The sequence below is a fragment of the Elephantulus edwardii genome, unplaced genomic scaffold (assembly GCF_000299155.1).
Source record: "Elephantulus edwardii isolate Elephantulus edwardi_28Jun2011 unplaced genomic scaffold, EleEdw1.0 scaffold00015, whole genome shotgun sequence".
NCBI lineage: Eukaryota > Metazoa > Chordata > Mammalia > Macroscelidea > Macroscelididae > Elephantulus > Elephantulus edwardii.
The window spans coordinates 2,651,450-2,723,538 of record NW_006399765.1 but is presented as its reverse complement, the minus strand read 5'-3'; the positions used below and the strand labels follow the sequence as shown (position 1 = coordinate 2,723,538).

Below are 72,089 nucleotides of genomic sequence, written 5' to 3'. Positions count from 1 at the left end.
GGGTGGAGGGACAGTGCAAGAGAAGAAGACCGTAGATGAGATGGATTGATTGATTCAGTGGCTGGGGTAATGGGGTTAGATGTGTTGGAGACAGTAAGACTGGCTCAGGATAGGGCAGGGTCCAGAGCTGTTGTACATAGGGTCGCTATGAGTTACAGGCAACTCGATGGCACATAACAACAACAACAACAACAAGCAATGTATGAGTCCTGCTGCTCCATATTTCCACCAACCCTTGATATTATCAACTTTTTAAAAACTTTGTCAATATAACAGAAAAATGGCATTACATCGTGATCTTAACTTACATGGTCCTCATTATAAATGGAGTCATTCACTTGAGTTTAATTCCAGTTTAAAACCACTTGCTGGGTTTTTTAAATCTTAAATAAGTTACTATACGTCTGAGCTTTAGTTCCCTCATCCGTTAAAGAGTTGTTGTTAGAAACTTTCAAGTTGACTAGGACTCTAAATAATCCTATGAACAACAGATGGAAACATTGCTCTAACCTGCGCCATCCTCACAATTTCTGGCAGACTCAAAGCCCGTTGCTTCAGTCACTGTGCGGCTCTGTCTCGTGGAGATTTACTCTCTCCTTTGCTGATCCGCTGCTTCTCCAAGTATGATGTCTCCACCATGAACTGGCCCCCCCCTGCCAATATAATACGTACTTTATAGGCTTGTCATGTAAATGAGACTAAATAATGCATATAAATGACTTTACACAGCACTTGGCATTGGAAAGGGTAATAAATGGTAGTTTGTTATTATTGCTGAGTGATTGTATACTGGCTGGTGAAACTGTGACAAGCTTGTTAGCATCAATTAGCTTGTTGGCATCAATTATCAGCAGCAATGCCTTCCTAGTTACACACAAAGTAGAAATGACTCAATACGCAATGAGCTGGCCACTAATATCCTTTCTCCCAATATTCTTTCCCCTCCCAACATCCCCAACGTCCCAAAGTGAGAGCAACAAACTGAAAACTTCGGCCAGGACCTGCTGCCCCCAAACTAAGAGAATAAAGGCCTGGAACCCCAGAATTGCCCATCTGACGGAGTACTAGCTGTTCTCCATGATGCCACATCTGGAACAAATGTTACATTCCCAATCCCAGGTCAGAGAAAGCCCAGGCAAAGCCCAGGCACTGGGCCTTAGGGACCTGGGGTCAAATGACATCCTCAGCTTGGGTGCCTCAAGGGCTCGGCTGGACATTGTGTTCATCCAGGACAGCCAGTGAGCACACTTAAGGGAGCACTGGATCCTCAGGAAGAACAACCCAGAACTTTCTCTGCGAAGGAAGCATAAACATACCTGCACAGGCCAAGCCTTGTGTCCAGCAGCAAGGCAGGAGCTACAGGGGTGGACAAAGGATTAACTAGGTCAAGGGTGGGACTAGGAGAAAGAGAAACATTCCCTACGTGGCCAGAGCAGGCAGTTCCAGGCTTACACTGTAATTAACGAGGAACGCGCAGAGACTCACCTCTATTTGGTACCAGCTTCTGGTCTCAAGCTGGGTGTGACACCTTCCAGCACACTTGTATTCTGGCTATGTATGTACAGACTACCTCAGACTTAAAGCAGCAATCACTTTACTATTATAACAACCTTTTATTACTATTGTAAATCATGCTTCCCGTGACTTTGGGAGGTGACAGGACTCAGGTGAGAGCCTCTCAAGCTTTGGACATCTCAACTGGTTGCAGTCATATTGTGACTGTAGTTTAATTCATCTGAAAGGTGTATTGGTATAGTTGTTTGAGCCTCTCAAGTTGGAACACCTCTCCATGGATTACAGTCAGATGGTGACTGTTATTTTAATTCCTCTCAATGGCCTGTAGGTGTTCTGTAAAGTCAGCCGTGAGGGGATTTTCAGAGGCTGTAAATTGCATGGAGGAAGCTTGCTTACTTTCTCCTGCAGGTGGGTTTGAACGATGTGCCTTTGGGTTGGCAGTACAACTTCTTACCACTAAGCCACATGAGTTCAAAGGCTTACTTATTCACAAACTTGACCGTTAACTGGCTGTTGCCTGGAACTTTTCCCTGGAGCATCAGCAGGAACACCTACACGTTGCCTGGGCTTCCTTGTAGCACAGTGATTGGGTTCCACACACAAACACCCAAAGCAAGAGCCAGGAGGAAGCTGTGGGGCCTTGTATAACTATCCTTGGAAGTTACACAGTGTCACTTCCACTGCCTTCTATGGATGAGAGGCAAGTTACCAAGTCTAGCACATGTTCAAGGGTGGATAAATGCCCACTTCTTGGTGGGAGGGAGGGATTCCCATCATTTGTCATGATGTAGGTAGTATACTATCTGCCCAGACTCATTCTAGACAACTGACTTTGAATGGTTCCCTCTGACCGTCAACTTTTCACCCCAGACTTTAATTCTTTGTGCACTTGTGCCCGTCTCCTGCTTGGCCTTGGACACAGGCTTGGATGTGAAGTCTGTTCATTCTGCCTTAGCAGAGAAAGCCCTGCATTTTCCTTTCTGATTCAAGGACTCACATGCTCCCTTTGGTGCTCATTGGTTATCTTGGGTGAACATGACTTGTAGACATGTCTGGAAGCCAACACACTGTGAAAGGAGGGACCAGGGGCCGATTACCCAGTAAGCAAGGCTTCCTCTGTGTTTATCATAGTCTGCAATGAACTGTTTCAGCACATCATGTTAAGGTCTTGATTATTAGCTGAAAGGCAAACAGTTCAAACTCACCCAGAGGTGCCTCAGAAGACAGGTCTGGCAAACAGCTTACAGTTCTGAGGTGCAATAGGCATTGATTTAAATTAGTTCCAGGAAGGTAGAACTTATTAGAAAAGCAGGTGGGGTAAATGTTCAACTTCTCTGAGCTTCAGATTACTTATGTGTATGAAAGGAGAGAATAATAGTCCCTAATTACCATGGACTTCCAAGAAAACAAACAGATTTGTCCCAGAGAGAGTGAAACCAGGTTGCTTCTTGGAGGCAAGAATTTTTTGTTTATTATTTTTTGTATATGTACCATCAAATCAGATCTGACTGGTACAGGAGGAGCTTGCCCCTCCTTCTCCAGCAGAGCATCTGGTGGATTCAAACCGCATACCTCTGGGATTGCAGTAAAACTTCTTGCCACTAGGCCACCAGAGCTCTCTGGAAGCAAGGATTTTTTAATTCCTGTCTCACATACTTTGGGTACGTTGCCAGGATGGACCAGTCCTTGGAGAAGGACATTGTGCCAGGAAGGGTGGAGAGTCAGCGCAAGAGAGGAAAACCCTGGATGAGATGAATTGATGCAGTAACTTGGGCAATGGGATTAGGTGTGTCGGAGTTGGTGAGACTGGCTCAGGATAGGACAGGGTTCAGAGCTATTGTTCATAGGATCGCTACAAGGCATAGTCAACTCAACAGCACATAATACCAAGAAGTGAGGTAAGATCTCATCAAAGTCGAGGAGCTCCAGACTCTCTTGGGAATTGAAGAATCACCTGTAGAACTGGAGATAATAATATTACCATGTCCTGGGGTGGCTGTGAGAAATCAATAAGCTAATACTGGAGAAACACTCTTCCACTTTGCACATCACTCATTGTCAACGTGCTCTATGAAGTAACCTGGGTTTGCTGTGACACTGGAACTTTGTGCTACTGGGGTATCAAATACCATAATGGTTTCCCATTGTGGACAATGGTTGGTGGAGCTCCCAGTTGTAAGACAGGTTTGGAAGCAGGAGTGGCATCCTCTTCCTAAACCACATGCCTCTGGAAACTCTATGAACGTGGAGAAACGACGTTAGTTATGGAAAGTTGTTAGTCTTTTGTTCATAGAGTCGCTAGGAGTGGTGCTCGACTCAGTGGCAGTCAACAACAACAACAATACATATGAAACACAACAGTGACTGTCATTTAATAAGGGCTATATAAGTGTCACGTGGAGATCTTGGGAAGCGGAAATGGTTAACACACTCAGCTGTTAATCATTGATGGTTGGAAGTTTGATACCACCCAGGAGCACCTCAGAAGAAAGGCCTGATGATCTACTTTCAAAAAACCCAGTCCCGGAAAACTTTAGAGCATTGCTCTACTCTGAGACACCACTCAAGGTTCACCTTGGGGTGAAGGCAAGCAGTTCTCTGAGGGGCTCAATTGTGGGAAGGGGCTGGTCCTGCGGAGGAACAGGCCCCCTGGCTCCTCACCATCCTCCAGCCCCTCCTTCCTCTCAGGATGGGGGGGGTGGAATGGGCTCTGGAGGTAAGTACATATGCAGCTGGATGCAAGCCCAGCTTTTCCCCATAGCCACATGATCTCGGACAAATTACTTAGTCTCTGGCCTCCATAAAACAAGGATAATTGTACCCCGACCAAAGGATGTCGTGCTGAGAGAGTGAGTTAAAATACATAAAGTGAAATAGTGCTTGGCATCTAGTAATTGCATAATAAATATTAGTGGTTATTATCTTCAAGTCGACAGCAACACAGAGATAGACCAGTTGGCCTAGTGGACCGACAGCGATGCTACCAAGCCAAAGGTGGATGACTCTAATCTGCGACCCTAAGGCCTGTCTTTCACTGGTTTTGTTCAAGCATTCTTCTAGGTCGTATAGCCCTGGTGTGTCCACTTGCCGTACAGAGGTAACTTGTGGTCGCTGTGAAGCTGAACACTGTGACACTGATGTGTCAAATGCGATAACGGTTACCCATGGTGGACAGTGTTTGGTGACGCTCCCCGGTTGAAACAAGCTTGGAAGCAGGAGTGGCATCCACTTCCATAAATAGCTTGCCTCTGGAAACTGTATGAACCTGGAGAAAGGATGAAAGTCACGCACGCAGGTGTCAAGGACTTTCGTTCTTAGGGTCGCTGCGAGTCGCCTACGACTCGACGGCACTTAACAACAACAACAACAACAACAACAACAACATCTTCCAGTCAGGTTTTTGGAGGCTCTTTGGGAGGAGCTCTGGTGGCTTAGTTCACAGGGAGCTGTGCTGTTAACCCAAAGGTCATGCATCTCTAGCAGTTCGAATCTACCAGGTGGTTCCTTGGGAGAATGACAGACAACCTCCTCCCATGTGATTTGCAGTCTCAAAAACCCAATGGAAGGTGAGTCAGGAGTCAGTTCTGATTCAACGACAATGAGATGTGTTTGGTTGTTTAAAAAAATATATATAAATAGTCCCTTGGTGGCACATCTTTCCAAACGTGATGTCCCTCTCCAAGGAACAGCCTCTCCTTGGAGAAGGACCAGCCAGAGTGCTCCTTGGAGGCAAAGATGATAAAGCTTTGCCTCTCATGCTTTGGGCATGTTGCTAGGAGAAGCTGTTCTTTGGAGAGGGACACCATGCTTGGAAAGGTGAAGGGTTGGTAAAAGAGAGGAAGACGCTCAATCAGACGAATTGACACAGTGACTGCAGCGATGGGCTCAAGAGCACCAGAGATGATGAGAACGGCGCAGGATAGGACAGAGTTCATACGTGTTGTTCATAGGGTCGCTATGAGGCATAGTGAACTTGACCACATCTAACAATAACAACAGGTAGCACAATTAATGTACTCAGCCAATAAGCAAACGTTTAGAGATGTGAATTTACCCAGAGACAGCATCAAAGAAAAACATGGCCATTTTCTTAAAAAAAAAAAAAGATTGGTTGAAAACCTTATAGAATATAGATCTACTGTGACATACATAGGACCTCTGTGAATAAGAATTGATTCAACAGCAAATACTGCAATTTCATTTGCTCTTATAGAAGCAGAGCTGCACAGCCTTGGGGCAGGGGGAAGAGGACAATGCAGTGGGAACCAGGAGGCCCCCAGAATCAAACATACATGAGCTCAAAAATCCCTTCTCCTCCCCTGCTCATGGAGTGACTATAATAAGCAAGTGGAGTCACCTCTCTGGACCTGTGTCCCTTACTCACAAAATGAGGAAGAAGCAGCTCTCCCCTCCAGGATGGGATCACAAAGATGTAAAGGAGTCCAGGGGACAGTTCTCTGTTGATAGTGGGCTAACAAAAGTGATTCCCTTGTTGTTTCTCCGTTTCCTAGTTGCTGCTGAGATGACTCAAAGAAAGGTAACCTCATCTCTGTTACTCTGCGGTCAGTGCCCAGACAAAACTGAACTTAGATCATGTAGCTGGAGACCCTGAGCCTTATGAGGACTTCTCTTGGTTGAATACATTCTATGTATAGGTACCATAACCCATCGTCTGTCTAGGATTAATAGTCCCATTTGGGAGGAAAAAAATAGGAAGCTTTAAAGAAAAATGATCAAGGAGGTAAAGCACAGCATTGTTGTTGGTGTTAGGTGTTGCCAAGTCTTTGCTGACTCAAAGTCATTCTACAGAACAAAACCTGGCCCAATCTTGTACCACTTTTGTGATCTCTACTGTGCGTAAACCCACTCTTTCACTTACTGTGTTCATTTATCTTGTTGAGAGTCTTTCTCTCCTTTGTTGACCTTTCACTTTTCCAAGTACTGCATCCTTTTCCAGGACTTGGACCCTTCAAAAATGTGCCCAAAGTATGTCAGATGAAGTGTCATCTCACTTCTGAGGAGCAATCCATCCACACTTTTTCCAAGAGAGATTTGCTTGGTTTGGTTTTTTTTTTCAGCTGTTCATTGTACATTCAACACTTTCCACAGTTCAAAGGAATCAGTTCTTACTTTGTCTTCTTTATCCATTGTGCAGCATTCACATGCATAAGCAGCCACTTGAGTTGCTTAAGTCCATAAGACTCGAGACAGGTACACCTTACTCTTTAAGCGGCATCCTTGCTCTTCAGCATTTTAAAGAAATGCTTGACAGCAGATTTACCCACGGCAAAATGTCATTCGATTTCTTGGCTGCTGCTTTTGCAGATGTGGATAGTAGACCTAAGTTAAATGAATTCCTTGACAACTTCAAGCTTTCCTCCATGTTATCATGATGCTGCCTTATTGATCCAGTGATGAAAAGTTTTGTTTTATTTTTGTTGAAGTGCAATGCATACTGAAGATTTTGGTCTTTCTCAGTAAATGCTTCAAGTCTACTTCACTTTTGGCAACCCAGGTTGTGTCATCTCTACATTGTAGGTTGTTAATTCTTCCTCCAATCCTGATGCCCCTTTCATACACACACACACACACACACACACACACACACACACACACACACACAGAGTCTACAAACTGAACAGGCATAATCAAAAGATGCAACTCTGACACACAGCTTTCCAGCTTTTAAACTCTTGTGCAGTCTCTACTTCTTCTCTTTGAAGGGTTGCTCTCCTTAGTCCTTGCTGAGAGAAATGAGATGGGCTCGGTTTGTGTTCTGACAAATGCTTTTGCATTCCTTCCCACACAGCATCGAAGTCTCGGGTATCCAGCCTGTATGCGAGCACCACCTAGGGGCCCACACTGGGAAATTACCCCAGGAACCTGGCTCACAGGACTGGCTTCTACACAAACTGGTTTTCTTTCTACTTGTTGCTGCGTACCGTCCAGTCAGGACAGCCCATACATAGCTGACCCTCCAGCGGGCGTTCAGAGGCGTAAGTCACAAGGGAGTTCATTGACCATCCTTCTCACGTAGAGCTACTGGCAGATTTGAACCACGTTTCTTGGGGTTGACAGAGCAATTCCTAAACACCGCAGAAGCTCCACCGCAATCCTGAAGGCACGTGGTTCAAGGCCACCAGCTGTTCCGGGAGAAGGATGGACAATCTCCTCCCATGTGATTAACTGCCTCCGAAAACCCGTCGGAGGGTTAGCTGTGGGTCGGTTCCTACTAGATGGTACACAACAGCAGAGATCTGAGTTTTAATTCCCGTTTTCCACCCGAGAGCATGACATTGCGTGATTTTCCCCCCTGATCTTCCATTTAACCAGAACGCTAAGATAAAATTATGCCTCCCACAGCTGTGAGGAGAGGAGGATCTTGGTTGGTTGGGAAGTGTTTTGTGAACTGAGGGTAACTGAAAGAAGTAGTCGCTGCAAATAGATACGGAGTTGTTACACAGTCTCAGTAAAATACTGTGTGCCAGGGACTGCACTGGATGCTGGGAGTGTAAACAAGACCCATCTTTCCGTGCAATGAACACTTTAGCATTCTAGTTTCTGAGGCATCCATTCAGTTATTTACAAGGACTCTACTATGTTTTAGGTTCCTTCCTTATGCAGGGGAAGAGAGCTGGGAAAGGTAAGGAGATTTGTGGGGACAAAGTTTATACAAATTGTTGTTGTTGTTAGGGTACCCTTTAAGAAAAAGAACTTGAAAACTCATCATTGTCAAATTGCTATCAACTCAAAGTTGACCCTCCAGTGGATTTTCAGAAGCTGTAAATGGTACAGGAGGAGACTGCACATCTTTTTCCTGGTGGGTTCGAACTGTTTACCTTCAGTTTGGCACCACAAATCCTTACCCATGAGAAAAAGAACACATAGTCCTAAGTACAGAATGAGGCTAAATGGCAGTAATACAATGCTTACTCTAATTGTCAAATGCATGGCCACTTTAAAATAAAATATTCCTTTTTTAAAAAAATTTTTCTTTTATACTAGTTTACTTAAAAATTTTGTATAAATTGTTTTTTACACAGGATCTTTCCTCTTTCCTTTACACACCTTCCTTCTACCCATCAAATTGTGTGACACTATGATTAACATCCCCCTCCATCCTCACTCCTCTTCTCCCTCCTCCCCCCCCTTGGATCCTCCTACACGTTCTACAGTAATGGTCCTATACAGTATTTGTCCTTATGGGACTGAATTAGTTCACTCAGCATAATGCTCTCCAGTCCCTCTCAAGTTAGGTAGTAATTTACAAAATCATTGCTCCTGTTTGCTGCATAGTATTCCACTGTGGGAATGTACCATAATTTCTCAATCCATTGGTTTGTGGTTGGACATTTGGGCTGTTTCCACATTCTTGCTATGGTGAATAACACTGCTATGAACATTGATGTACAAGTCTCTGTTTGTGCCCCAGTCCTCCTTTTCTCAGGGTATATTCCAAGCAGTGGTACAGCTGGGTCATATGGAATGTCTATTCTCAGCTTTTTGAGGAAACGCCAAACTGCCTTCCAGAATAGTTGTATCATTTTACAATCCCACAAACAGTGTAGAGTCCCTATGTCTCCACATCCTCTCCAACATTTATTACTTGCTGCCCGGCTAAACTTTGCCACTGCTACTGGGGAAAAATGGTGTCTCATTGTGGTTTTGATTTGCATCTCTCTTAATTGCCAGTGATTTGGATAATTTCTTTGTGTCTGTTGGCCATGCAAATGTTCTTTTCTGTGAAAAGTCTTTCCATGTCTCTTGCCCATTTTGTAATTGGATTATCAGTCTTTTTCTTCTGGAGTCCCAGGAGTGTCCTGTAAACATTTTTTTATAAGACCCTTGTCTGAGATGGTATTTCCAAATGTTTGTTTCCAGTCAGTAGGTTTCCTTTTCACCCTGTTGGAAAAAAATTTTTGATGAGCACAGAGATTCATGCTCAGCTTGGGTGTTTTAACTGATAGTTCGAATCCATTCAGAGTCTCCTTGGAAGACAGGCATAGTGAACTGCTTCCAAAGGTTATAATCCTGAATATCCTATTCAGAAGTTTCCCCTCTATACATAGAGAGATTTGTTATGAGTTAGAATTGACTTGACAAATATAAAAACTCCCCCCAAAGAAACCTGTTATCTTTGAACTCATTGTCATCCGTGGTAATGCAATTTGTTAAAAAATAAAAAAATGAGCTCCACATGGCCTAGTGGTGAAGAGCTGTGCTGCAATCCCAAAGGCAGGTGGTTCAAATCAATCTCCTCTCTTATGGTTTACTGAAAACCTGCTGGACGGTCAGCTATGGGTCGGTTCTGACTCGACAGTACATATTACAACAACAACATGGGATTTTCTTGGCAGGGATCTTTGTGGAGTCAGATCATCAGGTATTTCTTCCACAGCACTGCTAGGTGCATCCAAATCATCTACGTTTTGGTTAGTGTTGTTGTTGTGAGGTGCCACCGAGTTGACTTCGACTCACAGTGATCCTAAGAAGAACAGATCAGAACCTTGTGTTATCCTGTGCCATCCTCAGCATCTCTGACAGCCATTGTTATAGTCTCTCTGTCGACACATCTCGTAGAGGGTCTTCCTCTCCTCTGACCCTCCACCTTTCCCAGCAGGATGTCTTTATCCAAGGACTGACCCCTCCTGATGACATGCCCAGAGCCTGTGAGATGCAGTTTCACCATCCCTGCCTCCAAGGAGCACCCTGGTGACACTTCCTCCAAGATAGATTTGCTTGTTCTCTTGAATCTTGGGATAATCAGTCTTCTTCTCCAACACCATAAATAAATGAATAAAAACTGTTTGTACCACCCACAAATATCATCATCATAAAATAAAACAATAGCATAACATTTTTTTAATTAACGACATGACATGACTGTATAATTCTTTTTTGCCTATTCTATATGTCAGATTATATGTTGCATTATTTTCTAGAAAAAAATTAGAAAGATAATGCAGTCTTTCTTCTACATGATTTACTAACTTTCTATGGGTACTGTAAACAATTTCCTGTAAGTTGTAAAGGTATCATACAAATTTTGAAGAGTTTTGTCAAATTAGGAAAAAATATCTCTATTATGTACCCTTTATATATGAATTGCAATATATAAAGACATTTACAATTTTCTTACTCAATGCTAATTTTAAATGTTCTTTAAATTGACGACAATACACTAACTAGGTTACTGTTGATGTCTCCATTGCAGTGACAGATTATCTCAGGTCGGCACTGCACCCCAAATCAGAAAAAATAATTGAAATCTTTTTCCAATGGAATTCACTCTTTTAAACTAATTGAATTAGCAAATAATTCATGAAGCCTATTCATCACTTTAATTTGAGATTTGTCCGTTCCTTTCAGTGAAATATACTTTGGGTATGATCTGCCAGCCAATTAATCTGTGAAAAGCAGACATAACTAAGACAAATTTATCAAGAACGATATGACCCAATATAAAGAGATGATAAAGTATGCAACTTCCCACTCTCTTGTGCTTGCAGGTTATATAGTCTGAGCCCTACAAACACAAGACTCAAGTCTCGTTTGAAAAGAAGAGGAAAAAACCCAATACTCATACAGTGCACTCACAATTGAATTTCCACCCTGACAAATATATTTCTGACAGGAAAGAACTACTTTGAAGAGAATCAAATCCTCTGCTTACAATTGAAAATTGCATGAATAATTTCTTTTAGAAGGATTAGCACAAAGCTGGTTCCTATGAACTGGAGATTAAAAATGTCCCACTTTTCCAACCTGCTGTTCCACTCCACCATCTCTAATAGCAATTCTTCTTCCTTCCCTTGGCTCTCCCTCTCCTATTTTTTGGTCTTTCTTTGGATTCCATAATTTGCTGCCACATCTTACAGAAACTGTCTCACAACCCATCTGGGAAATGGCTCATGTGGTTGTGGAAATTGGCAAATCCCCAATCTGTGGATCAGGCTTCAGTCTGGAGGGCTTGGCTGACCCACATGCCCCAGGAGTTGACAAACGACAGGCAGATTGGCTGGTGGTGGCAGCTGGCAGTTATGTTTGGTGGCTGAATCAGGTCAGATGCAGGATCCAGAGTAAAACCCCACAACCCTTCAAAGAGCATGCCTATGTATGCTGGCTACAAAGCACACCCCAAAGGCTAGTGACTTGGTTCATTCCTTCTAGTAAGGAGGGGACTCAAGATACAACCCCCTCTAATCTTATTAAAACAATAGTAACAGATTCCAGAATGGGGTCATAAGCATAGACAAAAGACTAGGACCCACAACATATCACATAATGGAAGCCTACGGCTGGAAGAACCACATTAACCAATTGTTGTTGTTTTGTGCTCTTGGAGATACCCTGTGTACTAGAGCTCTGAAACCTGCCATATCCAGAGCCAATCTCATGATCTCTGACAGATCTACTCCCATTTCTCCAGTCAGGGTCTTCCTCTCCTGTGCTGTCTCTCCACCCTTCCAAAGATAATGTCCCTCTTTAAGGACTATTCCCTCTTGGCCATGTGCCCAAAGTATGTGCCACAGGGCCTCAAAATCCTTCCCTCCAGGGAGCAGCCTGGTTGCACCACACATATGACAGATGGTTGGAATTTTGTTTTTCCTTAGCCTAGTTTCTAGCTCATAAGTTTTAAACTTTTTCCCCCCCTCTGTCCACTATATACATTCTGATGCTAGGTATTAATGCCATTTATGCATTAATTTTGTACTTCTATGTTATAGTTCTATATAAGTTATAGTTTGTACTTCTATGTTCATCAGAACAGAGCAGGGAAACACTGCATGGTTCAAAATTGAGAAAGGTGTACGCCAGGGATGTGTCCTGTCTTCATACCTTTTCAACCTGTATGCAGAACAGATTATCTGGGAGTCTAGGCTCTATGAGGAGCAGTGTGGCATCAGGATTGGTGGAAGATCTATTAGCAATCTGCATTATGCAGATGGTACAACCCTGCTTGCTGAAACTGAGGAGGACCTGATGCACTTGCTGCAGAGGGTTAAGGACTGCAGCCTTCAGTATGGACTGAGGCTCAATGTCAAGAAGACAAAGATTCTCACCACTGGACCAATTGGTAGCATCAGGATGGATGGCGAAGAGATTGAGATTGTTAACAACTTTAGTTTGCTTGGCTCCACAGTCAACACTCTTGGCACCAGCAGCCAGGAAATCAAAAAACATATTGCCATGGGAAAGTCTGCTGTTAGGGACCTCTCCAAAGTACTGAAGAGCAATGGTGTCACTCTGGAGACTAAGGTACGTCTGATACAGGCTATGGTCTTTGCAATCACTTGTTATGCATCAGAGAGTTGGACAATGACTAGGGAGGATAGAAACAGAATTGATGCCTTTGAGCTGTGGTGCTGGAAAAGAGTATTGAGGGTACCATGGACCACCAAGAAAACAAATAGATTCATCCTGGAAAGTGTTAAACCAGGCTGCTCCTTGGAGGCAAAGATTCTGAAGCTTTGTCTGACATACTTTGGACATGTTGTAAGGAGGGACAGGTCCTTAGAGAGAGACATCATGCTTGGAAGGGAGGAGGGACAGCGCAGGAGGGGAAGACCCTCTATGAGGTGGATTGATTCAGTGACTGGGGTGATCGGGATGGGTGTGTCAGGGGCAGTGTGATTGGCACAGGATAGAGCAGAGGTTATGGCTGTTGTACATAGGGTCGCTATGAGTCACAGGCGACTCGACGGCACATAACAACAACAACAACATGTTATATTTCAGGATAAATCAGGACATTGGGCTATCAGGGTATTTCTGGAAGTTATTCTTATGCTGATGGACAGCAATTTCACCATGCATGGAAGTGACCATGAACCACATAAACAGACCCCTTTAAATCTAAACTGTTGTTGCTATGCACCATCAAGTCACCTGCTACTCATTCCGACACGCCTACCCCCATTACCCTAGACACTATGTCAATCCATCTCATCTGGGGTCTTCCTCTCCAGTGCTGTCCCTCCACCCTTCCAAGCATGGTGCTCTTCTCTAAGGACTGATTCAAGAACAGAGTATGTGTGATGGAGCTTCAAAATCTTGCCTCCTGGGAAAAACTTGGCTTCACCCTTTTGAAGACAGACAACCTATTTGTTCTGGTGGTCCATTGTGTGTGCAATACTCTTCCCTGGCATCACAGCTCAAAAACAGAAATTAAGTACCTACCTTAGATACTTCAATGCCACAAACAAAGTGTGATAGAGAGAGAGTCAAACTGGAAAGAGAGATGCATGTTAAAGGCTGACATTTCCATATATCACTTCATAAGTTACATATCTTTCTCAAACAGTGTTTCTGAAAACAGATGTACATGTGAATAAAATGTGTTTCTCCCAGGGCCATGGAGCGAATGGTGCAAGTGTTGCCCTGTAACTGGAGATTAATTGCCAAGGTAAACTCACTCATATGAAAGGAAGTTAATATAGTAAGTAGGAGACCACGTAAGGCCTGGTAGTTGGTAGATCGGAGTTTGGGGTTTATTCTAAGGACTACATACAGGAGGATTTCCAAACCCTATTGTCATCAGGTCAGGTCCCATTCACAGTGACCTGTAGGAAAGAACAGAAATTCCCAGTAGTGTTTCCTATGTTTAGATCTTTGCAGAAACCCTTGACCACTGTATCACCTGTGCACCTTGGCTTGACTCGTGGAATCTTCTCTCTGCCACCAAATCAAAATCAAATTATAGGTGACCCTTTCCCACATTTTCAGACACTGTACATAGCATGGGACTTCCTTGTATGTGTATGAGTATTATCTTGTCACTCACACCATTACATTTCAAGGTGAATCTAGAAATGATTTTTTGTAAAATTCTCTGTGTGTGTGTGTGTGTGTGTGTGTGTGAAATTGGATCTGACAGATAAAGGAGGAAACTGCCCCTCCTTTTCCCGCAGAGCATCTGGTGGATTCAAACCACATACCTCTGGGATTGCAGTTCAGCTTCTTGCCACTAGACCACCAGAGCTTCCTCCTAGAAGTGATTTTTTTAACTATGAAAGCAACCCTATTTCCCCTCACCTTTTCATAGTAGATCATACGATCATCTAACTCAAAATGTCCCATGCCAGTCCATCTCATTTCGCCAGTACCTTGTATGTCAATATTTATGCATTTCATTTCTTTCTTAACAATATCCAATTTTCCTACATTCATGTTTTCTACTGGGCCAATTGTCAGAATCAGTATGGATGGTGAAGAGATTGAGATAGTTAACAATTTTAGTTTACTTGGCTCCACAGTCAACACTCTTGGTAACAGCAGCCAGGAAATCAGGAGACGAATTGCATTGGGAAAGTCAGCTGTGACGGACCTCTCAAGAGTACTGAAGTGCAACAACGTCAGGCTGTAGACTAAGGTGCACCTGATCCAGTCTATAGTCTTTGCAATTGCGTGCTATGCATCAGAGAGTTGGACAGTGAATAGGGACGATAGAAAGAGAATTGATGCCTTTGAATTGTGGTGTTGGAGAAGAGTATTGCATATACCATGTACTGCTAGGAGAACAAACAGGTTTGTTCTGGAGAGGGTGAAGTCAGAATGTTCCCTGGAGTCAAGGATTCTGAAGCTTCGTTTGACATACTTTGGGCATTTTGCAAGGAGGGACTGGTCCTTGGAGAGGGACATCATGTTTGGGAGAGTGGAGGGACGGCGCAGGAGAGGAAGACCTTTGATGAGATGGATCGGTTCTGTGAGTGGAGTGGTGGAAATGACTGTGTTTGAGACAGCGAGGTTGGCACAGGATAGAATGGCGTTTAGGGCTCTTGTACATAAGGTTGCTATGAGTTGCAAGCGACTCAATGGCACATAACAACAACAACATGTTTCCTACAGGCCACGTTCCAGTCACTAATGTTTGCTAACAACTGTTCTTCCTCCTTTGTGCTTCCATACTTGACGGCTCAGCCTCAGTTACCATATCTGCTAATCTAAGTGTGCTCTATTGTACATGGGGTTTTTGAAGCCCTGCTATTTCAGAAGTAGATGTCCAGTCCTTCTTCCTACTCTGTCTTAGTGACTATGGTGCACCTGATCCAGACCATAGTCTTTGCAATTTATTGCTATGCATCAGAAAGCTAGAGATGACTAGGGAAGATAGAGAATTGATGTCTTTGAGCTGTGGTGCTGGAAAAGAGTATTGAATATACCGTGCACTGCTAGGAGAACAAACAGGTTCGTCCTGGAGAGGGTGAAGCCAGGCTGCTTCTTGGAGGCAAGGATTCAGAAGCTTTATCTGACATACTTTGTTCTAAGGCAGGACCAGTCCTTGGAGAGGGTCGTCATGCTTGGGAGGTTGGAGGGACAGCACAAGAGAGGAAGACCCTCGATGAGATGGATTAATTCCGTCACTGGGATAATGGGGATAGGTGTGTTGGAGACAGTAAGATTGGCACAGGATAGAGTAGGGTTTAGGGCTGTTGTACATAGGGTCGCTATGAGTCGCAGGCAACTCGACAGCACATAACAACAACATATCATGGGAGGAGATGGTTCCTCTTTTTCCAGTGGAGCAGTTAGTGGATTCAAACCTCCTGCCTTTGGGATGATAGCACAGTTCCTAATCCACAAAGCCAGAGGGTATTGAGTAACTCATCAAGGCCCCCTAACTATCAAATGAAGGACAAGAAACTGCATTCTAGGGACGCTCAGAAACCACTGAGAGAGAATGATAATATTTTTTGTTAGGTGTGGTCGGGTCAAGCACGATTTATAGCGACTGTATAAACAACAGATCTGAACCCTGTCCTGTCCTGTGCTATTTTCATCATCTCAAACATACCCATTGCTTCAGTCACTGTGTCAGTCCATGTCATTGGGAGGCTTCCTCTCCTTCGTCGACCTTTCCAAGCATGATGTCCCTCTCCTAGCAAGGTGTACAAAGTATGAGAGACAAAGCTTCGCCATCTTTGCTATATTTCAAAAACGAACCCTGAGGCCAAAACCCACCCTCTTCCACCTCTCGGAGCAGTGGAAGCTAGAGGCTGTATGAGATCTGCGGCTCTGCCTTGCCCATCCATACTAGAGCTATGCCCGTATCTCTCTCTCTCTCTCTCTCTCTCTCTCTCTCTCTCTCTCTCTCTCTCTCTCTCTCTCTCTCTCACACACACACACACACACACACACACACACACTCTCTCTCTCACTCACATCCCCCACCCCTACACCCCCTGTGTAGCTCCAACCACTCCGCCACAGCCCCGCCCATTAATCATCACCCCGCCCACTTAGTCAAGGCCCCCCACAACTCGCCCCGCCCATGCCACTATTAACCCGCCCACTTCACCAAGGCCCCGCCCACATACCACTATCCCCGCCCACTACCTCATTTTTCCCGCCCGCCTCCGTCACCACGCCCACCCCCGAAGCTCCGCCCCTCTCCCGGCTGCTTTCCTCAGACTCCGACCAGCGCAGACCCGCGCGGGCGTCCGCCTTCAGCTGCGCGCCTCTCCTCCGGACTCAAAGTAGGGCGTGTCCCCCCGCCGCGCGATACCGAGGGGCGGAGGCGGGTGGACGAGGGGAGCCTGACCCTGTGCATCCCGCATCGCGCCCACAGCTCCTTTTGACCCCTCTGTTTGCCACGTCCCTTCGGGACGGCTCTGTGTGAGGAGGGGGAAAACCCACCCGCGACGCCCCGCAAACCTCTCTCGGCGTGGCCCGGGGCGCGGCTCGAGGCCTCCTGCGCCCCACGCGCGGGGGCGGCCGCTCGCAAGTGCCCCTGGAGCCCCGCTCCTTCCTCCCCGGCGGGGGTGGCGTCCCCCAGAGCAGCGCCGCGTCCCTCCCCATCCGGATGAGCACCAGCCGCATGCCCGTGTTTACGGGGTGCCCCGCCCCGCGCAGAGATGGGAAATGTGGGAGGGCACGCCGTGGGGGGCGCCTGGAGCGGCTCGGTGACCGCTGGGGGGGTCTGGGGGGCCCGCGCGGGCTCGCTCGCCTCATCCCCCTGCCGCCCCGCAAGCCCCCCAGCACCTCCCGCGCCGACCTGGCTGCTCCCCCTCGGACCCCCGCCTTCCCCCTCCTTCCCCGGCGGTTGCAGAGTCTCCCTAGACTTCACCCCCAGCACTTGGGGTTTTCCCGGCGTGGGGGGTCGCACCCCTTTCGGCTTTGGTAATACAAAAGGGGGCACCGGTGGTCTGGTGGGAAGGAGCTGCGCTGCAGTGCTGAAGGTGCGCTGTTCGAATCCACGAGCTGCTCCGGGGAGAAGGATGGGCGACCTCCTCCCATGCGATTCACTAACTGCCTCTGAGAACCCGGGAGGGTCAGCGGTGGGGTCGGTTCATAGCGATGTGTACACTCCCCGGTCCTCTGTCATCATGGCCTGGGCTGGCCTCCCCTGGAGGGCGAAGACAGACTGGAGAGGGAGTTCTCTAATAATCAGTTCCATTTGCAGTAAAGCTCTGGAACTCTGACTGGGGTGGGGGTGGGGGGAGACCACAACAAAATAACCGGTACCCGCAGCCAGGGAATTAAAAGACGAATTGCACTGGGGAAGTCTACTGTCAGAGACCCCTCTAAAGGACTGAATTCAGAGCAAGGATGTCAGTCTGGAGACTAAGGTGCGCCTGACACAGGCCATGGTCTTTGCAATTATTTGCTATGCATCAGAAAGCTGGAAAGTAACTAGGGAGGATAGAAGGAGAATTGATGCCTCTGAGTTGTGGTGCTGGAGAAGAGTGTTGAATATACCATGGACTGCTAGGAGAACAAAAGGTTCATTTTAGAGAGGGTGAGAGCAGGCTGCCCCTTGGAGTCAAGGATTCTGAAGCTTCATGTGACATACTTTGGTCATGTTGTAAGGAGGGACCAGTCCTTGGAGAGGGACGTCATGCTTGGAAGGGTGGAGAGACAGCGCAGGAGGGGAAGGCCCTCTATGAGGTGGATTGATTAAATGACAGGGGTAGACAGTAAGGTTGGCTCAGGATAGAACAGGGTTTAGGGCTGTTGTACAAAGGGTCACTTTGAGTCGCAGGCGACTTGATGGCACACAACAATGACAACATACATATACATGCACACATATATGTTGTTGTGTACTGTCTACTCAGAACTGATACAGCTGACCCTCCAGCGGAGGTTTTCAGACACAGTTAATCTCATGGGAGGAAACTGCCCATTCCTCTCGCGTGGAGCAAGCTGGTGTATTTGAACCGCATGTCTTCAGATTGTAGTGCAGTTTCTTGCCACTAGGCTACTAGAGCGCTCCCTCACAATGTATGTCAATACTTAAGAAATATGATAAGACAACTTGTTTTGTGCATTACTCCTCACTAGACCTGGGAACAATTAAAACATAAATTGGGATTTATTCCAAGATACTAAAACTAGAACGGAAGAAAATGGAATCAAGGCAAGAGACAGGTTATGATCATTAAATCTCTCTCACGTTCAGGAATGTGGCTTTAGTGGACTCTAATACCTTTAGTTTGAGACGAATGATTTAATTTCTGAGGTGGAATTAACAATGATCAAAGTTCACTTAACTTGTCAGTGCAGTGGCTGGCTGTGTTTTTGTGTTCAGTTTTCCTTTATTGACAACTTTAAGCAGAGAAGCAAAAAAGCTTTCCTAGAGGAAGTCTAAAATTACTTCAGTGTAAACAATAATTTTCTTTTCCTCCTGAAGCCACCCAAAGTGCTATAACAGCCCTTCTCATTTTTGTCCTCATAATAAAACCTTAGGATGTTATTCAGAATAGTATAGTTTGTGGAGATGTGTATAAACTCCTCATATGTATTTTTTAAAGACTATTTTATTATATTTTCAGTGAAAGTTTGCATGGCAAATTAGGTTCCCATTTAACTTTTTTTTCTGGTTTTTCATTTTCTACTGGCTTTTTTACAAAATTCAAATACAAATTTGAACGAATTCTTTCAATTTCCCTCACACACCCCCATCAAATTGTACAGCCTAATGATTAATCTCTCCTTTCCCCTCCACATCCCTCTGCTTCCAGCCTCTCCCACCCCTCCAGGATCCTTATACTCATTCTACAATACTGATTTTATACAGTATTTATCCTTGTGGGACTGAGTTAGTTCGCTCAGCATGATGCTCTCCACTCATCCCAAGTTAGGTAATAATTGACAAAGTTATTGCACCTGTATGCTGCATAGTATTCCATTGTGTGAATGTAACATAATTTCTCAATCCATTTGTTTGTGGTTGGACATTTGGACTGTTTGCATGTTCTTGAGATGGTGAACAATGCTGTCTCATGTATTTTTTTCTATAATTATATTTTATTAATTTTCATAAACATTTACAGAGATTTTGGGTTTCCATTCATTCATTGTTGCACTATTCTCTCTACCCTCCTCCCAGTTTGTTCTTGTCCAAATGCCACAGTGCTTGTCAAAGCCAGTTCTGATTAATCTTCTTTGTCAGTGTGTCCTTTGCCATTCCCTATCACTCCTCCCTGAGAGAGACTTCACCTTGAGTCATAAGGAAAAGGGGATGGCATATTCTCTTAGCTACTTCCTGCTGAAAAGGGACGCTGTGGGTTTCAGGGTGAAGATCTTCTCTCACTACTCTAAAGGGCCCCTTTGGCAGTAGGAAACACATATTTTTAAGTGAAGTATTTTCATTTTACCATTCATATTTCAAATCTTTTTCATTCAGTTCTTTTCTTTCTTGATGCCTTCTAAGTATTTTCTTGTTTATAATCCTTTGCATCCATTATTTCATTTGAATCAACACATTGATGAATAAACCAAAGGATCTGGAAGGAAACAATGAAACTTAATGCCTGGATGTAAATCAGTGATGCAACACCTCTCTAATTTTTCTTTTTTCATTTTGCCTGCCTTTCCATATTCTTTCTTCCCTACTTCCTTCCCCCAGCTTCCCAGCCTTTCCCCTTTACTTATATGACCATATTTAAAAGAAGAGAACTCAAATCCTTTCTTAGAAAAAATAAAATCTTAGAAGAGGTCATTGATCAGGATATTAAACCAGTGTAGTTTACATTCGACTGTGTTCTCTTATTGCTTTGTAATTTTATATTCTAAATAAAATTTCCTCTGTAGGAATATAACCTGAAGTGGATAATACATTGACTTAGGTCATCCAACTTAGTGTTATCTTTATAGGACTAATGAAAAGTATTTTACTCACTGTCAAAGCGCTGAAGATTCTGTATTCAAGGTTTACATATATCTTCATATTTTTTCCAGTTTGTAAAATCACCTAACAAGTACAGGCAGCATGTTCTACACACATGTCCTTATGAGCAAACGAGGGCCGTTGGCCAAAATATGGCTTGCAGCCCACTGGGAGAAGAAGCTCACAAAGGCCCATGTGTTTGAATGCAACCTAGAGCTAACCATAGAAAAAATCCTTTCACCGAAGGTATGTCAGTGATGAAAATGATAGCTGGTATTTTCTATAACTTGTAGAAAGGAATAGAATTAAAATGTATTTGTTCCATGAACTATATTTCCAAGAACTCAAATGGCCTTTCTTGTTTTAATTCCTGTAGTATATTAATGCATATATTGGTTTCTGTAGGGAACTAATCATGCTATATATTTATTCTGAATAGCTTAGACCCTGACGGGTAAAGGGTCCAATACTGTATTGTTTTATTGTTTTGTCCTTTCTAATTTCCCTAACAAAATACCTCTTACATCATTCAGTTACTCATAGCTGACCCTCGAGGGACGTTTCAGAGGCAGTAAATCACATAGAAGAGACCTTATATTGCGTTGTTGTTAGGTTCCATGAAATTGAGTATGATTCATAGTGAACTTATGAACAACAGATTTGAACCTTGTCCTATCCTGCACCATCCTCATCATCGCTGATATATTTGAATCCATTGCTGCAGTCACTGTGTCAGTCTACCTCACTGAACATCTTCCTTTCATGGACTCTTCACCTTTCCAAGCATGATGTCCTTTTCCAAGGAGTAGCTCCTCAGGTCTGGTGGCCTCGTGGCAAGAAGCTGTGCTTGCAGTCTCTAAGGCGTGCAGTTTGAGGCCACCAGCTGCTCTGTGGGAGGATGGGCAATCTCCTCCCATGTGATTAACTGCCTCTGAAAATGCAATGGAGGGTCAGCTATGGGTCGTTTTCTGACTCTGTGGTACACAACAACAACAGCATGGATCTTTGGTGGCCTGGAGGTAAGAAGCTGTGCTGTCAATCTGAAGGCACACAGTTCGAATCTACCAGCTGATCTTGGGAGAGAGATGGGCATTCTATTTCTGTGCAATTTCTTGCCTCTGAAAACCCACTAGAGGGTCAGCTATGGATTGGTTCTGACTTGACAGTGCATAACAACAACAATAATGTGCCCAAATTCTGTGTAAAAAAATAATTTACATGTAAATTAAAACATGTGAAAATATTTCATTAACAAGAAAATATTCATTATGGAACATTATACAGCTACTAAGACACTTCGGTGGTTTAGTGTGTTGCATGTTGAACTACGAATCACAGTGATAGCAGTTCGAGTCTACCATTCTTCGCTCTGCAGGAGAAGGTTGGGCTGTCTCCTCCCAAGAAGATTTCCAGCCTCTGGAACCTGATGGGGAATCTTAATGGGTGGGAACCAGCTCAACACTGCTGGGGTTTCTTAGTTGATAGTTTTCTTCCTCTTTGAGAGAAAGACGAGATATAATTAAAAACCTGTATGTCAGGCAAGGAACTAGACTTTATGTTTATTGGTTTATTTAGTCCTCATAACACCCCTGTCATACAGACTTCTTTTAGTCCCAGTGAAGAGCATGACTTTTGAGTTGGTCAAATGTTAATTTTCATTTCAGCTTTACCACTTAATAGTTATAATTCTTAATATAGCTCTGGTGACTTAGTGATAAGGAGTTGTGCTTCCCCTCCAAAGGCTTGTGATTCAAAACCAGCCACTGCTCAGTGAAAGAAAGATGGAAAGTTCCCTCTCCTGCAGTTTACGGCCTCTGAAAACCCACTGGAGGATCAGCTCTGAGTTGGTTTTGACTTGACATTTGTTCTTGTTGTGTACCATGGACGAGGAAACAGTTTGCAGGGGAGCTGACCCATCTGCTGGTGGCAACTCCTTACCAGTAAGCCATTGGAACTCTCTCTTGACGGTACACATGAACAACAACAATCCGCTTTCCCCATCTGTAAATACAGATGATTGTCAGAACTAATCAATATATGAAAAACACAATGCTTGACAAAAAGAAATATGTACAATAAAAATCAGTGTAAGGCCCCAGCAGTTCCCACTTAAAGCAGATGATGGAAAAGTAACTGCACCATGTCAAAGGTGGGGAATATGTGAGAAGTGGCAAGACAAGGGGCCCCCATTGAGTTCCCGCTCTCACAGATTTCACTGTGATAAACTGCAGCCTTTATTAACAAGCTGAACTTTAAGAAGATAAAGTGACTCAACCCCAGCAAATGAGGCAAGGCTTGAACTTTAGCCTGATTCCAGCATTTATAGTCTTAACACTAATAATAGTACTAAATGCCTCCTTTTCTTCACTAAGTAAGGTGTGTGGCTTGGGTGGGGGTGGGGAGAGAATAAATCCTCTTAAAAGACAAGGTAAAAAGAGATGTGAAATGTCTTTCTAAAGAGTAGAAATTTTTTTGTGAGTTCAGTAATTTTCAAAGAACTATATTATGTTCCCACTCTTTAAGTATTGTAATACTTCGAAAATTCTTGAAAGGTGAAAATCGCACTTCGAACCTCAGGACATCTTCTCCTGGGAGTTGTTCGCATCTATAATAGGAAGGCAAAGTATCTTTTGGCAGATTGCAGTGAAGCGTTGCTTAAGATGAAGCTGACATTTCGCCCAGGTACGTGTATGCTATTGATCACCTCTTCTTGAAGTTTCCTTGTCTTTTTATTTTGATAGACTCTCCAAATCAGCACACTCAAAAACGTCAAAGAAGACTGAATGGATGACCAAATCTAAGATTTCATGGCTGGGAACCAACTCTTTCCCTTGCTGTTCTTGTATTTGCAACAAAATATCATGCTTTCCAAACTTGAATTATTTCTGCATGTTTATTTAAGAAATGCATTCAAGCTGCCACACTGACATTTGGGGTTTAATTGCTCACTTATTTTGCCATGAAGTAGCCCTGGTGACTCATTGGTTAAGCACTCGGCTGCTGACCAGAAGGTTGGAGGATTGAACTTGCTAGTTGCTCCACGTAAGATATAGTTAACTGCTTCTGCCAAGATTTCAATCTTTGATAGGTTGTGGGCAGCTCTCTGTCCTTCTTGTAGGATGGCTAGGAGTCGGATTTAACTCCACAGTAACAGGGTTGGTTTATGGTTGGTGAGCTCGTTGTGTCTGTTCGCTTGTACAAGAGATATTGGAAATAGTGTCATTGACAAACCTACATATCTATATTGCTGTTGTGTCACTGGGCTCAAGTATGTCAGAGTGGATTAAGATGGCACAGGATTAAGATGGCACAGGATAGGACAAGGTTTAGATATATTTTTCATAGACTCACCCTGAGTTATAATCAACTTGATGGTATGTAACAACGACAGATATCTATACTTATCATTGTTTTCAAAATGCTCAAGACTTCTTTTTTTAAAAAATAAAAAATCCCGGTGAGGATAACTGGTAAAACATGGATGGTGACACAAGCAGGGAAGGTGTGGGAGCAGAGGGTGAGGATGGGTAGGTGTGAAATCACAGGGTTGCATGATCTGGTGGTGAATGGAGGCTGTAAAGGAAATGGGAAAGATATGGCGGGGACCTGAAAAGAGGGTAGTGATGGGCACAGTCCAATGGTGATTAATTTTATAAAACATAATAATACATGGGAATGATTGTATGAAACACAATATGAATGGAGACTAGTGTGAAACACAATGTGTACAAACTTAAGTAAACAAGCAGATATAAAATAAAAATTAAAAATTTAAAATCCCATTGAGGAGGAATCTAGCTGACCTTCTGAGTTTTTGGAGACTATAAATCACACAGGAGAAGATTGGTCATCTTTCTCCTGGTGGATTCAAAGCACTGGAGAGGCAATGCCTTTTGGTTGACAGTGGTACTTCCTATGGACGGCACCACAAGAGCTTCCAGAAATATCCCTAGGCATCAGAAAGTGCTAGCAATTTACATATTTCATAAACATAATGCCTTCAAATATTCATTTACATAGAATCTGTTCTCTTTTTAAGATAGTCTTCATTTTCTAGCTTCATAATGGTTGTACAAGTACAAGCCTTGTCTATCTCACAAGTCTGTAAGCTGCTTGAAGAGTAGATTCCCCCTCATAGACATTTTCTGAATCTGTCTTAGTATATTACACAAACTCTTCCCTCAATCAGTATGCGTTGAATTAGAATTGATAAATGTCTTTCTTTCCACTCTCTTTATTTAAATGTAGAATTTCTAGGTAAATTTATACTTATATCAAGTATGGTTCATTTGTTCTTTTTTTATTCATTATTTCCTTCACGTGTTCCACAAACCTTTTTTTTTTTAAATCTGATTCTTTGTGCTAAACACTATGTTAGGTAGTGAGACAAGTAAGGTCTCCTTCAGTCTGGTGAGGGAATCAGGTAACACAAAACCTTTTTTAAAAAACTACTAAAAATTATATATTATTATTATACTATGAAGGAAAATATATCACTGCAGTAGAAACATAACTAAATCAATTTAAATAGGATAGTTTGTAAAAGCCTTTCTGAGGGGCTAGAATGAAAGCTGACGTTTGAAGAACGAGAAATACCCGGTCATATTCCCTGAGGAATAGCATTGTGGGCAGAGCAAACTGCCAGAGCAAAAGTTTTAAGGTGGAAAAGTGATTTTTCAGGGAACAGAAAGTCCAGTGTAGTTAGCATGTAGCGAGGAAGAGAGAGAGAACTATTTGATGACCACCAGTTGATTTGTAGAGCTGTAGACGTTCCTGTTGGAAATTTGGATTTTGTTTTAATTAATTTGGAATTCACTGGGAAAGTTGCTGAGTCATATTTTAAGGGTAGAAGTGGTCTGATCTGATTTATATATAGGCTGTTTTGTAGAAAATGAGCTGCCAGGAACATATTATGTCATCTGCATAACACAGTTTGTTGATGAGTCTCCCTCCAATCCTGATGCCGTACCCCTCTTCATAGAGTCCAGCTTATCGAATAATTTGCTCAGATACAGATTGAATAGATATGGAGATAGACTACGATCCTGATGCACTCCCTTCCTAATTTTAACTTGTGGTCACTGTGAAGCTGAACACTGTGACAATGATGTGTCAAATGCGGTAATGGTTACCCATGGTGGACACTGTTTGGTGGTGCTCCCCAGTTGAAACAAGCTTGGAAGCAGGAGTGGCATCCAATTCCATAAATAGCTTGCCTCCAGAAACCCTATGAACCTGGAGAAAGGATGAAAGTCATGCACACAAGTGTCGAGGACTTTCGTTCATAGGGTTGCTATGAGTTGACTAGACTCAACGGCGCTTAACAACAACAGTGTAAATCTTTGCTCTGTTTGCACAACAGCATCTTAGTCTAGGTATAGGTGTCACATGAATACAATTAAGTGCTCAGGGATTCCCATTCTTCTCAATGTCAACCACAACTTCTTATGATCCACATAGTCAAATGCCTTTACATAGTCAATAAAGCATAAATAGATATTCTTCTGGTACTCTTTACTTCCAGCCAGGATCCATGTGACATCAGCCAGCCCTAATGCCACGGCCTTTTCTAAATCCTGCTTGAACTTCTAGAATTTCCCTATCTATGTACTATTCTAGCCATTTTTTCATAATCTTCAGGAGTATTTTGCATACATGTGATATTAATGATATTTTTCAATAGTTTCCACATTCTGGTGGATCACTTTTCTTGGGAATGACAATAAATATGTACTTCTTCCAATCCATTGGCCAGACAGCTGTCCTCCAAATTTCCTGGCATAGAGTGATGAGCATATCTAGGGCTGCCGAAGAGGAGGAGTGAATACAGGGAAACCAGTTAGGAGGTTAAACAGTAGGTCAGTGAAAACATAGATATTAAATTGGGATTATGTTTTTTCCATAGCTTATTGGATATGTTTTTAAAAATTTCTTTCAGGGCTGGTTGACCTTCCAAAAGAGAATTTTGAAGCAGCTTACAATGCGATCACATTGCCAGAAGAATTTCATGATTTTGACACCCAGAATATGAAGTAAATTATTCCCATAAATTTTGATAGTTTGTTGGTTTTACATTTGAATTTCATAAAAGCAAGAATGTCTTTAATAACTGAAAAAACACACAGAGCCTTAAATTTAGTGTGCAATTCCAGAGCATAATAACAAGAAAATGAGTATCATTGTATGTACTGAATGTAATTTCTAATGCTGACATTTCATTAATTCATGCAGTAAATATCTATTGGATGCCTTACATATACCAGGCACTGTTCTGGACACTGAGAAAACAGCAATGAGTAAAATCATACCTCCTTGCCTCATGGATCTTACATTCTAAATGGAACATACAGGCAGTAAATGAAAAAAAAAATACATGCCAGGAGTGATCAGCATCATGAAGAAAAGTAGAATTTATGAAAAAAAAATAATTAAATAAAAATTTGAAACTAGAGTAAGAGAGACTAAAATAAGCCCTACTGTGTGGGTAGCATGGTCATGAGAAGCTTTTCTGATAAAATAAGAAACCTAAAGAAAGTGAAGGAGCAAACTGTTCAGCCAGCTGTGCTATGGCTTCCCTCACAAAGGGGAAAATGTTCTAGGCCCTAAAGCTGAGCACATTGGATCTTTTCAAAGAACAACATGGAGATAAGTGAGATGAGTGGAGTGAATGAGGGACTAAGTGGTAGGAGATGAAGTCAAAAGTAGCAGGGTGTGCAGATGATATAGGGCATTGTAGAGTACAGTGAGGACTCATATTGAATCAGATGGGGTGCACAGGAGAGCTCAGCACGCAAGAATGACAGGGCCTGACTTGATTTCAGCACTTTTCCTCTGCCTGGAACAATGGGCCAGGGGAGAAGCAGAAACTCTTGGAAGACTACTGCAGTAAGAAATTCAAATCAGAGTTGGCAGTGTCGTCAATTCTCTCTACGTTTAATCAAAGTGGTAACAGTCAAATTATGGATATATTCTTGAAGTAGAGTCAACAGAATTTGCTGAAGGCATATTTATGTCTCTAAGAGGATAAAAGATGACTATGATTTTTTTTATATGAGAATGTAGTTACCACTTAATGAGATCAGGATAGCTAGGAAATAGTGGAAAAGGGTGAAGGAAGTAGATTAGATTTTGCCTGTAAATTCTGAAATGACTGTGAGCCCTAGTAGTTAAGTGGTCAGCTATTAACTAACCAGAAGGCCACTGGCTTGACATTATCAGCCCTCTTACAGAAGAGAGATGTGACAGTCTGCTTCCATAAAGACTGCTACTCTCTTGAAAACAGTATGGAGTGTTCTACTCTATTCTATAATATAGGGCTGCTAAGAGGGAGAATGGATTCCATGGCCATGGGTTGATCCTGGCTTGGTTTGAGCTGATTAGTACACACATCCAAGGGGACAGTTGGATATATGGATCTGAATTTCAGGGGAGAGAGATCAGAGCTGAATAGATAATTTTGGGATCTAAGATATAGATAGAATTTCAACTATGGGCCATAAGAGGAACCCAAGGAAGTGAGTGTAGATTTAAGAGAGAATATGGAAGATAAGGGAGAATTAGTAAAAGAGGTAGAAAAGGAACGGCCAGAGGTTGAAAGATAAAGAGTGACATTTTAGAGGCTTAATAAAAAACATGTTCCATGAGGGTGTTAACATCTATTTCAAATATGATTGAGAAGACCACCTAAGAGGTAGTGATTTGGCAACCTGGAGATCATTTATATTATACACTATAAATTAGTGTTTTATAAATAATACTTTTGAGAAAATAAAGACAGTTTCGTTTTAGTTGGGTTATTAAGTCTACTGCAAAATAATTATGTCATGTTCACATGGTTTTTTAATCTTAAATTTTTCCATAGTGTTGATGTTTCAGAGAATTTTACTCAAAATCAAAGTAGACCAGAAGAAATTACAATTAGAGAAGACTACGACAAGGATCTACTTTTCCAAGTTGCGACTTTTGGTGAGAATATTTGACAAATTCAAATTATAAGATGTAATCAAATGTATTAGCACTTTTAGGTTGAAATAGTGCCAGTAAAAATAGCTATTTCTATGCTAATAGAAATGTCTTTAGAATAAATATTTTTGATGTCTAAATTTCATCCCCAATAAGTTTGTAATGTGTTCTTTTCCCAGTCTAGATGGCATTACAAATATTCATTCTTCGCTTTACAGCCATTTACATGTCTTCTATATATCGGATGATATAGCAGAGATGGAGTCCCCAGATAGTACAAGGGGTTAACAAACTTGACTGCTAAATAAAAAGTTATAGATTCAAGTCCACCCAGAGGTACCTCAGAAGAAATGTCTGACAAACTACTTCCAAAAAAAAAAAACAGCAACAAACCGTTAAAAATCCTGTAGAGCACACATTCTACCTTGACACACATGGGGGCCACCATGAGTTAGATTCAGGGCAACTGTTTTAACTTGTTTTGTATTTTATCATAGTTGCAAACAAAGTTTCAGGAAGCAGTTACTTTCCTTCCTCAAGGAGCTTTCAGACTGGTAGAGAGACAGATATGTAAATAAACAATTGGAATGGTTATACAAGATTTTACAGGTGTGTTTCACAAAATGCCCTCAAGGTAGCGTATTGCCTCTAGGGCATAATGGCAAAAATTGTAAAATAATGAATTTAAAAATAGAGGAGGGGAAAAATGTCACACTAATTATTTACATTGACTATGAAATAGATACTTATTTTAAGAATGTGGACAAGGTGAGTGTGTTTTAGAATACAAGTAATATGGCTTAATGAAACGATGTATTATTTGTTCATTTTTATGGCATTTTCCATTCTTTGCCTTGTATTCTAGTATTTACAAAGGCCTGTGTTAGTCTGCAAATTCCATGAGGCTATGACTTGTTTCTTCATCTTTGAACTTTCTATAGCCATTAACACAGTAAGCATAGTAGAAACCTCGTTGTAACTTGTCATGGAGGTTGGAGCGAGGAAGTATGACCTAGCCACCTCTCTAACTTTGACTTCTTTACTGTCTTTCCATATCTTTATTCTTTATAGTGGTATTTCTCAAATGATAGGTGGTGAAGAACCATTTCTATGATATTTTTTAAAGTTTCTAATCTTATCTACTGATACTTACATAAAATATAATTAAAATTAATTGAAATAAAAGCAAAAAATAAGCCTCAATATTTGTTAAATTTAACATACGTAAAATTATGGTGCTGAAATTATATCAAATTATACATTTGTAATTTCTGTTGTTCTCACATAGCCTATGTAAACATAAAAAGAAATAGAAGACTTCAATAAGAAGACTAAAAATAACACCAAAAAATAATCGAGGACCAGGCAGTTTCACTGGGGAAATCTAGTTGACATTTAGAGAATTGACACTAATCTTGTTCAAACTCTGAGAAAAATTAAGAGAAAAAATATTCCCTAACTCTTTCTGTGGAGCCTCCATTACTCTGGTACCAAAATCATGTAAAGATATTGGATGAATATAAACATAAAGTTGTATCAGGAGCAAGGAGATGTGTGAAAATAGCAAGTGAAGATGGTTTAAAATGTAAAAAGGTGTGAATCAAGTTTATATGCTTTCTCCACACCTGTTCAATTTGTATGCTTAGCACATCATTCAAGAATCTGGACTCTATGAAGAACAACGTGGCATTAGGATTGGAGGAAGACTTGTCAACAACCTGCATCATGCAGATAACACAACTCTGTTTGCTGAAAGTGAGGAGGACTTGAAGCACTTGACACAGAAGATCAAAGGCTACAATTTACAATATGAATTACATCTCACATCAAGAAAACAAAAATCGGCGAGCTCTGGTGGCCTAGTGGCAAGAAGCTGCACTGCAACCCTAGAATTACGCGGTTTGAATCCACCAGATGCTCTGCTGGAGAAGGAGGGACAATCTCCTCCTGTACCAGTCAGATCTGATTTGACGGTACACACACAAAAAATAATAAAAATTAAAAAAAAAAGAAAACAAAAATCCTCACCAGTGGACCAATAGGCAACATCATGATAGATGGAGAAAATATAGAAATTGTCAGTGATTTCCTCTTATTTGGATCCACAATCAACATCCTTGATACCAGCAGTCAGGAGATCAGGAGATGTATTGCATTTGGGAAGAAAGTCTGCTGTCAGAAAACTCCAAATTACCAAGAATCAGTGATGTCAGCTTGAAGACTAAGGTGCACCTGATTCAGGCTATGGTACTTTCAAGCACTTGCTATGCATCTGAGAACTGGACAATTAATAAGGATGACAGAAGAATTAATGCTTTTGAACTGTCATGATGGAGAAGAGTACTAGCCTGCCCATGGACTACCAGAGAACTACCAAAGAACAAACAGCTGTGTCTTGGAAAAAGTGCAGCCAGAGTGCTCCATGGAGGCAAAGGTGGGAAACTTTGTGCATGTTGCTAGGAAAGACTATTCTTTAGAAAGAGCCAATATACTTGGAAAGATCGAGGATCAGCAAAAGAGAGGAAGACCTTCAACCAGATGGATTGACATATTGACCACGGCAGTGGACTCAAGGGTGTCAGAGATGATGAGGATGGCACAGGATAGGCAAGGGTTCTGATCTCTTGTTCATAGTGTTGCTATGAGTTGTGCTCAACTTGATGACACTGAACAACAGCAGTAACATTTTCAACAAAATGATAGCCAACTCATTTCAACAACATAGTAAAATAATTGCGTATTGTGATCATGTGAGGTGAGATTTATTCCAAGACGGCAAAGTTGGTTCAACATTAGAAAATCAGTCAGTATGAGATACCACATTAATAAACCAAACCCAGTCTACTGCCATCAAGTTGCTTACAACTCACAGTGACCCTATATCAGGTTTCTGAGGCTGTGAATCTTTGTGGGAGGGGACTGTCCATCTTTTCCCCACCGAGCCACTGGTGGATTGGAACCATTGATCTTTTTGTTGTTGTTGAAGAAGAATTGATAGCTTTGAGTTGTGGTGTTAGAGAAGAGTGCTGAAAAGTAAAAGTGCCAAAAGAGCCAAAGAAAGTATTGGAGAAAGTGCAGCCATAATGTTTCTTGGAGGCAAAGCTCGTGAAGCTTCATCTCATATCTTTTGGACATGTTAAGAGAGGCTATTACTTGAAAAAAGGACATCATGCTTGAAAAGATGGTGGGTGAGCAAAGGAAAGGAAGACCCTCAATGAGAGGGACTGATAGAGTGTCTGTGGGGGTGGACTCAGATGTGTCAAGGATGATAAAGATGACACAAGATAGAACAGAGTTCAGATGTGTTGTTTATGAGGTTGATATGAGTTGTACTCAACCTCACAACACTTAACAACTACAACATTAGTGCTTCAGGAATTCATTCTTATAAGTCTCCATTTTGTAAAATATTTCATTGGTCCCAGAATACTGCTTCTGCTTCCTAAACCACTCGTTCCCTGCAATTGCCAATACAATGAAGAATAGAAAACTAGCTTTAGAATACATTCAGATTCTCATTTATTAGAGTATGTGACTTTGTGTATACTACATCATTTTCCTGTGACCATGTTTCCTTCTACTACAATGAACATTACAGTACTGATTTCTGTAATGTAATGCACAATAAGCTTGAGTTAATGTTAGCTGGCTGTGTTTGTCTTTTTAACTGCCTCATCTCTATTCATTTGTATATTACTAGTAGACAGGTACTCAATAAATATTTATTGCATGAATACTGTAAGCCTTCTCTTTAGTCTTTTATCCACCTTTTTACATTTCCTAAGACATAGATATGTTCCTTATTTTCCAATTCTCCCTCATGGATAAACAACACACAAGACGGAGTAACACCTAGTCATTTAGAATTTGACCTACATAAGTAGAAAGCATTATTCTGCCTGCTTTAGTATTTATATCTCCTAGGAAATTGTTAAATGAAATCATCAGGGTTTTTTAAAAAAATATTGCATTTAAAAGAGCATTTTTAGTCTAGAAATTTAGATTCTGTTGATTAAATTAGTTACTTTAATTGAATAAGTCAGATGATTTCTATCATTTCCAACATGCACAAAATGAATGAGATTTTTATAATAATGAATGAAATTACACTAGATGATGTATTTCTTCTGACCCCCAAATCCTATGTTTCCTATGGCCAACTCAGTATTAACACTATGCCTTTATTTAGGGGAGGAATCTGAAGTTCTCAGAAAACATAGCTTCTTTGATGACAATGTATTACTGAATTCCAGTGGTTTTTTGGTTGAAAATAGTTCTGGAAGCCTTGCTGGAGAAAAATCCCTGTTTTATGACAGTGGAGATGGATTTGGAGATGAAGGAGCTGCAGGAGAAATGATTGGTAGGTAGGCTATAAAATAATATAGAAATTGCATATTTGGTTTCATCTACTATTATTTATTGGAGTCCTTGAGTAGTATACATGGTTAATGACCTCAGCTACTTAGTGAAGGGTTAGGAGGTCAAGCCTAACCAGAGGTGCCTTTGAAGAAAGACCTGGTTATCTACTCCTGAAAATGTCACTGTTGAAAACTCTATGGAGCACAGCTCTATTTTGACCCATAAGGAACAGATTTTGAGCTTCAATGTATATTGAAGACTACAGTCCTTGACCTTCTGCAGCAAGTGCTTCAGGCCCTCCTCAGTTTCAGCAAGCAAGGTTGTGTCATCTGCATAATATAGGTTGTTGATGAGTCTTCCTCTAATCCTGATGCCACATTCCTCCTCATAAAGCCCAGTTTCCCAAATGATATGCATATAGATTGAAAAGGTAGGGAGACAAGATGAATCCTTGATGCACTCCTTTCCTGATTTTGAACTATGCAGTATTTCCTTGCTTTGTTCTGAGGACTGCTTCCTGGTCCAAGTATAGGTTTTGCATAAGCAAAATCAAATGTTCTGGGATTCCCATTTTCCTCAACATTAGCCACAATTTACTGTTCTTTGAATATAATAATGTATATAATAATACAAATAACAGATTCAACTCTACTTGACAAAATTATTGTTTTTCAAGATAACTTATTGCAAGATGACCGAAATATCCTGTTAGAAGACATGCACATAGACAGAGAGATTTCCCTGCCTCCTGAGCCTGCCAATACTACACTGGGTATGTCAACATATCTCTTTGTATTGAAGTGAGCAGGTACTAATATTCCAATTAAGCCTTGGCATTTCTGAGCTTAAATGGTGCTACCATATAGTAAAAGATAATAAAGACTGCTATTCCTCAAACTTCTTAGTCCAACTCTAGGCAATAGTTAGCTGGGTCTCAAGAAAGATGTGATGAAAGATATTTAAATGGAATTGAGTTTATTTGTATTCAGTATTTTTATTACATTTAAAAATATTTTTCAAATGTAATGTCATTTATGAAATTTTTAAATATTTGCATGTTGAGATAATCTGCTAAATACTGTACTTCTAAGTCATTAATATGATATACATGTATGTGTGTATATATAGGTATATGTATACACGTGTATATATGCATGTGTGTGTATCATTAAATGATGTGGCTTGGTGATCTTAATGTAATTTGGGTGAGATTATAAATGTAGGGATATTTTCCTTCTGAGTAATTTGTAGGAAGTACCTAAACTAATTTGAGGTCATTCAATCTGGTTTTTCATAAGTATAAAAAGCCTTGTTGATCCTTCACTCTTTCAGATGTTACGTGTACCTCCTAAAATAGTGGTAGAAATTTTATATGTGAAAATAACAGGCAATAAGAATTTTATTGTTATCATTCTTTATGTGTCAACTAATAATTAAATTACACAACAGACTATGTACCAGGTGTTCAAGTGACTGACCATGATTTTTGCTCACTTTGAGACTGTAGCTCAGTGTCTCATAGATAAGAAACTATAATGATAACTAACCTAACTCAGACCATATTATCTATGAGCTTCCTCAGCTCTCCTAAATATCTCATTCTAAGAATTTACATGTTACTCCAAATTATGAATATTTATATACTAAATTAGCTTATCTTCTCTTTAATTCTCTTATATTCTTTTATTTTACAAGATTATCATTTTGTTATTTTTATATATTAATTAGAAGAACTGGATAATTCAGAATGTATAGGTCCATGTGAAAATGAAGAAATAAACAAAACCACATCATTATCAAATGAAGATGGATTTACCCTTGATCCAATTAATATTTCAGGTAAGATTAACTAATTTAATTTTATTTTTATGTACTATTGGGGTTATCAGTAGAGAATTGCCAAAGGCTTTGTCTCTCTGGTGGTTCCAGTCCACCAGCAACTCAGTGGTAGAAAAATGGACAGTGTTCTTCTGTGTGATTTACAGCTTCATCAGCCCAGTGGAGAGCCAACTATGAGTCAGTTTATCTCGACTCTAGGAATTGGCTGCTAGCTAGCATCTGATGATGGTCTCATCTTGATGGTGGTTATGTAAAGGAAGTTTTTGGGGCCATGTTTGATGTTTGTTACTGCTCTTCCCCTCCAGAGTATGTGGCCCTTGAGCCTTTCACCAAGGGTGGAGGCCTGCTAGAGTGTGCAGCCCTTGGGCCAAATTTATTATTTTAGAATGAATATTCTTGAAAAGACAGAAAAATCATTTGTCTGTTTACTGTACTGAACAACTTGGAGTTGCTGTGATGATGAATATTGTTCCATAGTCATGTCAAATACCATTAATGGTTACACATTATGTACAATGTTTGGATGAGTGTCCAGATTGATTCATGCTGGGAAGCAGGATTGGCATCCACTTCCTAAACTAGATGCCTCTGAAAATTCTACAAAACTCTTTAAACTCCATAAACATACAGAAATGATGTTAGTTATAAAACCGAGTTCAAGTCTTTTGTGCAAAGCTTACTCTGAGTTGTGTTCAACTCAACGACACTTAACCACTGCTAAGTGAGACTAGTGTTATTATATTTGGAGGAACACTCTTCCACTTCGCACATACTCTTTGTCAAATATGCTTTATGAAGTAACCTGTTTTTTCTGTGATCCTGAACCTGGTGCCATTGGGGTATCAAATACCATAATGGTTTCCCATTGTGACCTGTGTTTTTGGTGGAACTCCCAGTTGTAAGACAGGTTTGTAGCAGGAGTGGCATCCACTTTCTAAACCACATGCCTCTGGAAACTCTATGAACTTGGACAAATGACTATAATTATGGAAAGGCATTAAGTCTTTTCTTCATAGAGTCGCTATGAGTCATGCTTGACTCAACAGCAATCAACAACAAACAACACTACTATTTTATCTACTATGGTATTTAAACCATTAATGAAATATTATAGAACATGACTTTTGGGCTGTTTCCATGTTCTTACGATGGTGAATAACACTGCTATGAACTTTGGTGTACAAATCTTTGAATGTGTCTCAGTTCTAATTTCCTTGGAGTTTATTCCTAGTAGTGGAATAACTGGGTCATATGGAGTGATTAATTTTATAAAACATAATGCATGAGAATGATTGTATGAAACACAATTTGAATTAAGAATAGTGTAAAACACACTGTATATAAACTTTGTAAGTAAACCAATTTAAAAAAATAACGTTAAATAAAGTGTATATAAATGATTGTATGAAACACAATGTAAATGAAAGACTGTATAAAACACAATGTAGAAAAGAAAACACAATGTAGTTGAATGAAACATAATGTAAAGGAATTATTATATGAAAACCAATTTTTTTTAAAATATCCTCTTACGTAGACACGACATATTAGAGATCCTTTAAGTTGGATGACTTCCCTCTCAAATAGTCTCTGTTCCACATTTCCTCAGCTGTCCATTTATTAAATGAACAGAGCCTCTTCTAAGCACTTTTCAGCAATACTAGGGGGAAAAGCATCAGCTACTGGCTTCTCAGGGAAAAACCTTGTAAAGTATCATTTCCATAAGAGAGGAGGCAGCAATTCTTTGCAATATAATTTTCTAGGCTTTATTGTGGTAGATATTTCTTTAAGAAGCAATGCCCAGGAAGCTCATTTTTAAAGCTATACAGCCAATCACATTGATGCCCTCTTCTTACACTTAGACATTGCTGGGAAAAGGAAAGGCAAGCGGAGGAAATTGCTCATAGACCCAGTCAAGGAGATCAGTAGCAAAGCGATGCAGAAACAGCTCACTTCCTTTATAGACACTCTTACGGTTTTGGAACTGGCACCTCCTACGCATAAACTAATGATGTGGAAGAAGAAAGGAGGAGTGGATACGCTTTTGTCAACTGCTGCTCAGGATTTGATTCATGCTGAACTGAAAAGGGTAATGGTTTTCATCCTTTTGCATGGATATGAGATTTAGTTATAAATAAATACATGTTTACAGATACACAACAAAAAATGTTGTTGTGTGTTATAGAGTTGGAACCAACTCATAGCTGACCCTCTGGCAGATTTTCTGAGACAGTCAGTCACATTGGAAGAGATTGCCCATCTTTCTCCCTTAGAGTAGCTGATGGCCTCAAACTCTGTGTCTTTGGGATTGCAGCATGGCTTCTTGCCACTAGGCCACAAGAGCTCCCTCAACAAAAATTAAGCTTGTTAAAAAACATTCTCCTACTTCTGAATTAATTTTTTAGATATGTACTTACCGATCATAGTTTTGACTTTGTATCAGTTGTGTTCATGTTGCATTGAACTGCTTTTGTTTGTTGTTGGTATGTGCCATCAAGTGGCTTGTGATTCATAGCATCCCTATGTATAATAGCTCTGCACCCTGCCCTGTCATGAGCCAGTCTCACTGACTTCTGACACACTTAATTCCACTTTGCCACTTACTGTGTCAATCCATCTCATTGGTGTCTTCCTCTTCTATACATCCCTTCACCCTTCCAAACTTGATATCCTCCAAGGACTGATCCCTCCTGGCCACCTATCCAAAGTATGTGAGATGGAGCTTCAAAATCCTAGCCTCCAAAGAGGAACTTGGTTTTACCTGATCCAAAACAGATCTATTTGTTCTTCTGGCAGTCCATGATCTGTTTAATACTCTTCTCCAGCACCACAACTCAAGGGCATCAATTCTTCTGTTGTCCTTAGTCATCATCCAGCTCTCTGATGCATAGCATGTAATTATGAAGACCCTGGCCTGGATCAGGTTGCACCTTGATTTCTAGAATGACACCATAGCTCTTCAGCACTTCAGAGAGGTCCCTGATGATAGATTTCCCCAATGCAGTTCGTCTTTTGAGTTCCTGACTTGCTTTACTTATATAAAAATAGAAACAAAACATTTCTCTTTCTTTTTTTACAGTTGTTTGCAAAATGCTTTCTGTTTTCTGACTTTAAACTTGGAAGAAAATTATTACAGAAGGATTCAGGAAAAGAACTGGCAAACAAAAACATAGCAGGTAAGACTCCCTTATTCTGTCAGTGTTGAGAAGGTTGTGGAAATAAAATTTTATTTTACATATCAAAATAAAAATGGAATCCAATTCCATATTCCTCATTTTAAGTTCTATGTCTAAACCAATTTTAAAATTTAAAAAACATTTGTTGCATCAGCATTGCATTTTCATGATGGATGGGTATTTTCATAAAATACATACATATATTGTTACATGCTTTTGAGTTGGAACCAACTCATAGCTGACACTCCAGTGATTTTGTAAATCGCACAGGAAGAGATTGCCCATCCTTCTTCCATGGAGCTGCTGATAGATTCAAACAGTGTACCTTTGGCTTGGTAGTGCAATTTCTTACCACTATGCCATGAACTCTCTCTTTTTCTCTTTCTCTCTCTTGCTTTTGCTCTCTTGCTCAGTGTGTGTGTGTATGTATGTATGTGTATACATAAATGTGCTTATATATGTTGTTTTATATATATGTGTGTGTGTGTATGTGTGTGTGTGTGTATTGCTGCTCTGTGAGAGAAAAATGAGCAGTCTCCTCTCATGTGGTTTACTGCCTCTGCAAACTTGCTGGAGGGCCAGCTATGAGTAAGTTTCAACTCCATGATACTTAACAACTGCAACTTTTTTTATCAAAAGGGAGCTCTGGTGGTCTACTGGTAAGGCATTGCACTGCCAACACAAAGACCCATGGTCCAAATTTACCAGCTGTTCTGCAGGAGAGAGATAAACAGCCTCTTCTCATGTGATTTACAGTCTCTGAAAACCTGCTGGAGGATCAGCTATGAGTTGATTCTGACTTGATGGCATATACTACCACCACTAAGCAAAATTTTTAAAAAATTATTGCTGTCAAACCAGAACAAACTCATAGTTGACCCTCAAGCAGGTTTTCAGGAGGCTGTAAATCATAAGAGAGAAGATTGTCCATTTTTTTTCTTGAGGAGTTGCTGGTGGATTCGGATCACACCTTTAGGTTAACAGTGCAACGCCCTATGGACTATCTTTGGAATACTATCACTGTCTCTTTCTATCTGGGTGTGGGGGGGGGGTGTGTACACACACACACACACACGTATTATGTTGACCAGTTTTTAAATTTACTTTCATTCTTTCACACATATATATTTCATTTAATAACATCAATTACAACTTTGTAAGGCCACAGTGGGCTCTAGTGTGTCACGAAGTATGAGGATGGTCAGAGTTCAGATCTGTTGTTCCTAGGTAAGCTTTGGGTCGTTTGCTTTGGGTCACTTTGGGTCATTCTCTTCTCAACAGGGATTAACAACAGCAGTAACACCATTATTTACAACGTCTTAAGGAAACTTTGCTCCCTCCCCACCCTTCCCTGTGAACTCTTCACAATTGTTTTAGGGTGTAAGCCTCCCTTTGTCTCTATCTTCCTCACTTTTCCTCCCTCAGTTAAATCAGTTATAGAATCTGCTCCAAGTTTGTTGACCATTCTTAATCTCACTCTCTCCTGCCTTCCCTGTCCCCCAAGGCAGGACTCATAAGCCCTGAAACAAAGAAATATCTTTCTATTTAGCAATCTACTATTTCACTTTAGAACAAATTAACATGGAAATATTTCAGTGATTAAAAATAGCATTTCAACAATATGGCAGACCAAGGATAACAGACATGTCCATCTACCCAGAGAGCGCATGGAGCGCTAATAAATGTTAGTTATGATGTGAAATTATAGAAACATAAAATTAAAAAGGGTTGACTCATGTAGTGAGTCTGTACTTCCTGATCCCCCTCCTGAAGGCATTCAAGTCTATTGAACAGAGTACAAAGATGGGCTTCAGAGCTGGCTGTCCTGTGAGTGAATGTGTGTGAGTCTGAGTGTGGAAGAGGTGGAGGGTGGTGAGCGGACAGGATACAGAGTTAGAGGAGGCCAAATAGGAAGTAGGGGAGACTTCAGGGACCATGCAAGTAGTTTATATCCCCTTTGCTTAGATTTTTTTATTCTAAGTTGTTCCTTTTGTAACTATAATATCCCAGTTCAGGGTTGAAAAGCATTTTGATGAAACTTTTCTCTGCTTTCTTGGTAACTCAGAAATTTCGATGGTGGAAGAGCCAAATTACCAGCAAGAGTTAAGTCAAAACAAAGCTTGGGAGGAAGTGATTAATGGATATAGACACAGCTTTCAAGAAGATGAACACAGTAGAAACAGTAACTCTGAAGTAAGTTAACCAGAGAGAATCATAAAAATACTATTATTGCTGTGACACAGATGCAATGAAGTTCCTCCCCCCTCCTGATAGACTGTTACAGGAATGCTGAGATTCCAGTATATCTTCTTGCATTTATAGTTAATACTGCACCTTTGCATTGTTCTACCATTTGCTTTAGTCAGTAGAAGTACTGAAGGGTAAATAATGATTTTCATTTGCAGAGCAGTATTCCTGTCTTAGTTATCTACTGCTGGTATAACAGATGCCACAAGTTGATGGATTTTAAAAAACCAGAAATTTATTCTTTTACAATTTAGAAGGCTAGAAAATAAATAGGAAGGTCTTATGGCTTGGCGCTAAGTAGTTGTGCTGCCAGCCTAAAGGCACATGGTACAAATCTACCAGCTCCTCCGTGGGAGAAAGATAGGCAGTCTCCTTTCATGTGATTTACAATCTCTGAAAACCCACTGGAGGGTCATGAATTGGTTATGGAGGCTATGAATCGGTTCAGACTCAACAGTGCACAAGAACAGAAGATAAATTCAGTGAGGCAGCTCTTGGGGGGAAGGCCCTCTCTCTCTGCCGATTCTAGGTGAAGGTCCTCGTTTCTTTCAGCGTACATAGACCATTCCTTGTTGATGGCCATTATATCCTTTCCTTCCCTGATGTTGAAGAACTTAGTACAGAGACCTGAGACCAAAAGGATGACCTGCATCCCTGGTGATTCTCTGTGGGACTGAGGTCTCCCCTCCAATTCCTCCTGTTTATCTCTTGTGAGAGAAAAAATTTTATCGGTCATACCCTCGGGGAACTCTCTTTATAGCAGATCAAATGGCATAAGGGATGTTACATACCGTCTTTGGTCCTCTTATAATTATTTGGTTTATCAAGTCACAGGGCAATCTTTACATAGCTTCCACAATATAAAATATACATGTGTTTTGGGGTAAACAAATGGATCCATGACAATTCTCTAGAAGTTGAAAATAAGAAATCAGAAGAAAAACAGTTTCACACTGAAATAGTATTTTATTACCATGTTTTATGGTATAATGCTATTGTGCATTAGACAGTAAATGAATAACTACACTTGTATCTGGCTATGTATTAAGAATCCTTCTAGGCCCATGTATAATATCTCATAGATTCTTTTATTGCATTTGCCAATATAACCCATGTTATGTCTCAATCCACCCACCATACTGCTAAGAATATTGTTTTAAATTCACAAACACTGTTGCCATGAATCTAACTATTTGAATATCCATGACCAAAACCCAGAACAAATCCTAGTTTAAAAACCTTTTAAGGTAGTTGGGAACAATATTTTTTTTTAATTTCCCAGTTGTCACTTTATTGGTTATACAAATGTAAGTATTATAGTCACACTAGATAAAAATAAGCCAGTACTTTTCTAACCTATTCCATCATCATTGTATTTTGATAACAACTCAGGGAATTCCGAGCTAATCCACATTGAAACGGAAGATTCTTGGAGGAAAAACAATTTTATAATGCATTAAAACAAGATGTGTTTTACTAGATATTTGATTGGATATTGGATACTGAGATGCTAATGTGTCATTACTACTCTCTTCCTTATTTAGGTTTGGGCATTTCTTCATAAGTATTTACTGGAAATTATGACTGGGTAAACTTGTTTATTTTAAAATATTTTGCAAAAAAATATAACTGTACTTATCATGGATATATTAACAAACATATGTTCCCTGAGTATTGAAGTACAAGGAAGGAAAGCAATCGATTCATCAGTTCTTTTGAACTTTTTTGCTTCTTTATCCTAATTTGAGGAGATACCAAAACAAGCCATGAGTATATCTTACGCTGCTTCGGCTTCTAACAATGACGAACACATGGGAGCACAGTCAGTTTGCAGGGACTAGAAGATTCTGATTCCAGTGAATCATTCTCAAATATTTATAAAACAGATATTTTTACTAAAGTAACTCTAAAGTTGAAAGTACCTAAGATGGAGAATATTCATATAAGTTGAAAAAGTGTGATAAGGTTTTCATAGATATGTATATTAAAAATAAAATGCAACTCCATGTACTCTCTAGAGATTTAAAAGGCAGAGAGAAAACTCAAACTATGTTGTGGAAAGCTTCCAATTTAATCATTTGCTAAGATGGTAGAGGACGTAAAAAGAAACCAATAGCGTATAGTTTCTCTCCTTTTTTCCTTTTTATTTTGTTTTTGCCTCTGCTCCCCTTCCAGAGTACTGACAGCATTTCCCCTCACCCTTTGGGAGTGACAGCTTCAGCAGTAATGGCTGAGATCCTGCCCTGACCCTGGAAAAGGATCTTAATAGTCCTTACTTTGCTCCCTCTGCTTGTCCATTGCAAATCTGTTTTTCTTTTTTAATTTTTTTTGGGGGGGTGCGCGTGCCTTCAAATCAGATCTGACTGGTACAGAAGGGCTCCTCCTACTGCAGCAGAGCATCTGGTGGATTTGAACCGCGCACCTCTGGGATTACAGTGCAGCTTCTTGCCACCAGAGCTCCCTCGCAGATCTTTTTTTTTTCCCTCTTCTACTTGGTACTGGAGTGAGGCTGGTGATCGAAGCAACATAAAATGTTTCAAAGGAAAATGGTCTTAGCAACCACTGAGAATTCTGAGAAGAGGTCTGCAGGTAGTTAGGGAACCAGGAGGGAACAGCATCAGAGGTAAGGAATGAAATCTGAGTGAGTTCTCCATTTGTGGAAGGCATATGGAAAAGAAACTATTGTTCCTGAAATAACTTCTACCAGAATTACCTATCTTTCCTTCATTTTTTTTTAAGCAGGATGCTATTGATATGGCTTCTTCTGTTGCTGAGGAAATCTCTTTGACAAATGCCTTCTTGGCAGAAGAGATTGACAGTTATCCAGCTGACTTGGTAAATGTATGTATAGTCTTGGAAAAATTCTTAAAAACCTTATTCCCAGATATTTAATGCTTTATTTATCTAAAACTTGCTTTTTAGAGCTGTCATATTAAAGTTATAGGTTAAAGCTGTTATCTCAACAGGTGTGTGTGAGTAGTTTAATGAAGCATTCAGAATTGCTTTGATCCTCTTAATTTATTGTGAAACTCAAATAATTTTTTAAAAAGTAAAATAATTTATGTTTATAAAAAATTACCATTAATTAAGTATATTGAGAATTGCTGTCTTATAACATCGCTAGAGAGACAAAGCTATATTAGGAGTATGTTCTAGGATAGTTAAAATTTTATTCTATTTACAAAACCTATGTGGACCTGCTGATGAGAAAACAGCATGGTGCCTTCTTAAAAAGTTAGAAATATCCTTTGGTCCAGCAGTCTCACTGTTGTTAGTCTTTGCCATCAAGTTGGAACCAACTCATAGTTGAGCCTCCAACAGATTTTCAGAGGCAGTTAATCACAAAGGAGGAGGGAGACTGCCCTTCTTTCTTCTGCAGAGCATCTGGTACGCTCAAACCATTTACCTTTGGGATTGCAGCACAGCTTCTCACCACTAGGCCACAGAGCTCCCTACCTATGTATCTCACTGTTGTTGTTGTTGTTGTATTGTAGAGTTGGAACCAACCCATAGCTGACCCCCAGGCAGGTTTTCAGAGGCAGTTGATCACATGGCAGGAGATTGCCCATCTTTCTCCCATGGAGCAGCTAGTAGCCTCGAACTACATGCCTTGAGGATTGCAGTGCAGTTTCTTGCCAGTAGGCCACCAGAGCTCCCTCAGATATAAATGGCAAAGAAATAAGAGCTGCAATATACGTGTTTGTGTGTGTGTGTGTGTGTGTGTGTATCTCCGTGTTTACCCCATGCCATTATTATTTACTATAGCAAACAAATGTAAACAACCTAAGTGTCTACCAGCAGATGAATGGATAAACAAAAAACTTTATACATACAAACACTGATATGTCATGCAGTGGTAAAGAATAAGGAAGAAGCCACCGTACAGTATGGTTAAACCTAGGGGGGCAGTGTACTGAATAAACTGATTTAGTCTAAAGGGACAAAGATTGTATGAATCCACTATTATTAGAAGTTATGGAAAACTTAACACACAAAAAATTCTTTGATGGAAACAAGGGATGGAAGAGGAAGAAGAGAAGAAAAAGTAATAAATGAATAATGGGTACAAAGTTAATTGAATGAAAGGAAAGGCTGTATATACAAACAAGGTGTGATTAGCATAATATCAAAGAAAAGGAAGACACAGAGATTCACAAAAATTATAGGCAACAATAGAGCTGTACCTACACAATCCTACATTATCTTTAATAACAAACGGTAACTCACAAGTGGGCACATAGGCAGATAATAAGACAAACAGATAATGGACAAATAAAAGGAGCTACATTCATGATCATTCATAGGCTTGGCAGATGCTGTTTTTATATACTTATTTGTAGATCCTGCAAATATATCCACATATATAACAAATATAACATTGGTGTCAAATTGGAACCAAACATAGCTGACCTTCCAGTGAGTGTTCAGAGGCTGTGAATTGCACAGAGGAGATTAGATTGTCTGTCTTTCTCCTGGAATACTGGAGTATTTGAACCACTGGAGAAGAGCCAACTTTGAGTTAGCAGCACAACTCCTTATAGACTATGCCAGCAGAGTTTTGCAGGGGCAGTGTATATCCACGTGTATTCTTATATCCACATATATATTGTTCTTATGTACCATGGAGTCATAACTCATTCAGACCCCCCAGAGCCAGTACATTACATGAATGGAGATGGCCCATCTTCCTCCCACATAGTAGCTAGAGGATTTGAACCACGTGCCTTTGTGTTGGCAATGTAAATCCTTACCACTAAACCACCAGAACTCCCTATCCACATAGTAGTATAACCAAAAGAGGAAACACATTCATTTCTTAACTATAATGAATACCCCGAAGGAATGAGTTACTAATTGTGGGACTTCAGGACCATAGACTAGCGGACATAACAATCAGTTGGCATAACATAGCTCACAAGAACAATGTTGTACTTTATACACTGAAGAGTAGCATCTGGGGTATTAAAACCTTGTGAGCGACCACCTAAGGTACATTCATTGGTCTCTAACATCTAGAGTAAAGAATGAACAAAGGTAAAGACATGTGCAGACAATCAGAACATAGTACTGCAGATCTTGTGGACCTTGACCTCCATGACCCTGAGACTGGAAGAACGAGGTGGTGCCTGGCTGCCACTGCTGACCACTCTGAAAAGGATCCCAATGCAGAGTCCTGAGTGGAGTAGGAAATGCATGTAAAATAAAGTCATAAAGACAAAATGACCAGGGTTACTGGTCTGATAGAGACCAGTGGAACCACTGAGACAATGGGTCTTGACCAACCTTTATACTTGAAACTGAACTCACCACTGGATGAAATAATTTCCCCCGTGACACAAGTTTTCACTTATATAAGGTGAACCATAACAAGGGAGATACTCAATCCTAAAAGCAATAAGCCATGCAAATTCAAAACGGCAGCATCAGGCAAGAAGAGACAAGACTAAGAAAACAGGGGGGAGAGGATAGAATGACAGATGGAAAAAAGAACCACAGAGGGGAGAGTGCTGTTATAATGTGGGGATTATAAACAGTGACACACAACAAAATGTGCAGGAATGGTTGAATGGAATACGAATCTGTAGAAAACAATACAAAGTTAAAAGGAAACCTGGTGGACAGTTTTTCCCAATGCGTTCAACGACTTAAGGCATGCATCTAGATAAGATAGTGGTCAGAAAAAGAAAATGGTCTGTTCAAAGGGCCATGTGTCAACAGCAGACCCAGAAGTAAAGTCCGCCTATTAATTTACTACCTGACTTCTCCAGCTTTTTGCCTCAGAGTACTGAAAACATTTTTAAGACTGTAAGATATTTTAGCAAACGTATCCTTAGGAAATAATATCTAAACCCTTGTTAATACTTAATGCTAACTTTTTTAAGTGAATTATTTTAATGGATTCTGAGACTCTTGGGCTAATTTTTCCCCCTACATTTAAACACACTAACTTCTTTAGATACTGTGTTGTTGTTGTTTGCTTTTGAGTCACTTGCAACTCATGGCAACAGCCCTGGACCCTGCTCTATCCTGTGCCACCTATATTGTTTCTGACACACCTACCCTCATTACCCCCATCACTGAATCAATCCATCTCATTGAGGGTCTTCCCCTATTGCTCTGTCCCTCCACCCTCTCAAGCATGACGTCCCTCTCCAAGGACTGGTCCCTCCTTACATGTCCAAAGTATGTCAGACGAAGCCTCAGAATCCTTGCCTCCAAGGAGCAGCCTGTTTGCTAGGAAGAACCTGTTTGTTCTCTTGGCACTAGGATAGAACCGGGTGGCTCCTTGGAGGCAAGGGTTCTGAGGCTCCATCTAACATACTTTGGACATGTTGTGAGGAGAGACCGGTCCTTGGAGAGGGACATCATGCTTGGGAGGGTGGAGGGAAGGCGCAGGAGAGGAAGGCCCTCTATGAGGTGGATTGATTCAGTGACTGGGATAATTGGGATGGGAGTGTCAGAGACAGTGCGATTGGCACAGGACAGAGCAGAGTTTAGGGCTGTTGTACATAGGGTCGCTATGAGTCGCAGGCGACTCGACGGCACATAACAACAACAAACAACAGTCTTACTTTTGAGAAGTGCCTCTGCTGAGTCCTTTTCTTATGGAATTCTCAGAATTCAAGACACCCAGATTAAGGAGTGAAGAGGAACCATGCTTGCCTTTTGAGATATTTGAATGTTTGCATCTTTTGTTGTTGTTGTTAAGTGCCATTCTCTATGAACAAAAGCTCTAAACCCTGCTCTATCCTGCGCCATCCTCATTCTTCCTCACACATGTCTTCCTGACACAAGAGCCCATTGTGGCAGACACTGTGTAAATCCACCAGGTCGAGGGTATACCTCTCCTTCACCCTTTGCAGCATCATGTCCTTCTTCAAGGAATAAACCTCTCCTAGCGACATGCCCAAAGTAGGTGAAGCAAAGCCTCATCATTCTTCCCCCAAAGAGCACTCTGGCTGTACCCTCTCTAAGACATACTTGTTATTTTGACCATCCTTGGGATGTTCAGTGTTCTTCTCCATCACTACACCTCAAAGACATCAATTCTACTGTCCATCTCTCAGATGCATAGCAAGTGACTGCAAAGACTATGACCTGAATCAGACGCACTTTAGTCCTCAAACTGACATAATTACGCCTCAATAATTTGGGGAGGACCCTAACTGCAGATTTTCCCAATGCAGTGTGTCTCCTTATTTCCTAACTGCTGGTATTAAGGGTGTTAATTGTGGATCCAAGCAAGATGAAGTTGTTGACAGTTTCAATCTCTTCATCCATCATGATGTTGCCTATCGGTCCAGTAGTAATGATCTTTTTTTTTCTTGATACTGAGATGCAGTTCATACCAAAGACTGCTTTCCTTGATCTTCTGCAACAAGTGCTTCAAGTCCTTACTTTCAGCAAGCAAGGTTATGTCATCTACATAATGCATGTTCTTGATGAATCTCCCTCTAATCCTGATGCCAGATTCCTCTTCAAAGAGTCCAGCTTCTCAAATAATTTGCTCAACATACAGATTAAATAGATAGGTAGAGAGAATACAACCATGCCACACTCTCTTCTTAATTTTAAACCATACAGGATTCCCTTGCTCTATTCACTCAGAAGCCTCCTGATCCAGGTATAAGTTTCACATGAACACAGTCAAGTGCTCTGGGCCTCCCATTCTTCTCATTGTCAGCCACAACTTGTTATGATCCACACCATCACATGCCTTTGCATAGTCAATAAAGCACAAACAGACATTCCTCTGGAATTTTTTTTACTTTCAGCCAGGATCCATCTGACATCAGCAATGATATCCCTGGTGCTACGGCCTTTTCTAAATGCTGCTTGAACTTCTGGCAGTTCTCTATCTATGTACCAGCCATTTTGGAATGATCTTCAGCAATATTTCACTTGCATGTGATATTAATAATATTGTTCAATAGTTTCCACATTCAGTTAGATCTTTTCTTGGAAATAGGAACAAATATGGACCTCTTCCAGTCCATTGGCCAGACAGCTGTCCTCCAAATTTCCTGACATAGATTGATGAGTGCATCCAAGATGGCATCTGTTAATTTGAGTTAAAGATCACCTAAATTGGTTTTACCATCTATAGAAAGCTTGGCAATTGATTACATGTATAAGTATTTGAATCATAATGAGTCATAATAATATTTCTAAAATAAAGATGCTGGGTTTTAAAAATATATACAGTTTAAATGCTTAGCAGGAGATTATATATATATATACACACACACACATACACAAACACATATATATACACACACATACACACACAAACACAGGGTGTCCTGATAGATCAAGTGGACAAGCTTCAGCAAAATTCACAAACTGCTGCTTCTGGTCTTTTGTCTGTAGTTTCATTACACTATTTAAGTGAGGTGACAGTTTCGTGGATCTTAAAGAAATGGACCATTGCTTTTTTACATTTGAAAATAAACATTTATGTATTTAACAATAGCATTAGCGTTTGTAAGTGGATGAAATAATTTCCCCCGTGACAGACCAGAAAACAGCTAGAGGTATTCATAAAATTCATCAGAATAAAATGAACATATTTCAAATCAGTCTCTGTAGTAAAAGGTACAGCATGGTCAAGATCAGGGAGCCAGTATAGCTGGTGGGAATGGGGACACACAGCAGTGTCTAGACTGAATCTTTAGCCTCAAATTATTACAATAATGAATTTTATACATATACACATCTATGTATCAGGGTGTTCTGATGACAGTAAGGACTTTTGCTGCCAACTCAAAGGTACATGTTTTAAATCCACCAGCTTCTCTATGGGAGAAAGATTTCTTCCTGTGTAGTTTACTGCCTGTGAAAACATGTTGGAGGGTCAACTATTAGGTTGGCTACAACTCGTTGGTATGTAACAACAGCAAGTAAATACATGAAGCTACGGTGGCCTAATGGGTAGTGAACTGCCCTGCTAACCCAAGTACACGCAGTTCAGATTCACCAGTAGCACCATGGGAAGAAGATGGACAGTCTGCTCCTGTACAGTTTATGGCCCCTGAAAACCCACTGGAGAGTCAGCTATGCTATGGTTCCAACTCAATGGCATGTTGTTGTTATGTACCATCGAGTCGCTTGTGACTCACAGTGACCCTATGTATAAGAGCCCTAAACTTTGTTCTATCCTGTGCCAACCTCGCCGTCTCAAACACACTTATTCCCACTGCTTCAGTCACAGAATCGATCCATCTCATCGAAGGTCTTCCTCTCCTTTGCTTCCCCTCCACTCTGCCAAACATGATGTCCCTCTAACAACATCATATATACACAGAATGGTTTTGAACATTCTGAAAGAATGTTGTAGATCATAAAATTGAATGCACATGTAGGAAATGCTGGAATAGACAGTGGATATGTGCTAAGTGTGGCCCAAATACTGTTGGTTTGCATGGTAAGCACTAGCTTAGAAGGAATTATAAAGTAAGTCCGATTTGTTTCACTTCCCTTCCCCCTTCCCTCTGTGAGTCTGTTCTTGCCTCAAACTCACCAGCTCCTTTCCTGGACCCAGTTTGTAAAGTGTTAATTGGTGAGGATTTACGGTGAGTTCTTACGAAGGGATTACAAGTTTGTAATATTTAAACATTGAAATGTTCCTGAAGATGGTTTAGCTTTGAAATCAAAGAATAAGTGTAGTCCGATAATATGATAGGCAATCAGTTAAACTCTTTTGGGTAAAACATCCTCAAAATGTGAAGGGTTTTGAATGTAAGCGGCCCTGGTGCCAAGTGCTTTTTACATAATGCTGCTAACCAGACGGCCAATGATCACCAGCCACTCTGAGGGAGAAAGAGAGTCTCCTCCAGTACAGATTTACAGCCTCAGGAACCAGATGGAAAGTGGGTGTCAGCTCAGTGGCTGTGGGTTTAAGATTTGGTTCGCAAACTCCTGACCTCCAGTTATTTTACAGCTTCAGTATCAGCAAGTACATCTAAAATCTCATTTTTATTCCTGTCCGTTGAGTTCCCATTATCAGAGCAACAATTGCCTTAGCCAAAAGCACTGTCTTTGCTGACTTGACTTTTGAGAGTAAGGACACTGTACCCTCAGATGCATTACCAGTAAAGGTGGCAGAATCTCTCACTCTGGACCCTCTTGACCAAAAGTAACACTGGGAGGATAGATGTTATCCTAAAAAGACGGGTCTATATTTGTATGTAGTTTGCTTTCTAATAAACTAAAACATTCCTTATTTGTCAGGACCTAATGTTCAGTTAGGGTTTCTTGTAGCAGCCTCACACTATCCTTGCAAATAACAAACCCTAGGGAGCTCTGGACGGCTTAGCCTGTGAGGTGCTGCGAACTCAAAGCTACACCTCAAATTACCACTAGAGTAATAATTTAGATCTACCAGCAGCTGTGCCGTGTAAGCATTCATTATAAGTAGAGTAAATGCAGTATTTATCCATCATTCAAACAGGAGTCACTGGGGGATGAACAAACTATTGAGGCAGAGAGATGGAATCGAAGAACTCTTCAGCTGTTAAAAAGCTTAAGGGTAAGATGGTAGGGTTTATCAATCTTTTTTTAAAAAAATTTTTTCATCAATCCTGTTTTTAAGAAAATTTTTAGTTAAAATGTCACAGAATTGGTAAAAGGAAATTGTTTGTACTCTTTTTCCATGGCCAAATTTTGCTAGGGACACACAATTTAGAGTGGTGAATCTGAGGTTAGATATGAGTTTATTTTTGTTATTTAAATTTTCAAATAAATTCCTTACTAATATTCATGCAGATGCAGATGTTGTGTCCTATTCTATCAGCTAATTCTCAATATGGAATATGTTTATAACAATTTCATGAAATTGTTTTTGAGGACATTATGAAATGTCATTTGTATTTTTATCAAAATAATACACGTGTGTGATTTTAAAGTTCAATAGTATTACGTTGTTAGGAAGGCTCGGAAGAAAAGGTGGAAGTCTTTGGTCTCCTGCTGTGTATCCCTAAGTCCTACTCATCAGAGACAGCTTCAGTAAACTCATTAAGCCATTTCTTTTTTTTTTCTCTCAGCATTTTTTTTCATTTTTAAAATTTTTTTTTATTAATAATTTTAATGAACAGAGATTTTGAATTTCCATTCATTCATTGCTGCACTTCTCTCCCACCCTCCCCTCTTACCCCCAGTTCTCTCCTCTCTTTGAAAAGTAAAAGAAAGACTCCCTCCCTGGTACACAATCCCCACACCCCTCCCACCGCCCTAAGTACATTCCACTATGCAACCTTAATTGTGGACTCTTGTAATAACCATAATACCCTATCATACATTGCTTTTAAATTATTCTCTCCCTCATCTGTTTCAGCGCAGTATACACAATTTATCCAGTTTTTCTCAGTCTTACCCCAATCCTGATATCAGTCCCATTTTACAGCGGTGGCACCATGTAATATTTCTCCTTTTTAAAGCCATTTCTTGTTATTTAGTATTCATGTCCATATTTATTTTAACATGTTTTTACTACATTTTCACATATTTCAGCTTAAATGATATCTATTCACTTCTTTCGACAGAAAATAAAAATTTCACTTAGCTTTCTCAGTATATTTTTAACATAAGTTTTAGTTAAATATTTTATATTTATAGTGTTCTAATACTAATAGTTGTAATGCAGGTTGGAGTATGTAAAAGATATAAGATACCATTGTTTTTAAAAAGAAAAGTTTCTTTATCTTTGAGGGAAAGTCCAATTTGGTATAACAACTGTTTCTAGAAATTTGTCTAGGGTCCAGGGTCCCTTTATCTTCTTATAGTCATTCTTATGATCCAAACTGGCTAATTATCTACCACGTCAGCATTCTGAAAATGCAGAAATTCTGAGTTCCATCAGAACTTAGCTGTATTGCTGCACCAAGCTGGGAAATGGAGTGTTTATTTGACAAGCTTGCTCTTGTTGCTTTCCATAGAGTCAGTCTCAACTCACAGAGACCATGTCTATAACAGAACCAAAGGTTTCCTGGCCCTGCATCATCCTCAGGACCACAGATCGGCTTCACTCGTGGTTGTAGCTATTGTGTCTCCACCTCATTGAGACTTTGTCTTGTTTCGTGATGATCCACTACTTTACCTTTCACCCAGCTAGTCCATTATTATTATGGCAGTAAAGAAAGAGGGATATTTAGGAACAACCAGCTTGCTGCTGCTACAAAGACTATGTAAAAATTTTTCCCCACTGAAGCTTAACAGTATAATTTTTCTTAATTTCATTTTTTGCCATATTGTTCCCAGTTTATTGGTATTTATACCATTCTTAACATTTTTCCTAAACTCACCATTTTAATTAAGGTCAACTATTACCATCTTGTCCCTTAGTTCCTTAATTCTTCCCTTTGCAAATAACCCTCCTCTTGTTCTCCTCTGGACTAGCTGCTCTCTAGATCTCCCTAGATCTCCACAGGTTTTATCTCAGGACATTCCTTTACCATAAGCATGGGAATTTTGTTTCTTACTTCATTTTGTTTTCTTATGTTTCCCGGCGTTTAGATCATCCTTTACCTTGGATATTCTGGTGGCTAACATCTTCCTAGGAGAGGGAGCTAAGATAGTCTGAAAATGTCTGTATTTTACTTAACTGATGGCAATCCTCTGTACACAGCACTCTAGGTTGAAAATAATTTCTCTCAGTTTTCCAGGGCTTCGCAACATCTCTAACTTTCTCATGCTCCTTGAAAGCCAGACACCGCTGTGGTTGTTGATCCTCTGTAGGTGACCTTCATTTTCACTCTAGAAGCTTTTAGGTCTTTCCTTTCTCCCCAGTGGTCTGAAAGTCCACAACGACGTGTTTGACCAAAGCCTGTCTTCTTTTATTGTGCTGTGTTTGCGGCAGATTCTTTCAGTTGGAAAAGGCATGTTTTTGAGTTACGGAAATTTTTGTTTTGTTCTGTGCTCTTTCCTGGATTTCCTTTTTGTTGTTTCTCTGCTTTCTCTATAGAGACTGCCTATGGACCATATCTTTAGGGAAGGTTTTCTCTCTCAGGCAGTTTTGGAGAAAGGCCCTAGGCTCTGAACTTCTGCTCCTCGGCTGCCTTCTCATGACTTAGTGTCTCTGCATTTGAGACACATAGCAAGATTATTTTCTAGGTGAGAGTGATTCTCCTCTGAAGCTGGTATGCTGGTGTTGTTTACTCATGCCTGAAACAAGTTGGACTGAAAAATCTTTTCCTGAGTCTAGTCCCTGAGGCTGTCAGCAAAGCCTGGTGACATTTGAGTGGGCAGGGCTCCAACCTGAATTGAGATGCCTATGCATCTGAGAGCTGGACTATGAATGAGGATTACGGAAGAAATGATGACTTTGAGTTGCGATGTTGGAGGCGAGTACTGAATATCCCATGGACTCCAGAAGAATAAACAGATATGTCTTGGAGAAGATGCAAACCAGCATGCTCCTTGCAGGCAAGGATAGGGAAGCTTTATCTCACATACTTCGGGCATGTTAAGAGAGGCTATTCCTTGGAAAGGGATACCTTATTTGGAAAGGTGAAGGGTCAGCAAAGGAGAGGAACACCCTTGGTTCAAAGGATTGATTCAGTGACTTAATCAGTGGCCTCAAGTGTACCAGCTATAATAAAGATGCCTGTGGATAGGACAGGATTCGTATCTGTTGTTCATAGGTCACTATGAGTCATACACAACTTGATGGCACCTAATATCCTATGGACTGCCAAAAGAATAGATGTATCTTGGAAAGCCAGACTGCCCCTTGGAGGCAAGGATGACAAAGCCCCACCTCATGTACTTTGGGTGCATTGCTAGGAGAGGGACATTGTACTTGCAAATGTGGAGAAAGAGAGGAAGATACTCCACTCCCTCAATGAGATGGATTGACACACAGTGATTATAGCAGTGGGATCAAGTGTGTTGGAGATGATGAGGATGGCACAGGATAGGGCAGAGTTCAAGTCTGTTGTTCATAGGGTCCCTATGAATTGTACTCGATTCGACAGCGCCCAACAACAACAAAGGCCACATCTCTCTAGTCTGAATACACCTGCATGCCCTTTGGTTACAATATGGCCTCAGAAATCTGATGAAAAGTTACCAGTTGGAAAGAACATGACAGCAGTGAGTTTGAGAATGGTGACATGAACTTTTAAGGAATTGCCCTGTTGTCAGCTTTACCTCTCATCCCATGCTTACAGCACTCTGATGCTCCAATTCCTGAGCTTTCCAAGGTTCTGTTGTTCAAAGTGCTTGTTATTTTCTGATTTTCCTCTCAGTTGGTGCTTAGGTTTCATCTCTGTCTTTATTTCTTCCTTTATCACTTTTTTTTCACCTTCATTTTAAAGTGATTTCTAGAGGGAACAAAAATAAGCACATATGTTCACTCTTGCATATTTTTTTCTCTGGATTGGTGGAATTTTTTTCTTCTTCTAGTCATTTTCAGCTGCTCAGGAGAAAGATAGGCTTGGATTTTCCTCCTGTAAAAATTTAGAGCCTTGAAAACCCAATCGCTGAGTCAGAATAGATGGCAATGGATTGATTTTGAAATAGAAAATTTACCCCTTTTGCCCCAGGGAGAAAAGCTGCCCAGTGCACATCTTGTTTCCTCAATGGAGGGAGTAAATAAAAACTTGCCATGCTTCTATTACATGCCATTGTGTTTATTTCAACTTGAAGTGATCCCATCTGCCCCACAGGGTTTACCACTAGCCTGTACTATGGAGGGGCAGATCATCAAGCTATTTCTCAGCAGAGCCCCTGGTGGCTTCCAACCACTGACTCTCTTGTGCTGAGCACTTAACCATTGTACCACACAGGCTTCTTCAAAGACTTAACTATGCCATGTCTGAAAGGTTGCTGGCATTCTTCCCTATTCTGGTTGAAATAAAGTATTCTAAATTATTTTATTTATTAACCAGAGCCAAAGAGGAGGACATAGAAGATTTCTACCAACATTTACAGTCAGAGATTGATTGAACATGCAATCAAGATGCATTAGTAATGGGTGACTGGAATGCAAAAGTTGGGAATAGAGAAGGACGATCAGTAGTTGGAAAACATGGACTTGGTGACAGAAATGAAGCAGGAGATAAATGATAGAATTTTGTACAATCAATGACTTATTCGTTGCAAATACATTTTATAAGAAACACAAACCCAGGCTATGCACACTATACACATGGATTTCACCTAATGGTATGCATAGGGATCAAACCGATTACATCAGTTGAAAGAATTGCTGGAGAAGCTCAATATCAGCTGTGAAAACCAGGCCATACGCTGATTGTGGAACAGACCACCAACTACTCATATGCAAATTCAAGCTGAAGCTGAGGAAAATTAAATCAAGTCCACAGGAACCAAAATTTGACCTTGAGTCTCTCCCACTTGAATTTCAAAATTATCTCAGAAACAGGTTTGAAGCCTTGGACATTAATGAGCGAAGACTAGATGAGCTGTGGGAAGATATCAAGAATATCATCCAGGAAGAATGCAAAAGGTCATTACAAAGATAGAGGAGGAAGAAAAGGCCAAGATGGATGTCAGAAGAAACTCTAAATATTGCACTGGAGCACCAAGAAGCCAAAGCAAAGGGAAGAAATCAAGATATTAAGGAGTTGAACAGAAGATTCCAGAGGGGAGTGCGGGAAGATAAAGTATTACAATGAAATGTGCAAGGAGCTGGAGGCAGAAAATCAAAAGGGCTGAACTCGCTCAGTATTTCTTAAACTCGAGGAGCTGAAGAACAAATTCAGAATGAACCAGGAAGCATTGAAAGGTGGGAGGAGTGTACTGAGTCATTGTACCAAAAGGAATTGGCTGACACAGAAGAATTTCATGAAACAACATATGAGCAAGAGCCTGTGGTGATGAAGAAGTTCAAGCTGCTCTGAAAGAATTGGCAAAATACAAGGCATCAGGAATTGATGGCATACCAATTGAGATATTTCAACAAACAGATGCTGCCTGGATGTGCTCACCAAGTTGTGCCAAGAAATTTGGAGGACAACCACCTGTCCTACTGACTGGAAGAGATGTATATTTGTTCCCATTCCAAAGAAAGGTGGTCTGACAGAGTGTGGAAATTATTGAACACTATCATTGATATCACATGCAAGCAAGATTCTGCTGAAGATTATCCAAAAACAACTGGAACAGCACATCAACAGAGAACTGCCTGAAGTGCAAGCTGGATTTAGAAGAGGCCATGGCACTAGGGATATTGTAGCTAATGTCAACTCTATCTTGGCTGAAAGCAGAGAGTACCAGAGGAATGTCTTTCTGTGTTTTATTGACTATGCAAAGGTTTTTGACTGTGTGGATCACAACAAACTGTGGCTGACTCTGAGAAGAATGGGAATCCCAGAACACTTGATTGTACTTATGTGAAATGAAACCTATACTTGGACAAAGAGGCAGTCATCAGAACAGAGCAAGAAAACACTACATGGTTCAAAACTGGGAAGGGTGTACGTCAAGAATGTGTCCTATCTCCACATCTTTTCAATCTATATGTGGAAAAGATTATCCGGGAGGCTGAGCTCTATGAGAAGTGTGGCATCAAGATTGGAGGTAGACTCATCAACAATCTGCATTATGCAGATGACACAACCCTGCTTGCTGAAACTGAGGAGGACCTGAAGCGCTTGCTGCAAAAAGTCAAGGACTGCAACCTTAAGTATGGATTGAAGATCAACATCAAGAAAACAAAGATTCTCACCAGTGTGATTGACAGCATCATGATGGATGGTGAAGAAATTGAGATTGTTGACAGCTTCAGCTTGCTTGGCTCTATAGTCAACACTCTTGGTACCAGGAGCCAAGAAATGAAAAAATGAGTTGCATTGGGAAAGTCTGCTGTCAGAGACCTCTCCAAAGGACTGAAGAGCAACTGTGTCAGTCTGGAGACTAAGGTGCATGTGATCCAGGCCATGGCCTTTGCAATTACTTGATAGGCATCAGAGAGCTGAACAATAACTAGGAATGACAGAAGGAGAGTTGATGTCTTTGAGCTTCAGTGCTGGAGAAGAGTTTTGAATATGCCATGGACTGCTAGGAGAACAAACAAATTTGTCCTAGAGAGGGTGAAGACAGGCTGCTCCTTGGAGGCAAGAATTCTGAAGCTCTGTCTGACATACTTTGGACATGTTGCAAGGCGGGACAAGTCCTTGGAGAGGGACGTCATGCTTGAGAAGATGGAGGGACAGCGCAGGAGAGGAAGACACTCGAGATGGATTGATTCAGTCACTGAGTTAATGGGGATAGGCATGTCATAGACAATAAAATTGGCACAGGATAGAGCAGGGTTTAGGGCTGTTGTACATAGGATCACTATGAGTTGCAGGCAACTCAACAGCACATAACAACAACAACTGTGGACTGGGAGGAGGAAGCTGCATATAATATTTTTTAAAAATGCTTCATGACAAACTAAGGAGTTCTATGTGCACAAGTTTACTACCCAGAATTCACTACAGTGTTTCTAACCAGAACTTACAGGTCTGATACTGGGAATCTGGTTTCAAGCTCTGGTCTTCCTAAAAGGTGTTATCTTCATCCATAGAGTTTATTCCACTACAGTTGTTTCTGGTAAACACTAAGGTACACTAAGCACATCTTTTTAATATATACAAAAAAACTGGGTAATGTTTACATAATCACTCTCCCTTGCCATTGTAATATACATATGTGCTTCTACATTTACCACTATTGTTGTGTACCTTCAAGTTGTGGACCCTAAAGGACAGAGTAAGTATGCCCCTAGAGTTTCCTAGGCCACAGTTGTTCTGGGAAAAGATCCCGAGATCTTTCCTCATGCAGAACCACTAGTGAGCCTGAATCACTGACCTTCCAGTCAGCAGCCAAGTGCTTAACCATTGTGCCAGAAGGATCTCTCCCATTGCTCACTACTGTTGAGTCAAGTCAACTCAGAGTAGAACTGCCCGAGACGGTATGTCTTTATGAAGTACACTGGCCTGTGTTCCTCCCACAGGTGGCTCGTGGGTTCAAACCAATGAGCTTTGGGTTAGCAGCCAAATCCCTTAACTCACAGTGTCACCAGAATACCCCTGTTATCTTCTGGAGCTGTTTAGTCAACTCTGCTGCCAGTGTCTTTGAGCCTGAGAGGCTGATGATTCTAGGTGAATTTTTTTAAGTCTTTCAAACTAATGTGTATTCTTCCCCAATGCCTTGCCAATAGCTTTAAACTAATTGTGCTTTCACAGGAGCTGTTTATGTTAATAGTATTTTTAAAAAACATCTAACATTTGTATAGCACATTAGAAATTTGTATACCCCCTCTAGGATTCTTTTGCTTGTATTTTCTCAGTGAACCAAACTTGTACTCATTGACTAATGTTTTTTTTACCCTTGCTAATGTTTAATACTTTCTTTTTAAAAATTTTTTTATTGAGATTTTAATGAAAGTTTATAGAGAAGTTGGATTTCCATTCATTCCTTGTTGCATATTTTCCTCCCTGCCCACCCTCCCCCGACTAATGCTTTAAAACATTATGTTTTCCAAAGTACTAAAGTTATTTGTAGTTCTCCATTTAAGACTTTAAGTCCATTTTCAAACTATTCATATTGTTATTCATTGTGCATCAAGGTATATTAAGGTGACTTTAGTTCTAAGAAGCTTGTTTTCTCCTCACCCCTCTTCTCTCCTTTTCTAATTATTTTCCCAGGAATCCAACAAGATGGGAATACAGTCCTTTAGTCTGATGAAGCTCTGCAGGAATAGTGACCGGAAACAAACAGCTGCCAAATTTTATAGCTTCCTTGTCCTAAAAAAGCAGCGGGCAATTGAGCTGAGTCAGCATGCTCCCTATGCAGATATTATAGCTACAGTGGGACCAATGTTCTATAAAATGTGAAGGAAAGCCAGAACACACGGGGTGACGTCATCACTGGAACTTCTGTGTAGGTTGTTCAATTTAGTGGCAGAATCATCTAGCAGTAGCAGAAGGCCTGATCCCTTTCACAGATATGCAGACCTCCTATTTTCTCCCTGTAAACTTGCAATAATCATAGCTAAAAATTGAAACCTATATGCTTACCAAAATGCTTTATTAGAATTTATTAATTTTAAAACTGCACTTAGTTGAGTGTATAGCACATTTACCATTTCTTGAATATTGCATTTAACTAGGCAGGATACATTTTTAAAACACTGTCTTTCAGAAGCATTGAAGAATGTTTTTAAAAGGCTAATTTGTCTTAGATTATTACGTTTTATGGGGTTAGTGAACACTAGTTTATATTCCTATAGAAAAGAATTTATCTAACACTATTGTATATTCCTACAGAAGAAAATTTTGTTTTAATGCCTGACATTCCTGATTTGACCTAATGCCATAATTTTTAATCTAAAATCTAATAAATAAGTTATTAAATTTAATTTTATAAATTACATGAGTGACTTTTAGTTTATTCAGAGGTTCTTAACTTTTGCATTTACTACTTAACTATGATTAAAACCACAAATGCATCAGCAAAAATAAATTGGCTTATGTTACAATTTAGCAGATAATGTTCAGCATATTGTCTGCAGCTACAATTTGAATAAAAAAATTCCTGTAATGACTTCTTTTACTTGGAGTTTACCGAGCATTTTTGCACATTAACAACCATTGTTTTTCTTCTTAGTTGATGTTTATGTTAGAAAATGTTTGCATTATGATCAGTGAGTTCCATGTTATAATATAAAATGAAGTCTTTGGTACATTCTAAAATAGTGGTCTTTGGGATTGTGCTACAAGCAACTTAATTTGAAATGGCCTTCTTAGATGTGCTAATTTTAAGATCCGAATGGCAAAAGTGCTCTTAAAATTTGTTATTTGAAAATTAGTATTTGTTGCTGTTTTGTGCCATCAAGTCAGACCCAATCCATAGCTGACCTTCTGGTGGGTTTTTAGAGACAGTAGTTGCAAAGGTGGAGATTGCCCATCCTTCTCCTGCAGAGCAGCCAGTGTTCTTCAACCCTGTGCCTTTGGTGTTGCAGCACAGATTCTTACCACAAGGCCACCAGAGCTCCCCACAGAGACTTTAAATTTTGGTCTGCAATTAACACATAAGAGTCCCATAACCAATCAGAATACAGAATGGTAACATTACTCTAAAAAAATAAATAAAAATCCCTCTTTAGTCACATGTTTCCATCACCTGGCAATGACTCTTCTCCATTACCCTAATTTTTGGTTTTATCTTGTCAAGAGCGTCATATGCAAGGAATCATATGATTTGTAACTTTATGAGATTAGCATCTTTCACTCAATGTGATGTCTTTGAAATTCATTCAAATTGTGTCCAGGGCACTTAGCTGCAGAGCTAATAGCTTTGCAACTCTTGCTTTAGCAGGTCCAAGGCTGGCCAACTCTAGAGGCCATGGACTTGGGAGAGACCTGCCTGTGGGCACAGCTGAGAAACTGTCCAAAGAACTGCATCCTGAGCCCTGCCTAAGTTTGAATTGTCACCTCTTACTTCTGATGACTAAGTCTGGACTATTAATTGAGTGGCCACTGTAACAAATTTTTAACCTTAGGAGAGAAGTGGAGTGACTGTGATGTCAAGAGAATTGATAGAAAGTTAGAAAGAGGAAATGTGTTTGACCTAATCGTGGTAACAATCAGCTTTGGGTTGTTGACCTTGATTTAACAATGCCTCACAAATCAAGTTGGGGTATGTGTGAATTGCTTTTTATTGTTAAGTAGTATGCTGTTGCTGGGATAGAATATAGTCTATCCATTTATCCACAGAAGGGCATTGAAATTGTTTCCAGTTTCTTGTAATTACAAATTAAAACCTCTCTCTATGTCTGTATACAGTTTTTGTGTGAGTAGAGGTTTTCATTTCTGTAGGGTAAGTATCTCGGATTAAGTGCTAAATCCATGTTTAACTTTATACATAATTTCTAAATTACCAAAATTCCCAGAGTGAAAATAACCTTTTTGCATTCTCCTGACAATGTCTGAGAGAGTTCTAGTTGCTACACTTAATTGACGACACTGAATATTGTCAGTGTTTGTGATTATCTTGCCCATCCCAAATAAGTGAATAGTGCTCTCATAGTGCTTTTAATTTTCATCTCTCTAATAGTTAATAATCCTGAGCATCTTTCCATGTGCTTTTCTTATATCTTCTTGAAAGAAATATCCATTAAGATTTTCAGGCCATATTTTTTTATTATTATTATTTTTTTGTACGTGTACTGTCAAATCGGATCTGACTGGTACAGGAGGAGATTGCCTCTCCTCCTTTCAGCAGAGCATCTGCTGGATTTGAACTGTGCGCCTCTTGGATTGTAGTGCACCTTCTTGCCACTAGGCCACCAGAGCTCCCCTAGGCCATATTTTTTAACTGAGTTGCTTATTTTCTTACTGTTGAATTTTGAAAATTCCTTCTGTGTTGTAGATACAAATATCTTGTCAACATGAGTGTGTTTCCCTTCTCTAGACAAGGTTTTTTTGTAAAGTCAATATTGTTTTTCCATGAATTCTAATTTATCTTTTATTTCCCCTTTGCTTTCATGGATTGTCCTTTTGATGTGAGCTCTAGGAATTCTTTGCACAGTCCCAAGTCACTTATATTTTTCTCCTAAAGTTTTAGATTTTACATTCCACACTTAGAAACTATGTTCTTGTTGCTGTTATGTGCCATTGAGTCACTTGCAACTCATAGCAACTCTATGTACAACAGCCCTATGCCTTGCTCTATCCTGTGCCAATCTTATTGTTTATTACCCACCTAAACTCATTACCCCAGTCACTGAATCAGTCCATCTCATCAAGGGTCTTCCTGTCTTGTACTACCCCTCTACCCTCCCAAGCATAACATCCCTCTTCAAGGACTAATCCCGCCTTGCAACATGCCCAAAGTATGTCAGATGAAGCCTCAGAATCCTTGCCGCCAAGGAGCAGCCTGGTCTCACCCTCTCTAGAGTGATCCTGTTTTGTCTCCTAGAAATCCATGGTATATTCAATACTCTTCTCCAGCACCAAAGCTCAAAGGCATCAATTTTCCTTCTATCATCCCTAGTCATTGTCCAGCTCTCTGTTGCATAGCAAGTAATTGCAAAGACCAGGGACTGAATCAGGCATACCTTAGTCTCCAGACTGACATCGTTGCTCTTAAGTACTTTGGTGAAGTGTCTGACAGCAGACTTTCCCAATGCAATTTGTCTTTTAATTTTGTGGCTGTCGGTACCAGGAGTGTTGATTGTGGAGCCAAGCAAATGGAAGCTATTAATCTCAATCTCTTCATCATCCATCATGATGCTGCCAGTCGGCCCAGTGGTGAGAATCTTTGTTTTCTTAATGTTGAGCTTCAATCCATATTGAAGGCTGCAGTCCTTGAACTTCTACAGCAAGCACTTCAGGTCCTCCTCAGTTTCAGTAAACAGAGTTGTGTCATCTGCATAACACAGATTGTTGATGAGTCTACCTCCGATCCTGATGCCACATTCCTTCTCATAGAGAGCAACCTCCCAGATAATCTGTGTACATATAGATTGAAAAGGTGTGGAGATAGGACACATCCCTGGAGTATACCTTTCCCAATTTTGAACCATGTAGTATTTCCTTGCTCCATTCTGACGACTGCCTCCTGGTCCAAGTATAGGTCTCGCATAAGCACAATCAAATGTTCTGAGTTTCCCATTCTTCTCAAAGTTAGCCACAGTTTGCTATGATCCACACAGTCAAATACCTTTGCATAGTCAATGAAACACAGACATTCCTCTGCTACTGCCTACTTTCAGCCAGTATCCATCCATCTAGCATTAGCTATAATATCCCTAGTACCACGGCCTCTTCTAAACCCAGCCTGAACTTCTGTCAGTTCTCTGTTGATGCTTCCAGTCATTTTTGGATAGTTTTCAGTAAAATCTTGCTTGCATGTGATGTTAATAATATTGTTTGATAGCTTCTGCACTGTCGGGTCACCTTTTTTTGGAATGGAAGCAATTATAGATCCCTTCCAGTAAGTTGGCCAGGTGGTTGTCCTCCAGATTTCTTGGCAAAAGTTGATGAGCACATCCAGGGCAGCATCTCTTTGTTGAAATATGTTAATTGGTATGCCGTCAATTCCTGCAGCCTTGTTTTTTGCCTATTCTTTCAGAGCAACCTGACTTAATAAAAATAGAAAAGTACAAGATGTGAGCTTTTAATTGAAGTCCTTTCCTTTATTTATTTTTTGCATATGGACATCCTAATTATTGTTGTACAATTTGTTGAAAAGAATATCCTTTTTCCATTGAATTTGCCTTTTCACTTCTATAAAAAAAAATAAATGAACTCTATTTGTATGTATCTACTCTTGGTGTCTTTTCTATCCCGTTGATTTATGTGTTTGTTCCTTTCCCCCATACACACCTCATTGACTACTATAGCTTAATGTTATTGTTTGTGTTGTGTACCATTGAGTCAGAACCACCCCATAGTTGGCCTATCTTGCACCATCCTTGTGGTCTCTGATATGATCACTAATTTTAACAGTGTGTCAATCCATCTTGTTGGGGACCTTCCTCTCTTTCCAGTTTGGTGGCTTTTTCCAATAACTGGCCTCTCAACAACATGCCCAAATTATGTGAGAAAAAAATTTCACTCTCCTTAGCACTAAGAAGTACCTTGGTTGCACTTTGTCCAAGACATAGTTGTTTGTTTTTCTGGCAGTTCGTGGGATATTCAAGACTCTTCTCCAACACCATCACTCAAAGGCATTAATTCTTCTTCTAGCATCCTTATTCATTGTCCAACTCTCAGGTGCATAGCAGGTGATTGGAAAAAGCATAGCCTGAATCAGGCTGACATCATTGCTCCTCAGTAAGTGAAGCATTTCAGGAAGTACAATATGATCAAGAGCCAATGGTTATGGAGGAAGAAGTTTAAGCAGCACTAAAGGCATTGGCAAAAATTAAGGTCCCAGGAATTGATGAGATACCAATTGATATGTTTCACCTAATAAATGCAGCCCTGGACATGCTTTGTGCCAGGAAATTTAGAAGACAGCTACTCTGCTGACTGACCAGAGGAGATCCATATTTGTTCCCATTCCTAGGAAAGGTGATCCAACAGAATGTGGAAATATTGAATAATATAATTACTATCACATGCAAGCTAAATATTGCTGAAGAGCATTCAGAAATGACTAGAACAATTAATTAGATGAAATCTATACTTAGAGCAGGAGGCAGTTGTCAGAACAGAGTAAGGAAATACTGCATGGTTCAAAATCAGGGAAAGTGTACACCAGGGATGCATCCTATCTCTATACCATTTCAATCTATATGCAGAACAGATCATCCAGGAGGCTGGGCTCTAGGAGGAAAAATGTGGCATCAGGATTGGAGGAAGAGTCATCAACAACCTGCATTATGCATGTGACACAACCTTTCTTGCTGAAACTGAGGAGGACCTCAGACATTTGCTGAAGAAGATCAAGGACTGCAGCTTTAAATATGGATTGAAACTCAACATAAAAAAAAAACAACCCACAAAGATTCTCACCACTGGGCCAATAGGCAGCGTCATGATTGGCAATGAAGAGAATGAGATTGTTAACAGCTACAATCAACACCTTTGGTACTAGCAGCCAGGAAATCAAAAGACAAATTGCATAGGGAATATCTGCTATCAGCGAAGTCTCCGGAGTACTGAAGAGCAACGAAGTCAGTCTGGAGACTAAGGAGTGTCTGATCCAGGCTATGTTCTTCACAATTATTTGCTATTCATCAGAGAGCCAGACAATGACTAAGGATGATAGAAGAAGAATCGATGCCTTTGAGTTGTGCTGGAGAAGAGCATTGAATATACCATGGACTGCTAGGAGAACAAACAAGTTTGTCCTGGAGAGGGTAAAACCAGGCTGCTCCTTGGAGATAAGGATTTTTGAAGCTTTGTCTGACATACTTTCGGCTTGTTGCAAGGAAGAACCAGTTCTTAGAAAGGGACGTCATGCTTGGAAGGGTAGAGGGACAGTGCAGGAGAGAAAGACCCTGGATGAGATAGATTGACTCTGTCACTGGGGGTAGGTGCATCAGAGACAATGAGGTTGACTCAGGATAGAGCAGGGTTCAGAGCTGTTGTACACAGGGTTGCTATGAGTTGCAAGTGACTCGATGGCACATAACAACACAACATACAGATACATAGAGAACTGGTGGCCCAGTGGTAAGAAACTGTGCTCCAAACCCAAAGGCACATGGATTCAAATCAAGCTGCTGCTCTGGGAGAAGTGTGGACAGTCTCCTCCTGTGCTATTAACAGTCTCTGGAAACCCAGTGAAGGGCCAGCTATGGGTCAGTTCCAACTCAGTGGTACACAACAACAATTTATATATATATATATATATATTTGTATATATACACACACATATATATTTGTATATCTATATCTATCTATCTATATATATATATAAAGAGAGACAGAGACAAATATGCTGTCAAAGAGTCTTCCTCCAATCCTGATGCCACATTCTTCCTCAGGAAGTCCAGCTTCTCAAATTACTTGTTCATCATTCAGAATAGGTATGGAGAAAGGACCCAGCCATGATGCATACCTTTCTTGATGTTAAACCATGAAGTGTTCCCTAACTATGTTCAGACAACAGCTTCTTGGTCTAGGTCTAGGTTTCACATGAGCACAATTAAGTAAAGTTGTATAGTATATTTTAAAATCAGCACGTGTGCATCCGCCTGCTTTGCTCTTCCCTTTCAACATTACTTTAACTATTGGGTGTCCCCTGGCATTCTACATAAAGTTGAAGATTGGTTTTTCTATTTCTGAAAAGAAGGTTGTTGAACTTTTGGTCATGATTATATTGAGCAGTATTAGCCTCTTAACAATATTAATTCTTCTAATCTCTGGAAGCAGGAGTGGCATCCATTCCTAAAGAACATGCCTCTGGAAACTCTATGAACTTTGATAGATGAAATAGTTATAGAAAGGAGTCGTGCTCAACTCAACAGCTATCAACAACAGCAACAAGAAGAATCTATGGAACAGGATGTTCCTTGGGAAGGGACATCGTCCTTGGAAAGATGGAGGGTCAGCAAAAGAGAGGAGAACCGCTAACGAGATGGACTGACATGGTGACTTCAGCAGTGGGCTTTAGTGTATCAGAGATGATAAGGATGGCGCAGAATAGGACACGGGTCAGGTCGGCTGTTCATAGGGTCACGTTGCATTGTGCTTGATGGCACCTAATAACAACAATCTATGGAACATTTTCCCCTTCAGCTGAGTGTTCCTTAAGCTCTTTCCGGCAGTGTTTTACAGTTTTCTTTGTGTAGGTCCCTTTGTATCTCTGCTTAGATTTGTTCTGAGGCCTTTGAAATGTAATGCTTCCTCTAATTCCCCTTCAGATTTTTCTTTGCTCGTGTGTAGCTGATGTTTGTTTGTTGGCCTTGCACCGTGCCTCTTTGCTGAATTTCTCTATTAGCTTTGGGAGTTTTATTGGGGGACTCTTTGGGTGCTCCATAGTGCCTTGTTGGCTGTGGCATTTCAGGAAGGGAGCCCTGGTAGCCTGTAGTCTGTAGGGAGCTGCGCTGCCCCAAACGCAGCCTCTCTGGCAGTTCGAATCCACCAACAGTTCTGTGAGAGGACGATAAGCAATTTTCCTCCGGTGTGGTGTACAGCCTGGGAGACTCGATGGAGGGCCATCAGTGAGTGAATCTTTAAGGAAGCAGTTTGCCAGGCCTTTCTTACGTGGGTGGGTTCCATTCACCAACCTTTACATTAGCAGCTGTGTAACATTCAGGATCCTCTATGTAGGAAAGAAGGCATAGTGAATACTTAACTTTTGGTTGTTATGGCTTATCTTTCCATCTTTAGAAGTTTATCTTTTGCTTTTCAAAGAGAGGAGTGAACTGGGGGGAGGAGGGTAAAGAAAAAAGTGCAATAATGAATGAATGAAAATCCAAAATCTCTGTAAATGTTCATTAAAATTAATAAAATATTTTTTTAAAAAAAGAATGACCACAATCTTAATACTTTTTTTAAAAAAGCCAAATTTTGTCTCCAGATGTTTAAGGCTTTTATTTTTCACAGCAGTATAAGTGCTTTTCTCTTTGAGTCACCCCGAGACTCAAAGGTTTAGGGAAGGAAAAATGATCAGATATAATTACTATTGAACGTGAGCCGACTTGGGAGGTGGGCAGGCCCATGAGACAGGTGCCCACGTTAGAGATGAGAAAGCCGAGGCTCAGAGTGGGGCGGGGGCCCACCTGGAGCCACACAGCCTGTCGGAGGCCAACGTGCGGGCGGCCAGTGCCCCGCGGCGGGGGTGGGCGAGCCCTGCTGCGTGCCTGCGTCCCCAGCCCCAGCCCCAGCCGCGGAGCAAGGTGCCAACTATCTCTTTAAGAAAGAGCACGCAGCCGGGCGGTTACGCAGCTGCCGGCGAGCCGCACACTGGCTGGTCGGCGCCGCCACCTCCGCGCCCCGCCCTCCCTCGCCCCGCAGCCCAGCCCGAGCGCCCGGCAGCCGCCTCCCGCAGGGGCTCCCGAGAGCAGCGCGGCCCGGCGCGGCCCGCAGCCCGGCATGGACGCCCCAGCAGGTGATGCGCACACCCGGGACCTCCGCGCCCTCCCGCGCCCCGTGCGCCCTGGGCGAGCTTGCGGGTCACGGGCGCCGGGGAGCCGACAGGACCAGCAGCCGGCCCTCCAGCCTCCGGGCTGAGGCGGCCCCGCTCCCCTGGCCGGCCGGCTCTGGTGCCCTGGCTCACCCGCCTCTGTCTCCCTTTCCCACTGCCGCAGGTCGCTGATCGGGGAGGGCCGGGGCTGCGGCGGCGACTGCAGAGGCGCTGCGCCAAGCGGGCCCGACTCGGGCTGCGGAGGGCGAGTGGACTCAGGTGAGGAGGCCGCGGCGGAGTCGGGGGGCCCCTGCGCTGCTCTGGGGTGCTGGCGGCGGGTGGGGACAGCTCAATGCGGTAGAATCCATCAGAGGGCACCGGCTGAGGAGGGGTTAACCGTGACTCATTCTACCCTTCTTCATTCCGCTACATCCTTCCCTCCCCAGCCCCCTCCCACCACCAACCCCGAGAAACTCACTAATTAGAGGATGCTGATTGCTGTGGGGAGATGCCCAAGGTGGGCGATTGGGGCGGGTTTAAGAAACCCCTCCCGGCCTGTTTATCTTCCTTTTCTCCGCATTTGGCTAATATTGAAGCTTCCTTCCTTCTAATGGGGGAAGCAAGGGTACCTAAGAATGGAAAAAGGGTGGAACCCCACACCCAACCCAAGGTCAAGTGCCAACGACTGCTTCCTTCCCATCTTCCTCTCTGAGAAGCACCAGGCCCCGCAGTGCATCTGGAAACATTCCTGACATCCCTGGAGAGGGACAGCAGTGCGCGGGGTTCCCTGGAGGCTTGGGATGTGATGCTTTCTCCTCGCGCTCCCCAGCAGAGCACTGGGCTGTTGGGGGCACCTTCTTGCCTCAGGAGCCCATATTCTGTTCCTCAGCCCCCCAGGCTGAAGAGAGGCGGGTCACATGCTGCCTTTCTTCCGAGCCTCCTCTGACCATCTGGTGGTGTGGACGGGGCTGGGGGTGATTTCTGCAGGCAGGGTGGGCAATTCCACAACTAAGGTCCTAGTCCTTCATTGACCGGGTGGTCATCATATCCATCTTAAGATTTCTTAGGCCTGCTTATCTGTTCAGTGCTTATCTGTTCAAGGCGTTGGATTGGATGGTCTGCACAGTATTAATCTGTCACTCAAGCAGCTCTTACATGTTGGGAGACCCCTCTATGACAGCATCCCAGAACTTGAACCTGGGTCCATGGTATAACTGGGTTTTCTCAATTGACCTCTGTCAGCTCAAGAATTCTCTAATGCAACATTGACCTTGGGGGGGGGGGTGGAGGGGAGGATCTCATGGACCTAGAGGCATCAGGCAGGTCTGTGTCAGCATCCTCCTGTCATCAGGGGGGTGACCTCTGTCAAGTTAACTTCCCCCGGCTTCCCTTTCCCTTTTTCTCACGTGTAAAATTGGGAAGAGGGGTCTCTGCCTTTGCGCGTAGGTGTGAGGATTATATGAGTAGTGAAAGGAATTTAACGTCCACGCCTGGCACATAGGTTCTCAAGCCCCTCGCCACCTCCAGGTCCACCCGAGCACATTGCCCAGAGGGTCTCTAGGAGGTACACTGGGCAGAGGAGAAGGGGTGCCTCCTTACAGTCCTCTCTGTCCCCCCCTCCCGGTCTCATCCATATCCCTGCAGATGGTGTTCCTGCCAGGGGATAATGACTGAGAGCAAGCTGGGCATCTGGGCACTGGGCATCTGGGCCCTGGGCCCGGCAGTGACCAGGAGACACAGACATTTCTGCAACATTCTCACACAGGCTGGTCCCAGGGAGTGAAAACTCCTGGCATCTGAGGGCAGAGTCTCTGGGAGAATCAAAGCAAAAGAATTTCCAGTGCTGGCAGGGAGGGATGGACAGCAACCATACTTCCAGATGTGCCATGACCCTCCTGCTGTTCTCTTGCCCTCCCAGAATGTCCCACTAGAATCTCCCTGACACAGGAAAGCCAAGGGTTTGGGGCCTGCCTTTTTGATTCCTCATCCTACCCTCCTCCTTCTGTCCTGTTCCTCTTAGATCTCAGTCTTTCCTGCCCCAGTTTGTTCCTTGGATCCATCCGCCTCTTGGCCACATGGTAGATGAGTTTTCCCATAGGATGAGGCAGCACATCTTGCTGCTGCATCGCTTGGACCGAAGGAAGTTGTCATGTCCCCTCTCCCCTTGCCTGCAAACCCCATTAGACTGTGAGCTTCTCCCTGGGAGAGGCCTTTTTTTCCCCTCTGTGTCTCCAGCCTTTGACACATGGTGAGGCACAGAGTGAATGCTCAGGAAGCATTGAATCAAACACATTTGAGGAGATTATGTCCCTAGGTTAGGGAGAAACTCAGCAGGAATGTGGTGGTCGCATAAATAAGGGCATGTGGATGTGCAGGACACTATACAGCTCACTAGTTGTCATTATTGCTGTTACTCATATCGCGATTAGTAATAGCAACTGCTCCCTGCAGAAAGATGGGTGTTCTCCTCCTGTATGATTTGTTGTTGTTGTGTACAGTAGAGTTGGAACCGACCCACAGCTGACCCTTTGACGGGTTTTCAGAGGCAGTTAGTTAGTTAATCACACAGGAGGAGATTGCCCACACTTCTTCTGCGGAGCAGCTGGTGGCCTTGAACTGCATGCCTTTGGGATTGCAGCACAGCGTCTTGCCACTCCAGCCTCTGAAAGACTGCAGGAGAGTCAGCCAGGAGTCAGTCTGACTCCACAGCAGGGAGTTGTTTTGGTTTTGTTCGGTTGTCAGTTTGGGGTTTGTTTCTTAAATGTTCATATCTGCTGCTGCTGCCAGTGGCCAATGGATGTGTTGCCTGTTTCTCTAGTGAGGCCTCAAGGCACCAGATGTGCTTGGGCGAGTGACACTGGCAAACAGGGATCCAAATGGCTGGGTGGTGGGAGATGGCCATGAAGGGGAGAAGATGGGGAAGTGAATAGTTACAGACAATAGATGTGTGTAGGCAGCGGAACAGAGAAGGAGCGTCAAAGTAGGTCAGAGTGGACACACAGGTACCAAGTCCGAAGGCCCAAGTCGCGGGTCACCGTCCAATCACTGACTCACTCTGTGACTTTGGGACAAGCAGGCCTCTTCTAACAGCATCAGAAGTCCCCATCTATGTGACGATGGGGTCCTGGACCAGGTGACGCTTTCTGGCTCTGTGACAGCTATTACCAACATAACTTACAAAGTTACCAAACCGTTCCCAGGAGCCCTGGTGGCGCAGCAGTCAAGCACTTGGCTGCTGACTGAAAGGCTGGCAGTGTGGACCAGCTAGGTGCTCCTTGGAGGAAAGATGTGGTGACCTGCTGCCGTGGAGGAGTGAAGCCTTGGAAGAGCCTATGAGGCAGCTGCACTGTGCCTTGTAAAAATCACTACTTGGAACTGACTCAACAGCTTTAGGTGAAAATCCTTCCCTGGTGGCTTAATATTTAAGTGCTCAACTGCTGACCAAAAGTCTAGCATTTGAAAGAGACCTAAGAATCTACTCCTATAAAGATTACAGCCCAGGGGAGCCGATGGGACACCCTTGTCTCTTCTCCAGGGTCGCTGCCATTGGGAATCAAATTGAGGGCACACGAAAACAACAGACTCTTTCTATATCAAGAGATTGTCATAACAAATTCTGCCTATCTTAAAGATGAAAAGGCAGAGGCTTAGAAAGACCAAGGGAGCTGCCCGTGACTTCATAGTAATACATGGAGGAACTGTTTCTAATCCCAGGTCCATCTGACTGGAAAGAGCATGATCTCTCTAGAAGGGTTTACTGCCCACCCGTATATACCTGGCACCTGTAGCTATGTGTTGTGTGTGTGCTTACACACACATAGGTGTTTAGAGAAGTGAAGGGCTCAAGATACAAGATGAGGCATTTCTCCAGTGACAGCTCCCAGGGTCTTGCTGGTTGAAGAGCGTACACAACACCGTGAGCGCTGCTTTGTCATGGGGTGGTCCATGCGCCTTTACCAATGAGAATGGCTCCCATGGAAGAGCTGGCTTTTTGGGCAATTCCTGTGTGCTGTGCTCTGTTTTACAGGAGCTCACTTATTTACTGCTAAGCCCACCCCTTTGTATTGTTGTTGTTGGGCACTATCAAGTCTTTTCTAACCCTAAGCAGCCCCACATGACAGCGTGGAACTGCCTCCCAGGGGTTTATTGGCTGCAATCTTGAGGGAAACAGACTAGACTGCTAAGTCGTTTCCTGCTGAGCTCCCGGGTAGGTTTAAACAGCCAACCTTCCCATTAGTGACAGAGCATTTAACCGATTACTACCAGGGCTCATTCTCATATAGAGATGTTATTTTACCTATTTTCACAAATTCAAATCTATTAGAAAACAGAGGATTAAAGCGAATCTT

The 72,089-nt window shown here is 41.5% G+C and overlaps 1 protein-coding gene across 1 annotated transcript; it reads left to right on the top strand.

Moving 5' to 3' along the window:
* Positions 1-20,728: 20,728 nt before the first annotated feature.
* On the top strand, positions 20,729-59,051 carry RAD21L1 (RAD21-like 1 (S. pombe)). The gene is made up of 13 exons (XM_006881401.1): positions 20,729-20,872; positions 23,179-23,308; positions 26,565-26,658; positions 28,488-28,591; positions 32,778-32,948; positions 33,624-33,719; positions 34,676-34,786; positions 36,649-36,875; positions 37,866-37,962; positions 40,028-40,155; positions 42,949-43,044; positions 50,660-50,737; positions 58,863-59,051. Exons 1-13 carry the CDS (start codon positions 20,729-20,731, stop codon positions 59,049-59,051), a joined length of 1,665 nt encoding a protein of 554 aa, XP_006881463.1.
* The last annotated feature ends 13,038 nt before the right edge of the window (positions 59,052-72,089 follow it).

Bases quoted from the DNA above. Each gene is read 5' to 3' on its own strand.
- RAD21L1 (XM_006881401.1), top strand. From the start codon at position 20,729: ATGTTCTACACACATGTCCTTATGAGCAAACGAGGGCCGTTGGCCAAA. The intron at 20,873-23,178 runs GTATGTCAGTGA...AATTCTTGAAAG, and splicing joins AAAAAATCCTTTCACCGAAG to GTGAAAATCGCACTTCGAAC. The intron at 26,659-28,487 runs GTAAATTATTCC...ATTTTTCCATAG, and splicing joins TTTGACACCCAGAATATGAA to TGTTGATGTTTCAGAGAATT.